The sequence below is a fragment of the Phasianus colchicus genome, chromosome Z, assembly GCF_987193195.1.
Source record: "Phasianus colchicus chromosome Z, bPhaCol1.hap1.1, whole genome shotgun sequence".
In the NCBI taxonomy this organism is placed as follows: domain Eukaryota; kingdom Metazoa; phylum Chordata; class Aves; order Galliformes; family Phasianidae; genus Phasianus; species Phasianus colchicus.
The window spans coordinates 3615180-3685226 of NC_143476.1; the positions used below are offsets into that span (position 1 = coordinate 3615180).

At 45.2% G+C, this 70047-nt stretch overlaps 2 protein-coding genes and 3 long non-coding RNA genes across 15 annotated transcripts in view; 3 read left to right on the plus strand and 2 right to left on the minus strand.

The window, feature by feature from the left end:
* The first annotated feature begins 5930 nt into the window (after positions 1–5930).
* Positions 5931–27926, plus strand: LOC116241708 (uncharacterized). 10 transcript variants are annotated; one of them, XR_016461862.1, is made up of 8 exons: positions 5931–6634; positions 8848–8989; positions 9805–9966; positions 11191–11245; positions 11588–11688; positions 23634–23739; positions 25643–25720; positions 27387–27926. XR_016461862.1 is itself a non-coding variant. In XM_090131733.1 (3 exons), exons 1-3 carry the CDS (start codon positions 5932–5934, stop codon positions 9242–9244), a joined length of 831 nt encoding a protein of 276 aa, XP_089987859.1. In that variant the 5' UTR covers position 5931; the 3' UTR covers positions 9245–9781. The 10 variants fall into 10 exon arrangements, 1 of the variants encoding a protein (XP_089987859.1); XR_016461864.1 differs by having other exon boundaries at positions 5931–6402; positions 11191–11266; XR_016461866.1 differs by having other exon boundaries at positions 5931–6402; positions 11191–11266; positions 11595–11688.
* Positions 11828–48030, minus strand: LOC149912251 (maestro heat-like repeat-containing protein family member 2B). Its single transcript, XM_090130730.1, has 15 exons — positions 47986–48030; positions 47643–47802; positions 47475–47515; positions 47157–47298; positions 46714–46766; positions 45899–45955; positions 45605–45727; positions 44567–44674; positions 43846–43938; positions 43367–43462; positions 43070–43193; positions 42766–42869; positions 42220–42306; positions 41740–41894; positions 11828–11843 (listed from the first exon to the last, which is right to left on the minus strand). Exons 1-15 carry the CDS (start codon positions 47992–47994, stop codon positions 11828–11830), a joined length of 1368 nt encoding a protein of 455 aa, XP_089986856.1. The 5' UTR covers positions 47995–48030.
* Positions 48031–48303: 273 nt separating this feature from the next.
* LOC149912252 (uncharacterized) lies at positions 48304–48932 on the minus strand. The gene is made up of 3 exons (XR_016461444.1): positions 48846–48932; positions 48687–48760; positions 48304–48356 (listed from the first exon to the last, which is right to left on the minus strand). It is a non-coding gene; the product is annotated as an uncharacterized LOC149912252 (long non-coding RNA).
* Positions 48933–57127: 8195 nt separating this feature from the next.
* On the plus strand, positions 57128–62087 carry LOC149912253 (uncharacterized). Its single transcript, XR_016461953.1, has 3 exons — positions 57128–58033; positions 60493–60580; positions 61433–62087. It is a non-coding gene; the product is annotated as an uncharacterized LOC149912253 (long non-coding RNA).
* Positions 62088–62186: 99 nt separating this feature from the next.
* The window catches only part of LOC149912254 (uncharacterized), a 10624-nt gene continuing 2763 nt past the window's right edge, over positions 62187–70047 (plus strand). The window contains exons 1-3 of one of the 2 annotated variants that reach the window (XR_016461952.1): positions 62187–62526; positions 63219–63312; positions 69930–70047. The exon at positions 69930–70047 is cut by the window's right edge and continues 11 nt beyond it. This is a non-coding gene — a long non-coding RNA (uncharacterized LOC149912254). Of the gene's footprint in view, positions 63313–69929 lie in introns of both variants that reach the window. The other variant, XR_016461951.1, reaches the window with a different exon arrangement.

Here is a 70047-nt window from a genome sequence, read left to right on the forward strand (position 1 = left end):
CAAAGCAAAAGAATTTGGAGGGAACCACCGACAGTTATGTGAGCGATTTCAGCGTCTATTTCTGATCATGGCAACAACTTCAGAGGTCACACTTAATTTACGGTGCCCGTTGTAATTCTGACCAAGGCTGCAGTTGCAGCTGACTTCCCAAGGCTGCAAGACGTGGTGGTGACACAGCCTTGTGCTTCTGCATTGGTGCTCATCCCACGTTTCCTTTCTCTGTCTCGCAGGTCAGCTCCTGCTGCAAGCAGATGGTATCCCAGTGTGAATGAAGGTCAGTGCAGGAGCAGCTGCTGATGGGAGGAAGGAAGTCCATGCTGAAGAGCTCTGAAGCATCTGCAGGTATGGTTCTGGAGGAGGCAGCAGTGATGTCGGAGGGCTCCCAGCAGGAAGCTGTCTCATCCAAATGCTTGCTGAGTGGTTGGAGGAGAGCTTTCTGCATGGCAGCAGCACCAGTTGCTTGCTTCAAATGCTGCAAAGACAAGGATTAGCACGAGTTCCAGTATCTACAGTATCATCACGAATCACGATAGGATTACAATGTGTCCTCATACAAACGCAGCCATTTCTGAGTCCAAAGGCTGTCCGGAAAGCATCTTTGAGGTCTCTCACACCAAACCACTGCTGTCCGTGTGGGATCTGACTCATTAGGGTATAGGGGTTAGGAACCACAGGCTGTCTTTTGAGAACGGGTTCAGTCATTTCCTTACATCTTGCACCAGCCGATACGTGCCGTCTGCCTTCCGTGCCGACAGGATTGGGGTGTTATAAGGCCACAGACAAGGTTCCAGAAGACATCCTTAACCAGTGTCTGTGTTACAGCTTTTAGACCCACTCTCCCTTCTAAGGCTATGGGATATTGTTGCTGTTTCACAGCTCCACTCCCTCCTTGGGCAGTTCTTTGTAAGGGAAAATTGTGAGTCCACCCCGATTTCCTTCCCCTGCCCACACCTTTGGATTCATTTCTTCTTCATCACAGCTGTTAACACATTCATTGACACCTGACATCTGTTTCACAGACTTGCAGCTGTAATCCTCATTTAACTGTTAAATCTCTCCCCCATAAATCAGTCCCTGCTTCAGGCACAGAGAACAATTGCCCTGCAACTATTTTATCTTTCCATTTTAGTTCTGTGGTCTCCAAGAGTGGAGCTGTCATTTCTGATCCCTCAGCCCCAGTTATGCACAACAGCCACATCCAGATACACGTCTGGTACCTCTGAACTAGCTAATGCTGTAGGATGGAATGTTGTTTCTGCACTGGCTATCAAATGTGGGATTGCTCTGAAGCAGTACAGCACCATGTGTTTTGTAATTTGCCCTTAGAAACAGTTTGAAAAAGTAGAAAGACTTTATTAGTATTAGTATTAGTAAAAAGAAGTTATTTCATAACGTATTTTAGAAATACAGTTGTTCAATCATGTGATCAATTCTCACTTACAGAACTGTAATAGTTACAAATTGCATGGGTTTAGTATTAAGGACCAGAAAGCATGTTGTAAGGCCATTCTGTTTGGATAGGAGAAGCTCAGCAAAAGAAAAACAGACTCCAAAGAAGCCAGGGCCTCCACACAAGGCCGAATTGACTCACTCTGTGGGCAGGTTGGGATGCAACAGGCAGGCATCAAGAGACTCCCCTCTGTCCTCCTTCCAAACTTCTCTCTCTTCAGGGATGAGCAGCTGTCCAGAAATAGTGGCCAAGTGTTGATAAGCAGCTGTCAGACGTTCAATAATTAGCAGTATACCTGCTGAGCTAGCAACAATTGGTGTTTAGCCAGTCACACACACACACACAGAATGGCCCGGGTTGGAAGGGACCTCAAGGATCAGGAATCTCCAACCCCCTGCCACAGGCAGGGCCACCAACCTCTGTACCACTGCACATATGCACATTGCTGGATAGAAACAGCAGTGTGGGAAAAAAACTGTATGCTGTGGATGCAAAGGGTGAATCAGAATGGCTTAACAGCTCAAATTATGAATGTATTTTCACCTTCACATTCTCCATACAATGTCTGAGTAGGAGCTGTGTGTCAGATTTTTTTTTTATGCTCCCTTTCTTTCACCAGCCCTCATGTGAAGTGCCTAGCTGATGGCAGCCCTGCTCAGCCTCAGAGAAAGGTGACCCCAGCCAGCATTTCTGTGCTTTGTGTCCTGTGTCAGCAATAACTCTGAGTAACTAATGCATTCAGGAAAATCAGGGTCTGTTCGTGGACCATTTGCAAACATAAAGAGATGCCAAAACCGAATGGATAACTGAGCTGTTATGAATGATTATCCCCACCTCTTCTGTTTGCAGCTCAGTGACTGTGGGCAGCCAGTCGAGCCAATGCACACCCCAGAAACATCAGACAAGGCTCTTCTGACCTCGTTCTTCCTGTGACCTTACAGCACTGCCCTGCAGAATGAATGTGTGCCTGCAGAGATCTCTCTTGGCATGACTTCAAGAGCAGCTCAGTCAGTAGTTCACAACTTCACACCCATCTGGCTGTTAGATCTACGAGGGAACTGTTAATGTCAGAGCTAGAACATTGCCAAGCTGCAACAAAAGCTGCATGGCAACGCAGTGTTGTTGATCTCCACATCTTTCCGGCAGTGAAATTTATTTTTAATTCTCTGCAGGAAAAGGTTTGTGCCAAATGACAAAGGAAAGAACCCTTCCTGCAAAACGTCTGTTAGAAAGCAGCACGTTGTCAGCTGGAATCATGAGTTATTTCAGCCCTCACTGGGCTGATCTGGAGAAGGGCTGTGCCAAGGTATTTACAGATGTCTTCTGATGGGTTTGAAGCATTTCTGGCTTGCGGGGTAGGCATAATTCTGCAAAGCTGGTGGATTGCTTGATCAATCTGAAATACAAGAAAGATCAATAAATGACCAAAAAAAAAACCAACGGAAAACAAAAGGAAAAGGAAAAACCGAGATACATTGATAGCTACATTATGTACTACATGATTCCTTTCAGCTCTACATATATTCTTAAAAAATAAGAAAGTGTAGAGCTGCCAGTTCCCTTATCCATCCTTTCAAGCTCCAGGCTAAGTAAGAAATGTTATTCCTCTCAACTGGAAGATGCATTCTGGGAAGAATGGTCTTCAAACTATTTGTGTTTCTTTAAGACATTCAGTTATGGGAAAATAAAACAAAGCAAAACAAAACAACAACAAAACACAAACAACCCCTATATTCTGAAAATGGAAAAAAAAAACCCTTTTGACTTTCTCTTGACTGACTGAAAAGTATAACATATTACATACAAATGTTTAAGGAACAAAGAAAGAACTGTCACGGAAAAGGAAGGAGCTGCTCTTTTACCTATCAAACCTTCCACATCTCTGAGTGTCTGCCAACAACCAGAATGTGTGGAGGCACCTTCAGTAAATGGAGGGCAGTGATGGCACTGCACTTACATTAATCCTTGATGAAATAGTACAGCACTGATAGAAACTTCCCAACAGTCTGTGCTGATCTGAAATGCTCTGGCAACTCCTTGCAAAAGGCACTTCATGCTGAGTATTTTTATGTCATTGCTTGCTTGCTGGTATCACCTGTGCTGAGCTAGCTGGACAAACGCAGATTGGCAGCTCCTCAGATGTGTTACCAGCTAATTTCTCACTGATCATTAGAAACAGAAAGTTAATTCTGCTGGGAATTTAGCCAGCTTCTGCATCTCTTCCTTCTCCTGATCTCTGTTCTGCCTCCGTTTGACACAGATACACATTCAGGCTAATTAGTGAAATTTACTTTGACTCAGCACGAAAAGGAGAGCAAAAGGAAGGGCAAAATGAATGAAATAGTGACACAAGTTACCCAGCTGTCATGTTGAGAAGACCATTTTTAAGCCAAAAGAACTTTTTTAAGCAGAAAGAAGGAATGGATGGATTTCCTGGAGCATCTAGTTCTCCAGATGCCTACAACAGACTGCCTTTCTGCATGTGGGACACAGAGCAGATCCCCTCTGATGTTCGGCACAGGGATGGATGGTGCTAAAAGCAGGTTTGTGTTTACCTGCAGGGCCCATTTGTTGCTTTGTTTCCATGTACAGAGAGCCCATAGGAGGTATCAAAACCATCTCACAGCTTGTGCTTGTAGGTTCAGTGTTTGGGAGCACTGACCTTCTGAACAGCTGAAACCAAAATCTGCAATTCAAAACCTGTAAGTAATATTCACATAATAATTAATTAAGAAATGCAATAGATAAACCTTTCGCACCTGGAGCTCAGCTGCCATCACAGACCATTGCAGTGACTGCCCATGCATTAATTCTGTGTTGATAGTATCACTGGTGTCTCTCTTCTAGAGATGGATCCAAGCTGAAATGTGACTGCTGGTCGAGTTTCCACCTTAGCAGCTCCTCTACTGCTGCTGTCACGACTGCATTGTCCACCTGAACTGCGGGGTTGGATGTGACCTTGTGAGCAGCAGTCTGCTGGCAGACTTGTGAGTATTTTCCAGTACGTAGTTATCCCTGGTCAGTAGAAGGAGGAGAGAATTAATGCATATATGCATATGTTACAAATACCTTAATTATATAATTGTATAAATTACACTTAATTACATAAATTATATGTAATTATATATTATAAATCCATGAAATAGACATGAATACATACAAACAATTAAAAATCCATAACCATTTTTGTGCATATTTAAATGTAGGAATGCATTCTATCAGAGGCATTGATAAGCAGGCATTTAAGCACACCTTGCTTTGCTGTTTAAGCAGGTCTGCACCAGAATCCTGACTGTAAGTGACAGCTGTGAATGTCTTGAAAAGGACAGCTCAAATCTCAGGTCATGCACGAGCATGGAGAAGCTGATTTCCTCTTGGTTAATCCTTGATTGTTCAGTGCATAGTGGTCAGATGGAAGACAAAACGTAGTCCAAATGTACTGATTTGAGAAAACAGCTGCTCTGGGTACTAGGAAACGGAGAGAAAATGGAGAAATAGACACTGCCAGAACTCTGCTGTGAGCACTTGTCTCATGAAGGATGTATCATAACAAGCCCAAAACTAATGGAGGAAGAAATAGGCTTTCCATCTGTGTATTCATCCTTGGCATAACTAATTCTGTCTTTAGACATGTTTTTGAAACACTCACACGTTTTACCAACAGATAAGTAGATAAGAGACCAAAATGCTGAATGGGAATGAAAAAAAAAGGCCATGTCAAAACAACAACAACAACAAAAATAGAAGAATTAAAAGTGTTCCAAAAGGTTAAAGATGTGGACTGAAAAAGTCTCAGCCAAAAATATTTCTGAGGAATTTTTAAATTTATTTCTGTATTTCTTCTACTTGCCAAGAAAGCACGATCTTACTTCTCCAGCAAAATTGGTGTGCCCTTATCTTACTAGAGAAAGGGCCTCTCACCATGGCACAAAGCTGCTAGAGTTTCCCAGGACACAGGAACAAGATTTTCTCCACTTTTCCACTCCTCCACTGTAGCATTTTGCAGTCAATGCTTTGGGGTTTTGGCAGAACTCACGGGTTACCCTAGTGTAGGATACTGGCTTCTACATTGCCAAGATACCTCATGGTAATTTTGGTCGCCCAGATTTCAGCTCTGTTGGGGATGAAAAAAGAGGCTGAATTTCCCACCGTCAGTCCCACAGATTCCTTCTCTCCCATTGGAAACGTCTGGGACATTACTGAGAAAAACACTGCAGTCTTTTGTTCAGTGGTTGGCAAAGGCAATGCTCCCTGCATTCCTTGCAGGGGGCTTTTTCCATGACTTTTTCATTGCTGTACACAAGTGCATACGGATACTTGGACACTCCGATGTAGGTCGCTCCAAAAGTAATGCCTGCTGTTGATTTCGATGGAAACTGCAGCTCTGCTGCCATCTGCTGGCACGACAACAAAACGTAATGGAGTATTTGTAGGAAGGTTCAGCCTCTGCTGCCGTACCACCAACAGTCACCTCTGATATCATGGGCATTCATCATTATCTTGCAGGAGGCCGCCACCGCAACCGCGAAGAACGTCTGCTTTATCCGAGACGCCGTCCCAGAGCGTTATGTGGAGACTTCCCACACTGCGGCACGTCCTCCGGCATCACCGCGAAGTGCGGACGCCTCGACCGCCGAGGTTCGCCGCTTCGGAGCCGTTCCCGCCAGAAGCGCAGCGACGGCCCGCGAGGCGCGGCGCGGTTCCGGCCGCTTCCCTCACTCACGGCTCCCCGAGGCGACGGAGCGGCCGCGCGGCTCTCGGCCGGGCGGCTCTCGCGAGAGCGGCCGACGCGGCGGGGACGTCGCCGGGGCTCGCCTGGAAAAAGCCTCGGGGGCGGAGCGGAGGCGGCGGGGCGCGAGGATCGCCCGGGCCGCTTTAACGAGGAGAAGCCGCGAGCCGCTCGGACGCGGGACCGCGCGGCGAGGGCGGCCGTCGGCGCCGCCGGGCGAGCGGTGAGTGCGCGGCTCCCGTTGACGGCCCGGCGGCCGCAGCTCCGGAGGCGCCGAGTGGCCGCGGCCGCGCCCGGCGGAAGGCTGACGCCGCAGCTGCGGAGCCCCGGGTGCTGCTGGGCGCCGGCAGACCGGGCGGCTTGTGGAGATGGAAGCTGCGGGTTGTGTCGGCGAAAGACACGGAGAGCCTCAGCAAATTCAAGTGCGAGGTCTTGCACCTCTCTACTTTGCGCTGGTGAGACCTTACCTGGAGTCCTGTGTCCAGATGCGGAGTCCTCAGTACAGGAGAGACGTAGACCCCTTGGATTGTATTCAGTGGAGGGCCATAAGAATTATCCAAGGGGTGAAGCACCTCTCCTATGAGGACAGGCTGAAAGAGCTGGGGCTGCTCAGCCTGGAGAAGAGAAGGCTCTGAGGTGATTGTGGCATTTCAGTATCTCAGTGGGAGCTACAGGAACAAAGGTGATAGACTCTTTATCAGGCTCTGTTGTGATAGGACTAGGGAAACGGTTTCAAGCTTAAAAAGGATGGATTTAGGTTAGATATAAGGAAAAAGTTTTTTTACAGTAAGGGTGGTAAGGCAGTGGAACAGATTGCCCAGAGATGCGGTGGATGCTGTGTCCCTAGTGACTTTCAAGGTAGTGTGCTGGATCAGACCCTGGGGAACCTGATGTAGGTGTAAATGTCCCTGTTCATTGCAGAGGAGTTGGACTAGATGACTTCTAAAGGTCTGTTCCAACCCTAGGGATTCTATGATAAAAGACACTATACACACTCTCTTGGCTTTGATTTCTGTCTCTTGCCACTTACTCTTCCTTTCCTCCTGTCACTAATACAAACATCTCATTTGCTTTTCTCTATTTTGTTTCCATGTAATCTATTCTAGTGTCTTCGGATGCATTTCTTGCACTCAGTTTCTTTGTTTCCTACACAAAGGAAACCCACCCGTGACCCTTTCTTCCCCCCACTCTTCTAACTTCTTTCCAGGCATTCCATTCCTAAACTTATTGGTATTCTGAACTCTCCTCTGATTTCATCATGGCAACAATCCATCCTCCATCCTTGACATCTCTCTAGAATTTCTCTCACTAAAGCCTTTGACTGCAGCTGAATCTCAGATCCACATCAGTATGCTTATCTTTTTCAAATTATCAGACACCTGCCTCACATTTAGCCAGGCTTTTCTTACTGAATTCTTGCCCTTCCTCAGGGACTGTATCCTCTCTGAGCTTCTCTCATTATTCTCCAATTTTTTTTTTTTTTTAGTTTTGTTTTGGGGGGGGTGGGGTAGGAGCAGGACAACACCTTTAACTTCCTATGGGTTTTGGATAAATTTTTTGTCTCTATCCACGCTGTCTGTGGATAACTTTGTCGGGAAACAAAGTCAGTTCCAAATTCTGAGACAGTGAAGCAGATTAAAACTTGGTTTTCTCTCTTTGGTGCTCTCTTCCAAACATTCAGCAATCCACTCTATTTAGCTGTGACTAGAGGTAAACTCATTTTCTCTAGGCCACCTGGCAGCTTTGTGTCCTGTTTGTTCAGTCCTTAGTCACTGAGGTTATGGCCTGTGACTAGAGTGCTGCAGCAGTGTGACAACCAGAATAACAAATAGCCACAGAGTTGAATTAGGTAGAAACAAGTCAGTTTTGAAACGAGTGTCACAGTACCTTGAAGAACACCTACATGAAGATTTACTGTCATTAAAAACTAAGTGTTTGACTCGGGTGTTCAGCATTTGTGTGCGTGCTGCATGGCCTGAATTCAGTGCTCTACAAAAGTTTCTGTTGTTTGGCATAAAAGAGGTCTGGATCCTGTACTTTGCTACCCTAGTATCTCTGGTTCTGCTGGTACCTCTCTTGTGCCTGGAGCTGGCTCTCCATCTAACTGAGGCATCATCTTTAACACTTAAAAAAACAAGCTCAAGGAAAAAAGGTTTTGGTGATGTGACATGAAGATAGACAGCACAAATACAGACCAGCAGTAACAGAAGATGTACGTGCTAGGTGTTGAATATAATTTGGAAACCAAGCCACAGATGAGAGGTCTTACTTGATTTGGTTTATTTTTGCTAATCAGAAAGTCAGCAGATGTAAACTACAGATGCATCATAGGGATATTCAGTCAGGTGATGCAACATGTATCTAATTGTTTTTTCATAATTACAATGATTAATAGATATTAGCATGATAATGACTCTCTTCCTAGCTTAAAATATGTTATCACTAAATTTGAAAATGGCACACTAATAAATAGGGCTTCTAAAAGAGGTGTGTTGGTAAAACCTTGTTTTATCTACTTGTTTTTCACTGTAATATCAATATATTGAAACCATTTGCACAGGGCCAAGTAATTGTGAGGGAATAAAACAGCATATGAGGTTATAATTACTATGTTAGGTAAAACAGAGCATTATCAGTCTTCATTGTTGTTGTTTTTTTTCCCTTCCAGTTACTTGATAGTCCAGGAAACTTTTCACAGCTGAGCCATTGTGTTTTCTTCAGAAGTTAGAAAGAAGATTGGCAGATTGATGTCTGTATTCAGCCATGCAGCCAAGTACTGGAAGAACTGCATTATTTCATCCTACTCTTCTGTGAGTTTCTATTATTTACCACGTAAGAACAACTTCTTTGTCATGTCTCCCTTGTAGAAAAATGACATGTTTATCTTCAGTGCCAGCCCTTGATTTCCAGTGCATGTTCAAAATAGTTAATGGGTAAAGGAATGCTGGCTGGTTTTATGCTAAGAAAAAAAGCCTCCACAAGTTCACAGTTAGTAGAGTACACTTTTTTTTTTTTTTTTTTGCCAGATGGTCTGCTGGTTTCTCAAGTCTTCTTATGTAACATGAGGGAACATTTTGTTGTTTGAATTGTTATAACTGCCTATTTTCTGTGTTCAAAGGAATAGATTCCCTTACACGTGGGGTATTTTTAACTGGATAATGTAACTCAGAGTGATAATACATAAAAACAGACTTCTGTGTTGGTTGTTTGAAAGAAAGTTGTTTCTTCATTAGAAATACTAGAAATGTAATAATTTGATTTGGTAGGTAGTTTTTCATCTGAATATTAAGTTCTGAGTAGAAAAGAAAATAGCACCAAGTTTAATTGCATGCTTTGAACAAGTTTTAATAACCTATACACTTTCTTAAATATCCCTCAGTAGTGTGTGCTATTATTGTCCTTAGAACCCCTGGATGTCCTTGTTTTAATGGTTCAAAGCATGTGAAAAATCTTTGTCTGGAAGAATATAACAACTGGGATTTTTTACTTGTACATGATAACACACTACATTCTATCGCCTTTAATTAACTTGATGCCATAATTCACTGCTGCAGATCTGAATACAAAGATTGCTGGGGCAATGCTTTCAGGGCCAAAACTTCAGCTAGACTTGTGTCTTTTGAAGGAATTATGCAGATCCTTCCTATTTGAGGGTCTAGCTTTTGGCTGTCATCTTATGAAGTCACTGCTTTCCATGGACTTCCTGGCATTCGCCTTAATCAAGAGTTGGTGAGGGATAAAAGCCCCTGGCTGATCTCTTATCTGCACTTCTTGCATAACCATTGTAGTAAGTATCATCTTTAATCTAACATTGTGAAATGGTTTAATTTATAGTGATTAAAAAGGTGCAAAAACATGTCAACCTTCACTTACCTTTGGAAGATCATAGAATCATATAATGGCTTAGATTGGAAAGGACCTTACAGGCCCCCCCAGCCCCAACCCCTGCCATGTGCAGGGCTGCCCCCCCCCAGCTCAGCTGCCCAGGGCCCCATCCAGCCTGGCCTCGAGCGCCTCCAGGGATGGGGCACCACAGCTTCTCTGGGCAGCTGTGCCAGCGCCTCACCAACCTCTGGGTACAGCATTTCCTCCTAACATCTAACTTAAATTGCCCCCTTTTTAATTTAAAATCGTTTCCCCTTGTCCTATTACTAGCAGACTGTGTAAAAACTTGTAAGCTCCCTTCAAGTACTGGGAGGCTGCAATCAGGCCTGCCCAGAGCCTTCTCTTCTCCAAGCTACACAAGCCCAGCTCCCTCAGCCTTTCTTCACAGGAAATGTTCTCCAGCCCTCTCATCATCTCCAAGGCCACCTCTGGACCTGCTTCAGCAGCTCCACATCCTTACTGTACTGGGATGCAGTACTCCAGATGGGGCCTCACAAGGACAGAGGGGAGCAATAGCTCAGGTTGGGTAAAACCCAGCATCCTGGCCGAGAAGCAAGGATGTGTAAGCAGTGTGCTTACATGTATTTCTGAAGCTGTAGTTTGATTTTTATGGTGTATGTATGTATGGGAAGAATGGCCTGAACCTCTGATTGATCACCTGAGGCGAGCAATGAGTCAGCCCTGGGAGCACAGGTGAAGGCAATTCAGCTGTGCTGCTGGAAGGAGTGGAGCCTGGCTGCACCTCTCCTAGTGCCATTTAAGAGCTGACTACCAGTGGGGAAGGATCTTTTTCTGGAGATCCCTTCTTTGGAGTTTTGCAGCAAGCCCAGGTAAGCGTAAGCACTCTATCTATTCTTTCTTTGGTGTATGTAATAATCTGCTTAGCCAAACTCTCTTGTGTTTCGTAATTATAATGTCTGTGTATTCATTGATTATACAGTATAACTAAGGTTTTCTAGCATGTGTTCACTGCAGTTGGGAATTATCTAGGGCAGACACGAAAACCTGGCAAACTGTAGCATTGTGGAGTAAAGAGAAATCCTGCAGTAGAACAACTTGCAAGCAGAGGCATCTAAGCAGAGAACTAATCGCTTAATAGTATTTTTTTATCGTTTGTTTTCTTGAGAGCAAGAAGGCAAAATGGAAGTCAAGAAGTAAGAATGGACATCATGAAAACATCAGTAAGAATTTCTGTTCTAAAAGTAAGCTAGAGAAGGAGTCTGTAAATACTTACAATGCCACATTAATCATAAATTGTTTTTCTTGAGTTCCTATATTCAAGTTTATTTAAATAAGAGGTTGACATAATCTCTGTTTATGCTTGTGTGTGCATAGCAGTGTATTTGGAGATGCTCAGGTAGTAGAAAATGGTGGGCCAGTAACTCAGTCACTCTGTTACAGCAAGAAAGGGATGTTTTAAATTCTTTATTTATTAAATATTTAAATATTATAGAAATAGTTGCTAGTCAAAAATGGATTTTTTTGGTTCCCAGTCCTTGCCAATACATTTCTCTGGTCTTGAGTCAACAGGTGGGTTGTTCATTACAAGATGAAGAAAATCCAGCAGAACTGTGTGGAGCACTGAGGGCATAGCAAAATAATGGATCGTCAGTACCAGATGGATGTATGTATTTCTTAAAATTCCCATGTTTTTATGTAGCAATATAGATGGCTCTACTTATCTTGTCCTTAGTACACTTCAAATACTTTGATTCCAGCCCATTCTGACTTCCTTGTCAGTACCAACTGGGGTACAAATCATCTCACTTGACATCAAACCTGTAACCGTTAGGTGTGAAGTTAAGCTGGCTGAAGATCAGATTTGGCTGCTATGGACGTTCTAAGTGCATCTACAGAGGAAGCTTAATCTTTCCCATCTCAGAGGCTGTCTTGAAAGGGTATGGATTGCTATCCTTAATCACTCTCTTTGCTGAATATATAGGGAATGTAAATACTAACTTAAGATAGTATGTCTAATTTTTGGATGGCTGATTCTAGAGAGCAGAAATTCTATTTTAAGGAGGCACACAAATCCTTCCATGCGGTACTGTTCTTTCTGGGATGTGGTGTCTTATGTACTTTGAGGAAGATAACAATTTAACTGCTCTGTCCTGTACTCTTGGTGTATTTGTTTGGTGCTGGGGGAGTACTGGTCCATTAGGATCCTGGGATGAAAGGCACTCAGAGTCTGTAAGGTACCATTTGACCTGCTGTTTATTAGATTGAATGCTGTAAGGACAGAATAATAACTAACTGATGTCCCTTTAGATGCTAAGAACCCCAAGTTATGCAGCACCGAAGAAGCATCTGATCCATGCTCAACACTATGCAGACCCCTTATTTGAAGGGGTACTCCCATTTGGATAATTTCCCAACATGCCAGCTTTTTGCTGTACTTCTAGACAAAGGCAGGATAACCCAAGTGGCATAATCACTGGTACTAAATGGGAGCTGGAGTTTTTGTGAAGGAAACTTAAAACTTGATTGCAGTACTGAATCAACAGGTGAGAATGATGCCTAGAGCAGAGATCCACGGCAGTTCTAGCCGTTCGGTTATGTTCACTTGTAGCCTTTAATGTCAGGAAAGGAGTTGAGCACTGAGCTGTGTATGCTCTGTTTTGCTGAGGGTTGCAGCGTGACTTATTGAGTCAAACTGCCATCTCTTCCTGGAAGGCAGGTTCCATTTAAGACACTTTTGTGGCTCACACTCCAGATTATGCAGATGCACGTTTAAAGGTTGTGAATGACTGGCTCACGACTCAAACTGATGGTGTGGGGCCAGAGCAATGGAAATCTGTGTCTTAATATGCAATTAAGTCATATTGTGGGCCTTGCAGACAAATTTAATGTCAAATTATTAATATTTGGAAGAGAATATCAGTGTACAGCATGGCAAACACAGATGAATGAAAGGATTTTCATTTGTAATTGGCTTAAGCTAATTTCTTTTCTATTAGGATCTGCTCTACCAAGATTTAATAGTAATCGGATGGCTAAGGAGGCTTCCCGTGCTCTTCAGCTGCAGTAGCATGTGCAGTGTCAATTTACTGGATCTGTTGGTGAAGTCTGTGCCCTTTATCTCAAATCCCTGGGCACTGCCTGCCTTTTAACTACATTTCTGGCTTTTCATCTGATGTTCCTCCCCTTGTTTACAGATTCTTGATTTTACCTTGGTAATCCAGTTTGGCTTGAAACTTTATTCTGGATGATGAGCTTTAATCTCTTACTAAGTTAACAAGAAAGCAGGCATGGTTTTAGGTTTGCTCAAAGAAAGCTTAGCAGTGATTATGTGGGGACGTCTTAGAAGTCAAAGGTCTAGTTTCATTTGATTCTGTTTTCTGTATTGTTTACCATCTCTATCTTAATGTCTGGTGGCATAGCTGACTTCATCTCCCCAGCGTCACCGATTCATTCGTAAGTTTGTTGCTTGGATGAATCTCAGCTGTATTCACTCCTCTCTGTGCCTTATTCTCAGATTTGGTCGTTTCCTCTTTTTTTTTTTTTTTTTCCCCAGGCATTTATTGAAGTGCAACCTTTTCCATGTAGTCCTCTTTTTCCTTTGGTGTCCAGACAGTACTACCTCCTCTTCATCCTGAGCTGATGAGATTTATTGCCACCCTGCTTCAATCTGATCAGGCAGTCAGGAACAGTCTTGCTGTTGATGGAATTGTTAAAACTTTCCCAACTGTGCTTTTTAAGAGTTTCCAGTCTCTTGAGTTTACTGTGGCAAGATCAAGGTTCTCAGAATTCTTGTATGCCTATTCATTATGAGTAAAAACAATGTTTTTCATCTGTAAACTGGAGACATGCTCAGAGTGCTAAGTAAACATGCTACAACAAACAGCAAGAAGGCTAACTTTAAAATCCCCTTCATTTGCTGTGATTTGTGACTGTTGTCTTTCATTTTTTGAGTTTTGTAGGACTTGTATCTAACCCGCTTACCCTATGGCATTCATTCAGATGTTGTGCAGGTCAGAGCAGAAGTCTGCATTTGTGCGTTTGAGATTTGCTGTAGTTTGAGTCTAGCTTTAATGTATTGATTCACTGGATGAAGGACTGATTCAGCCTTGATGTGACTGTTAAACTGCAGTAGATAGAGACCTTGACCACAGCTTGCCCAGCCTTGAACTTGGCCGTCATGATCACTTGGGCACTCCTCCTGGAAAGCTGCTGAGTATAAACTTAGCCTGAGAAGATGAATCTGTTAAATTATCTAACTTCTAACAGATGGACTTGCTTGAACACAGAAGTCTCTGTTATTCTATGGAAAATGCCTTTCAGAATTGAGGAAGAATGTATGAAAAGGAAAAATATGCAAAATTTGCATTTTCTTTGGCTATGGGATACTCAGAACAACTTAACAGTTACGGTTGGCATGTAAGTAATGTGAGAAGAGATGAAGCTTCTTTTTGAATCTGAAGTTTTCAAAACTTCAGAGATGACGTAGATGCTATTGCAAAATAGCATAGTGGTTACAAGTGACGTGCTTTTGTACCCATATAACAAGCAGAAAAGATTGTGTATTATTTAGAATAATTCAAATAGAATTAGAAAAAATCCTTTATGTAAGCAAGAATGAATTTGGTATTCCAAGCACTATCGTTCATGGGAACTTGTCAGTGCTCATGTATCATAGATATCTACTGGGATACTTACAAATACATGCACTTAGGTACAAGACCTAATATTTGCAAACTAATGAAGATCATTTAGTTCAGACACTGAAACTAGCAAAAAAGAATAACCTTAATAAAATAAAATAACCCCACAATTATCAACTGTTAGGATTCTAATAGGCTTTTGTAACAAGTCTTTGTCTCAGATACTAAAAATACCTTTGGAAAAGACAGATGGGGAGCTTTCTGACTGGTTTTGTGAAAAGGAATTTCCTCCTGTATGACCTGATGCACTGATGTGTGCCCAAGCTGCAGCTCATTTCACAAGTGTTGCTGAGCTTGTTAATGGTGCGTTGAGAGAGCTTTTCCTTATCTGAAGCTGCTCATTAATGACACAGAGAATCTAAATAACCTTAATTGGTTTCAAATACCTATATGCTGAACAAACTCAGTTACATAAATTTGATTTCTCTTCATTCTTTGGAGATAATTTGATAGGAAAATCTTCAAGTTAGCTAAAATGATCCCATTCGCTCCTGCTAGTATAGGTATTGCTATCCACATTTCTTAAATAATCACAGATTTCTGTAAATTGCTTAGTTAGTCAGGATAAGACAGCTGTTAAGTTCCCCAGACTGGCTCATATTGCGTTGTATACATTACTGTTTTTGAAACATTGCATATACCTCTGCTGACAGCACTTTCATATCTTCAAGATTAACCTTCTATTGAGTACAGTGATACCATGGTTTTCATATTGCTTTACCCCAGCCTATGCACATCTGATTGCTGTTGTGGGTTCTTCCTTGTATAGGTTTGATTTCACCCATCTTGACAGTATTGACCTGTATTAAATTGTATAAAACCTTTTGCTTGGAGAGTAATAAATGACTTTACCCCGGAAAGAACAGAAATATTCCTTCCCTCCTTCCTTCCTCCCTCACTTACTGCTTTGGTTTATTATTGGAAATGCAAAACTCCTAGAGATCTGATTTCAAGTGTTTCACATATTCTCTACAGTACTTGTCATTAATTTCCGTTATTGCTTTTTTGCCCATATTCTATTTATTATATGGAGCTGGCCTCATTATGAACCTTGAGAGGTTACCATCCAGGAGCATTAAAGAGATTTGAATCCCTTAATGTTCAATGCATTAAAAACTATTTTATGATATGGCAATTAAAAATGACATGCTGTGGAAAGTAAGAGGATCCCACAGAGTCTGTTACAGGTATGGCTCAGCAGAAAATGAGCAGTATGTCCAACTTCTCCCCTTGGCCTCTTCTTATCTCATAAAAACTGTAACTTTCAAAACATAAAGGAAACAATACAGATCTCTACTGGGTTGAAGGATGATGTTTTGTTGCAGGATGGAAAGTTACAAGTTATTAGAAAGAAATGACCATTGAAAGTGGTCAATTTATGGTGCAGGAAATCTAATTTCTGGAGCTGTGTGTGCATGTATGTTCTCACTTCATCCCTGTTTCCAGATGATGGGGCTACAGACTCAGGCAGTAACCATCATCAGTCATCGTTAGTCTCAAAGTTCAGATCTTCTTTCTGACTTCTTAGAGATCATTTGAGATGTTTGTAGCAATGGTCATGGCATTCTCTGTTTGGCTGCAGCTCTGACTAAATGGAATAGAATGATGAAGGAAAACATAGAAGCTGATATTCCCTGGGCAAACCTGCATGCCAAATGTACCTTTCGCAGAAAAAGATGTAATGTTTTAGAGCTCAGGAGAGCTGTAACCACATGCTGCAGGCATATTTGATGAGCTTGCATTCCCCTTCTGTTGAATCAAAAATCTGGGCTAAGAAGGAACTTTGTAGGGAAAAGAAGATAGAACGTGTTCCTTTCCAGGCTCGCTTGGGAAATGTCAGGTCTTTCTAAAGGCACCATTCAGCCACCGGCATTTTTGCCAAAAAGATAACAAGACAGCCAGCACTGCAGAACTGAGTATTCTCCATGTATTTACTCATAGCCTGAAATAGACTATGGCAGTTGCCTTTAAGATCATCAATATACAGTTAAGAAGTGAGCAGCTGACAAAGGTAGGGGCATACCAGTGAGTCTTTCCATTATGAAAGATTTTCATGTAGACCTTAACTCTAAGTATTACAGATTGATCACAGTCACAAATCCCATCTTTCATCCCAAACCTATTAAGCTATTGCAAATTGACCTTATCTGAGCCCTGTTCTTTTTTCTTTTTTTAACTTAACTGCTTATTATGTATTCATTTTATGTATCTCTTATTTTTGCCTTGCCTCGAGCTGGAAGTCACTTTAAGAAAGCCATCTAAAAAACTCTCTCTATCTCTATTTAGTATGTAAGTAAATCTTGGTGTGAATTGTAGGGTATGCGTATCTTTGGTTCATCTCCTGTACTGCATAATGTGGCAGTATGGCTTTACTCTTTCCAAAGCAGTATGCCTTCTCAGAAAGCACTTCACTGACAGCTGAAGCTGTTCCTGTGGTTTTGAAATGTCAGGGGGATAAGAAATGCCATGTGGCAGCAGCAGCTGTGCTGGCTGCATCTCCTCTGTTGTCTGGGGGAACATCTGATAAGGTGCCCATCTTGCACCTTATCTGTGGCTGCAGTGGAATGTGTAGCAAGGCAGAAGCAAAAGACTTGATTTTTGCAGCTGTGAAGAAAACCTACAAAATAAGACAGTTACTCACAGCTTGAGATAGAAGTGACAGATATGAATAATGAAGAAGTCCATGTGATATCTAACCTTCTTCCTCATCTTCCTCAAAGCAGAGATTCACTGTCAGACAGGCTGCTTCAGACATTGATCTCGTATTATCACACATCTGGAGCAATGACAGCCTTTGCTTACTGCTTACAGGGAGACCTCTGGGGTAAATGCACACACAAGTGTACAAGGAGAGTTAGCAGTTGTCACTCTTCCCAAATGCACTGTGACATGGGATGTGTTCAAGGTAACAGACTTGCTGGAGGGGCAGATTTCCTTGTAGCTTTATAGGAAACCTGAGAGCTCAGTGCAGAACTCTATGATAAAACACCTTCAGTAAAATCTATTTGAGAGGTGAATCCTCCTGGTTTCCATGAAGTTTGGGACTCCCTAATAATGAAATTAAAATTTGCATGATTGGAAATTATGTGTTTGGTTCTTTTGATGCAACTGGACTTTAGTTTTAATATTTACCTTCCTGCCTATTGGGGTACTTGAGTAATTTTAATCTGCCACAATATTATGCAGCTCCTCTCTTTAACAGAGTGGTGTAGGCTGTTACCAACTTGGCTGAGGGAGCTGGCATTGTTCAATCTGCTGGAGAGGAAGCTCAGGAGAGAGGTTATAGCTCTCTCTACCTACCTGAAGGGAAGTTGTAGCCAGCTGGTCTCGGCCTCTTCTCCCATGTAACTAGTGATACGACTGGAGGAAATGGCCTCGAGTTGCACCAGGGGAGCTTCAGGTTGGACATTAGGAAATAGTACTTCTCTGAAAGAGTGGGCAGGCACTGGAATGGGCTGCCCGGGGAGGTGGTGGAGTCACCGACCCAGGAGGCATTCAAGGAACGTTCAGATGTTGTGTTGAGGGACGTGGTTTAGTGAGAAATACTGGTGATGATCTTGCAGGTCTTTTCCAACCTCGGTGATTCTGTGATAGCAGGAGAAATAGTTATTACATATCCTTTTTTTTCTATTCTACCTCACATTGTATTTGGGTGCTGCTTGGGATCTGCTCAGGATCACAGATTATCTTAGATACTTTTGATCTATAAAGATGAAAATAAGAATGAAGATGGGGTGGATTTTAATACTAGCTTTTGGATGAATACCAAGGGTGTAGAAAGGGATTAGAAATATTTTGATGGAGAGAGAGAAAAAAAGATCTAGTGGAGACTGTAGAGATTGAATTGTCTTTCCTTCTTCATGTATCAAATTTGTTAATAGAGAAAGTGCTCTTTAAGATCAAGCGAAGGTGACAAATTTTAATTAAATCATGTCTTTACGGATTTTTTTCTGTTCTTATACAGTCATCTAAAAATGTTGTGAAGAAGACTGCAACATTTCAGAGGAAGAGTGAGATTCAGTTTCCAGTTAATTGCTTTCCTGAACATAGGTGTCCTCATGTCGGTGTGCACATGGAGCTAGGAACTTGGCTCAGTTCCCCACATGCAGGCACTGATGAAAGTTGAGGTGCTCTGGGGTGCTCCTTGTTTCCTGCTGCTGGCACAGACGGGTCTGGGTGTCTCTGAAGCTGCCTGTCACGTTCAGCAGTCCTGTATGTGCTGAACTGCAGCACAGTTCTGTGCACTTGTAATGCCATGCTGTTGGATAAGGTGATGAGAGCACTTGACCAGTATAGGGCAATGCAGGAACACAGGATTCAGTATTGTCTTGAGACTTTGGAGAGGAGAAATAGGATTCAGCTACAAACAGGCCCAGGACTGGGAAAGGGTCTTCCATCCCAGACAGATCCTGCTGATGAACTGCTCAGCATAGAGTTGCCTCCTGCTCCCCAGTGAGGAAACATCAACAAGAGCAAAGCTGAAAGCCTCGTGATCAGGGACTTTGCCTGAAAGAGAGTTAAATGTGGCTCTAATTCTTAGTCTGAAAACCACATCAACAATTTATTCAATTACTGTTTATAGTAGAAGTAGCTACAGAGGCTTACAATCCATACAGGCTCCAGGAATGCCTTCTATTTATGTGCAGTTTTTGTTTGTTTTCCCCTTGATCTCCAGATGGGTTCTTCATTTGTTCACGTGAGAAAAAAATGAACAGAAGTAGAGAGGTGTGAATTGAGTGTGTGTGTATACTTTTACATCTGTTCCTTGTGCTTTGCATGCTCTATAGGAACGTAGGTGACCTGGATGCAAACTCTATAAGGCTGTGGGGGAAACTTAAATATATTCCTACTCCCTGGATGGCAGTTAAGTATTTGTTATCTTACAGAAGGAGGCTGTGTATGAACTGAGATGCCTGTCAATTTCTAATGACATTTCTGTGAGTCTTGTGGTGAAAGTGGTGAAGACAGATGAAAGGCAAGTAGTTTGGTTTATTAAATGATCATTCTTCACATTGAATAGCAATTTCATGCACTCTGAATCCAAGTATTAGAGCCTCTTGTTGTTTTGTAACTTGATCACAGCACAGTAACTCCTAAGCTAATTTCTTAAAGGCTCATCTGTAGTCTCAGCTGATTATCCTCCGACAGTGAAATGTTTGGGATGGAGAACAGCAGCAAATGTAGATCACTGATTTATTTTATTGCAGCCATTATGTCTGCCCTTGGAGGCCTTAGAAGCAAATTCTGTTTTCCATGTATTCAAGCTAGAGTAAACCTTTGCTCCAACAGTACTACATGTAACTATCTGAAATGTTTTGTAGTGTATCAGTAGTTAAGAGTGAGCACCCTATTCAGAGTCACTGAAGTCAAAGACTTGCAGGTAGCTGTCAGAGCTGAAGACAAGTGGCTCTGTGGGCATGTTGCATAGCCACGGTCCCGCATGCATCCCTACTGGTGGACGGGCTGTCGAAGTGCCCTGTGGTTCCCTTTCAGCCTCTGCACTTTTCTTCTCAGGGAATCAGAGTAAGAGATCAAAGGCAGAGAGAAGGTGCACAGTGTTTTGCCCACCTGTATTTTCTGGAGAAGTGCCTTCAGATGTCTTGGCACAAGTTTTTCCCTAATGATTTCGTAGGGCTTTGCACATGGCTGCAGGCTAGCACTGTCTGAACACACAACATAAAGGTAATGTAGATGCCCTGCTCACAAAGAAGCAAAATTGTTTCTGACAGATTCTTGGAGATACCAGGCAAAGCATTCACAGGTAGACCAGTAATCATAGCAAGAAAAATTGTGCTCCCCCAGCTGGTGAAGGGGCTCTATGGCTACACAGCACTCCTTCCCAGGAAGCAGCCTAGCTCCAAGAGATCCTCTCTTGTTGTGGTCTTATGATTTTTGGTCAGTATTCCACATCATAACATCACACTGTACTGGGAGTTAAAGGGTTAGTACTGCAGTTCAGTGGCTTGTCAGCATTTCTGGTTTCCTGGTCTCAGAAGAAAAGAGTGAGCTACAACTCCCAGAAGACTTCATTGTTCCATTTCCATTCGAACAAAAAGATAAAACTGGCGGAGTCTCAAGACTGCCTCTCTTTGCTCTCTGTGCTCCTGGCTGTCTCTCCTATAGCATTAGAGTAAGGAATGCAGTTTTGTAAACTCTTTCCTGTTTTATTTGAGTTATTAACTCCAGATCCCATCGTATTCTATTATCTCACATTCCGCCACTGTATTTTTTAAATGAAGTTTTTCCCTTAGTTCACTGCTGCTGGTTTTCTTGCCTCTTCCCCCACCCTTTTGTCTTCCCAGTCCATAGATGCCTTAGCTCCCTATCACCAAACCTGGCCAAACTACGACAACTTCCTTCAGTGACTGGCCTTTACATGAGCCCAGGCTAACAGAAGTGGACTTATTTTCTGGAGAACATTTTTGTCCTTTTGTTTTTCTTCTAAAACTGTGCAAGCTTTGGGTAGCAATGTCATGGTAGGGAAAGGAGATCGTGTGGACTTAGCAACAGGTAGGACATACTGCCACCTGCAGAGCCCGAGTTGACTTCAGACAGAGCACAGAGGGCACCTGAAGAAAGGGGGATAGGGCATAATGGATATACCTCATCTTACTAGAGGATCATTAGGTGAGGTAACTGGAGGTAAAAGGTAAAGGAGTTTACACTAGACAGCAGGGATTTATCTGGGCATCAGCTTAGTAAGGGCTGTGCAGAATATCTCATCGTGCCAACCTAGCTTCTCCCCATCTCACTTTTGAGCACTGCACAGACTTTTTGACGTGCTGTACTTTCTGACGTGGTGGGACTCAATAGTCAGGAACCAGAGGAGATAGACCATACCCTCTCAGCCCACCTGGAGGGTTTGCTTTGGAAATGTCTTGGGCTGATGCAAGCGAACAAATCAGGAAATAATTTTTGCTGCTGTATTTTCAGTTAGTGAGCAGGTGTAGCTTGTGAGCTCTCAGGGCCAAATCAGAGAGTATTCAGGAAAAGCAGCATTACCTTTAGAGTGAGGGTGGAACCACTGATGTGATGAAGTTCTGAAGTGTGGTCTAAACTTCTTAAAGTAAACTCCAGATTGAATGAATATAGCTTCACATGAAAAATGAAGCCATGTAAATGCTTACAACACAACAGTCTTGAAAAATACAGCTCTCTAGGTGTTAGATTCTTATATCCGATTAGGGAAAGAAGTTGTGTGATTCCCAATGATTTCATCTGGGAGCACCCAAGGTACAAGAAGAGTAATTTCAGAGAATTTCAATTGGAATCACAGATTCTGGAAGGGCACCTTTGGAGATGTTCTAGTCCACTGCTTGCTCAGGCAGGGTGTTGCTCGCAGACGTGTCCAATGGGGCTTGAGCATCTCCAGAAATTCCATCACCTCTCTGGGCAATCTGTTCCAGTGTTTGACTTCTCCTGGAGTAAAATTGTTGTTGTTTTGTTTTGTTTTTCCTATTTATAGAGACTTTCACAGGTGTTCACTTTGTGTTCATCACTGGGCAGAATCTGGCTCCCTCTTCTTCATTCCTTCCTATCAAGAATTTGTATCATCAACAAGATCCCCCTACGCCTCTTCTTTTCCAGGCTGAACAGTCTCAGTTCTTTCAGCTTCTCTTCATGTCACATTATCCTCTTCCTTTGTTATTTTTGTGCCCCTTCACTGCACCTGCTGCAGTAGCTTCCTGTCTCATACCAGTAAGCCCAGAGCTCCAGATGTATCACACCAGGACTGAGTACAGGAGAGGGAATTCCTCTGCTGACCTGCTGTCAATGCCTTGCCTAACGTGACTCTGGAGGTCGTTGACTTCCTCTGCTGTGAAGGCACAGTGTTGGCTTGTGGTCAGCTTTTTGTCCTGCAGAACCCAGATTCCTCTCTGTAGTGCTTCTCCTCATCCTGTCGTTAAGTACTGGGGAGTCATTCCTTGACAGACACAGGACTTTGCATTTCTTCTTGTTGAATATCACATGATTCTTTTCAGCCTAATACTGCAGCCAATCCAGCTCCCTTTGAATGGCAGCACACTCAACTAGTGCCTCAGCAGCAATGTTGTACCATCTGCAAACTTGATGAGAGTGCACTTTGTCCAGACGTTCAGGTCATTAATGAAGATAGACAATGTTGGCCCTGATGTTGTCCCCTGGCATACTTGTTGTGGTTTCAAGATTTCTGCTATTGGTATTCCACATCATAGCATCAGGTAATGCACGGGGAGTTAAAGAGTTAAGGCTTCAGTTCCATGGACTGTTGATAGTTCCTGGTACATTTCACAGAAGAGAAAGAATGAACTGTATCTCCCAGAATACTTCACTGTTCCATTTCCATTTTCTGCTTAAAGGGAAAGAGAAAACTGGGAGTCATGAGACTTCTTTTTCTGCTTGGCTCTGCAGTGTATGCTCCGTAGCTGTCTCACCTTCAACATTAGAGTAAGGCCTTTGGTTTTGGACAATCTCTTGTTTATTTAATGTATTAGCTACAATTCCAATTGTATTGTGTTCTATTGCATTCTCTCACACTGTGCTCTAATACTTAGTGAGTTAATTTTCTCCCTTAGCTCGTTGCTGCTGTTTTGTTTTTAGACCCATCACAGGGTCCCCCTGTGCCATTTAGTCAAGGAACCAGGTCAAACCAGGCCAGAACTGTGACAGTGCTGTATCTGAATAACTGGGTAAAAGGCACGAGGTGCACTGAGTAGGACTTCTGCTCCACCATACGTTTTTGTTGAGTTTGTAATATAGAGCTGGTTGTATGGAAGTGGAGCTTAATTGTAACTTTCCTAAAATCAGAATGCTGTAATGTTGTAATTCCAAAGATGTTCACTATATGTTTCCCATTTACGAGTATTTATAGCTGACCTACTGTTACTGAATCCTCACTAATGCTGTATTTACTTTTTTTCTTTAAAAGATATAATTGTTAGGTGAGAAGATGAAAAATTCACTGTACTCTGCAGAGAAGAAAGACAGTTTTCTTTGTATGAATGGCAGAACAGCCCCATGGCAAGACTTGTAGGGTGAGTTAATACCTTTTTCTGGAGTAACTGAAAAAAAATAGAGAAGACATGAAAGCTGCTTGCAGTTCTGAAATGGGGGATGTATAGCAGAATAATTAATATTGACCTCCAAAGGTAAATCCAGACTGAGATCAGTTGTAATGACTGCAACTGCACAATGTTGCTCAGTTAAGGAAAAATTAAATGTAACGCAGTGGAGAAAAGGAGAAAGAAATGAAGAGTTTAGTGTTCAGATCACATACACGGAGCCAAAAATTTCTATATATCATGTGTGAGATGCCTCTGCTAAGTGAAAAAACATCATTGATTTTTACCCCTACAGACTAAAGCACCATGAATTTCTACCAAACGCTGTGAGTATGCTTGCTTCATCACGTTTTTTCCACTCTCTGTCAAGACTAGTGGGGTCAGAATCCTCCACAAGGGAAACACTGGGGCATAAGTACTAAGAGAATCTGCTGGGAAAAGGTGAAAAGGAGTTGGGTGGTGTTGTCTGTAAGAGTGGATGTGATGATGCCCCAAATTGCAGGTGTATTTTGGATGTTGGCAGCAGTATTTTCTTTGCATAACTCTGCTTCATGGTGTGAGTGGTGAGAGGCAGTCAGAAAGCTCACCTGGCTGTCTGCTCAACAGGGATCACACTGAACCTCTATTTCAGTAGCGAAAGAATGGTGAATATATGATGCCTGACTGTCTGCTAGCAGTCAGTTTGGGTATGCAATTTTTGTGGGAAGAATGATGGAACTGAGCAGACAGCTGGCCTTCTAGTTGTCCCTGAAAAGCAGCTTATGCTACCATGGCTTGGAATCACAGAATCATGGAATCATAGAATGGCCCGGGTTGGAAGGGGCCTCAAGGATCATGAAGCTCCAGCCCTCATGCCACAGGCAGGGCCACCATCCTCCAAATTTAGTACTAGACCAGGCTGCCCAGGGCCCCATCCAACCTGGCCTTGAACACCTCCAGGGATGGGGCATCCACAACCTGGAAGATCTTCCTGGAAGATCTGGGCATTCACTTAGGGACTACCTGAGTTCAGTAACTCCTCTGCTACCCATAGAAGTACATGGAAATTGTGAGTAAATGATACTACAGCACATCAACCAATATTAGTACTGCTGCTAATGCCGATGGAGGTAAATGAATAGTTGTAAGAAAAAATGGGAAGTTAGAAGACACAAAGTTCTCCTAAAACATTTGCTGAGAGTTTTACTCACGTAAGTGTTTCCATGTGTTAAAGTGGGACTGTTCATGTACATGAATACATCTTTGAAGGATTCACTCTTTAGCAACGTCATCTTTTCCACTTTAGAAGATTTTAATGTGACTGTTGTACTTTCTTGAAAAAACAGATATTTTACTGTAGTATTCTTTTCTTCTACATCTTTTTAGTTGTTTCACATAAACTGCTTTACATATGTGACTTTTTGAGACCTTTTATGCTTCTCTTACTGTATGATTGTCAATTTCTATAATGACTTTTTAATTTGTAATACATTCTATTGGTTATATTGCAATGAGTCACAAATATGTCTCATGCTCAGCTTCCTCTCATTCCCTTTGATCACTCTGTATGACTGATTTCTCAATACTGGTGTGCTGTCTTTCATGGTTTTTGTCTTTTCCTTTTGCAGAAATTGCTGACCTTCACACCATTCATCTATACTCTGTTCTCATCAAAGTTAGTATAACCACAAGCTTTAGGCTTCTTTTTTTTAGCTTTACTCTTCCTGATTTATCATAGATGAGCTGCATTTAAGCTACAGCCAACAGCACCTCCTTGCAGGTCCACGCACTGGAGATAACGGAGGTCCTTGCTGTGAAGAAAGGGGAATAGAGATGCAAGGGAATGATGGAGCTGAAAAGAAGTACAATAAGAGAGTTTGGCAAACTTTTTTCACAGGACAATGATTAATCAGTTTGCTCTCTTCTATTTATGAATCATCTGGAAGTGGGCTTTGCCACAGTGTATGCTCAATCTGTGAGTTGCTTTTGAGTTAATTACTATGACTATCAGCCTTTCTATTAATTTGTAAAGTGTAATAATCCAAATCACCTGTGTGATGTCTTTTCCTTGGTTCAAAGATTCATTAATCCCACAAATGACTTTCACTATAAATGTGAGTACGTTGATATAACTTTCTGTTCACAAATCTATGTTCAGAGAATAGAAGTAGTCCTATCTTAATTTTTTTCTGCTTACAAACTGCCATAGAGTGCGCTTTCAAATTTACATGAAAAGAACATGAACAATGTGTTGAAGTGGAATTTACAGACATACAGATGTCATTGTGCAATATTTGCCCACGTTTAAAGTGTTTGTATAAGTATCAAACATGAGGAAGAATCAGAAACTCATTACCAGAATTTCATGTACATTTAATGTAAACACTATCTACTAAAGTCTCCAATTAGGAAAGCATAACATGGTTAATGTATGTGACTCAGCTGAATCCCAGTGTTAAACGTGCTGTGATTAAGTAATGGATGGCTTTTGGGAAATGAATTGATGGTCTCAGGCTTGTTCCTGCTGGACAGTTATCACTGTCATACAAATGAAATTGTTATCCTATTGCTTTACGAGCTAAGGAGAAGGATAATGAACAGAATAGATAAAGCAGCAGAACTATTCCTTGTCTTTAAAACATTTAAGTGGCATTTAATCATCTGGATGATGTGGTAGTAACTTATATTGCCACTGGCCTCGCTGAAGTCTTTGTGGCAAAAAAAATAACTTCCAAGGTCTCTAAATCTTTCTTATCAGTGACATCTCAGATGTAAATGTTCACGCACGTTCCTACATCAGGTTGCTTTTTACTGTCAGAATTTTACACAGAAAGTTTTCTAAAAGCTTTACTACTTACTGGGAAATGAGTCCTCACGTGGAAGGAACCCAACCCTTGAAAACCAAAATGTTGGTTAAAATAAAGCAAAATAACAATATGCAGTAATGCAACATTAATTAAATAACTTTTCTCGGGGAAAAAGTTCATAAGGTATTTTTCATCAGCTCAGAAATGTTCAAGAGGAGTCCATTCTGTTAAAAAGAGCTCAGATACTTCCAGTACTCAAAGCTGAAGATACATATTATGAAGTATGAAATGTCAGGAGATGCCTTAAGGTACCGTCTACTCCATCAAAGCCTAGAAAGACAGGATCAACCACAGATGTATGTCATTCTTTACCACTGTCTAACTTGTTATTGAAGCTCTCAGATGACGTAGATCCTGTTTGTTGAACCAACAGTACATCTCATTGTTTAATTAGCTCTGTTAATTCTTCCTCATGTCTGCTAGGATTCTTCTGTACTTCAGTTTAAGCCATGTTTTGTCTTACTGTCAATGGATTTATGTAATCCATACGTAATATGCATGTATGATGCCATGGGCTTCTCCTGCTCTATTCCTTACAAGGCTTTCTCCTCTCTGTCGTGTAAGCCAGTTGTGAAGATTCTCTTTAAATCCTAATGATTAATATTTTTCTTTTTCATCTTTATTATTTTGTCGGTCTTCAAGAAATTGAGAAAATGACAACATGGCATAGAACTGTGGCTTAAACTCTCTTCTAACAGCTGTCTCTAAACCAGCCATCTGTACAGCATCTGTAAGGATTCCTAAATATTCATTTTTCTCTGTTTTTTGTTTTAGAAAAGATGATGGCTGTACCACGAGACACGAAGGACCCGAGAAAAGATGAAACAAAGGTCACTCATCTCTGGGCCCTGCAAACAGTGCAAGGCAAAAAACTCTTACCATCCCGAAGGCCCGTTGTTGTGCACACCACTGATGAATCATCAAATATCCAGTGTGGAACCCTGCAGATACCAGTAAGGTGTGCCAATTAACAGAGTAATGATGTAGATTGCTCTTACTCATAATAGGCCATTAATTTTCTGGTAACTCATAATACAAATAAGACAGTAGCTATCCTAGCATCCCAGTCACCTCAATTTCATATAGTAGTTTCCCTCCAATGATTTTCTTCCCAGTGGGAAACTGTCCTCATGGATTATTATAAAACCATTTTTCTTGTCTTTCATATCCCCTCTGCTTCCACTCATTTGTACAGTCTTCTTCCCAGATGCTTCTACTGAGAATGTCAGTAGGAAAAATACAGCAACAATAAAGCCAGTGAGAGAAAGGCTGAAGAATAAAACTAGGAGATTTGAAGTTGGACAAAGGGTTGCTTTCTTCAGTTCCTCTTAAAAAAAAAAGAAAGAAATATATATAGCATTAGTGATAGGGTACCACTTTTCCACTTAATGCTTTCTCAAAAACATGCTATTGTTGCTAAGAATCGTATCGCCCCTGTGGGTTTTGGATCAGCTGTATCCTTGAGAAGTCTCCTAAAGTCTCTCTGCTCTGAAGCAGACACTCATGCAAAGAATAGGAGTGCTGGAGATGGAATACCACACGTGCTTCAGAGTTTACACACTGCATAGTGCTACAGGCAAAGAGGCATAAAGGAGGAAATAAGCAGAGCAAATGTGGAAGTTTCATGTGAGATTATCTTCTCCTCTTTTACCAGACCACCACTAGATTAATTCTGATGTCTTTTGCTGACAGGTTTACAAATTATCTCATTAGTTCCTGTGAGTGTACATTCTTCCACTCAGTGAACAAATAAGCAAAGACAAAAGCAAAACCAAAAATCACAGCAGGCTGGAATTCCTACACTAAGTACAGGTCAGGCAACACAGCTATATGATAAAAGGAATTCACACAACAAATCTGATCCAAACCAAAAACATCTTGGTGAAGGCTTTTAGTTAGAGGTATCTGGTTCAGCTTCTTATTGAAGTAATATATTGATCAGCATTATTGTCACATTTTCCTGGACCCCATAGGCATTCTGCATTGCCACTAATTGCTACTGAAATATTTCCTATTTTTCTGTAATTTTCTATGTTTCTCTAATTTTCTTTCAGAATTATGTTCCTACTAAAAAATCCAGCTTTATACAAGCACTGTTGTTAAGTACTATATATTAAAAATATAGGTACATAATATATTTAAAATTTAAAACAAAGGGTATAATTATACCCTTTTTCAAAGTGATAAAATTAACCCTTTTCATTTATAGGAATATTTGAATACTGTCTATTTACTGACTACTTACAAATCATCTTATTTCTAGATGAGCAAAACTATTTTTGGAACGTGATGTTGCATGTGTCCTTTTTAAAAGCTAGAATCTATGCAACACTTCATAAAGTCTTACAGGTCTTACAGTCCATGCTTGCAGTATTGAGTTTTGAGGCATATGGCTTTTAAAGCTCATCTCCTTAATGTCGTTTGTGTGCCAAGTTTACAGCTTGGCTTCCAGACTGGGATTCTCTTCTTTGTTCTAACAACTGTGAATGCCTAAAGCCCTAGCAATGTGTCTGGAGAATTTGTTTTCAATAGCACAGTCAGCTGCTCATATGGAAATTAGTGAGCTACTTTGACACTTGTGAAATACACGGATCACTTCTTAGAGCTTAAACATGGCTTTTCTTTTTTTTTTTTTTGAGGAATTGAAGTTGAATAAGATCAAGTGGGATAAAGATTAAAAAAGACTGTGGACAGCTTAGAAAGTAGGTGGAAGGGAAATTTTCAGGACTCTACTAACAGTGCACAAATCACATAGGAATGACAGAGAACAGAGGCTCATGGAACGGAGGCTGAATAAATTACAGAAAATATCAGATATTATAACTGAAGTAAGATGCCTGTAGGTGGAAATTCCACACCTAAGTAGGTAAGCAGAGCATGAAAGCCATGCAACTGCCTGCCTCTCTTTATCCAGGTGATGCCAGTGACTATGGAGAGCAAGTGACCATGGGATGCTGCTACCTCACAGTAATCTGATTGGAAAGGGGCTTCAGGAAGTCTCTGTCCCACCGTAGGACAAGCTTTGGGGTCAGACCAAGTTGCTCAGGGCTTTGTTCATTTGAGTATCTAAAGCCATCATAGCCTCTCAAACTATGTGAAACACAGTGATTTCACTGCAAAGGAAAGCGTGCAGCATGCTTCACAGCTGGAAGGATCACATTTCCTTCCTCAGTGGGTGAAGCATTCAGAATTAGATGTGGTGCCAAGGACAGCATCCGGATAGGGAGAGCTGGGTGAGGAGTCTTACAAAACACATGCAGTGCTGCTTGTAATGATGCTGAGTTTGGTCTGTGGTACAGCTCAAAGTGGTGGCTGCAAAACATATGAGGCGAATTAATGGGGAATTTAAGCAAGAATTCTCAACTCAGAAATGGATAATTCCAGACAGCTGATGAAAGAGGGTTTCATACACACAGTTCACCTCATCTCGTGCTTAATGGTTGGGCTTTGATGTTAGTGTATTTTTCCTCCTTTGCCTAACAATTATTTATATTAATGCTGAGATGATACTGCAGTTGTGTTTCTGAATCTTCCAACCAAATCCTTGTTTAATGTCATAGGCAGTGTTTCAGCCAGGTTTTCTCAAGAGAGTAGCTCTATTTCATGAAACAGTTAATTTTAGATTTGCTTGGTGACCTAAAAGTCCTCAACTGGATTTCAAGCTTGTAAACACAGTGGGAAGAAAATGATCCCTGAGAAATGAGAACGGAGTCAAGCTGGGGATAAATACTCTAAATAGTGATCTCAGCCACAAATCCTGTTTCAGGAGCAGAGAGAATGCAGGCAAGGTGGTGATCCAGACTGACAAGACATGAAACTGCAGTACTGGTTTATTAAGTCTAGCACAAGCATGTTAATCAAAGTCAGTGAAAGAAAAAAGGAGTTGCTGGACTGAAGTGATAAAATCAGAGACAAAATCTGATTTGCTAAAACAATCTGCAAGAGGCAAAATTTCATTGTAGGGAGCACGGTCACAAAAAGGTAGAGAGTGCTGTGCTCACTTACACTGAAGCAAAAAGCTGTGTAACAGTGAGGGAGAAAATCAGTATCATATAGGAATAAACAAAAAGAGTATGTGCCAGCAGTAAGTCCTTTCATTCTGTTTGAACTCTAGGAAGCTGTGGGGACTGCACTGGGATCTGAATGCTAACTGCATTGCAACTCTTCTCAGGTTAAAGGTAAGGATCACCCCCAGACTGTCTGATTTTCCATTGCATTCACATCAGTGCATATAAAAGCAGTTAAGCAAGATAAGAACTATGCCTGAATCATAGAAACATATAATCGTTAAAAGGTTGGAAAAGACCACTAAGATCATCTGGTCCAACCATTCCCCTACCACCAGTTAAACTATTCTTCTATATTCTGTTTTAGGAGAGCCTCAGTCAATGTCTTGCTAGTTCATACTTGCCTTCTGCAACGCTTTTTGAACAAACAGTTTAGTAATACATTCTGATGGGGGGACATAGCTGTGGTCTTTGGCACTATGTCTGACATTTTCCTTAACTTGCTAGCAGTACCTTACTCCCCTCCCGTATACTTACTCTACCAAGCTTTCTCCCTGCTCTGATCCAAAGGATCACTGCATTTTCTGTTGTATGTGGCCCAAATCTTGGTCTTCAGCACAAGAAATATTTCTGTGTAGATGTTCACTGTTCCACTTGGTCTTTTCCATGGAAAGGATGACTAGGTTCAAGTGAAAACAGATTGTTGTAAAGTTTTTTTCTATGCCATATTTTGGCCCATGGAAAGGATGGAATAATGCTGCTCCACTGCCACACTTGTGCTGCTTTTGAGTTGTGTCAGGGAAGATATGCTGCCACAGTGAGACCCGGTGTGAAGGGCTCTTGCCAGTGCAGTGGCTGTTTCCTGAATGCAGTCCCTGTAAAGATGGGAAACAGATCTGACTGTGAATTCTTGTTCTACTATTTTGTAACTGCTGGAACTTTTATTATTTGATGCAGACGCTCTTACTAAAACCTCTGTCAGTTGCCATCCCTAGGGAAGTGGTGATACTTGGCTGAGAGTAGAAAAGGGAAACCTCAGTTAGAGAAAGCGAGAAGCCTGTGTGTTCAAATCACGTCGGGGTCACCATATGAAGCCGGAAGCCCGCTTCAGCTTCATACAGGTGTTCGCAATCGTTAGGGACTTCTCGGTCTGTCCATCTACCTCGGTGCACACCAATGTGGTGGGTGGTAAAATGGCGTTTATTAACTCGTGACAACAGTTTATATAGCCTTGTACACCTTCGTCTACGCCCCTCTTATCATACGTAAGCACTTACATCACTACTTCTTATCTAGTTACTACTAGCAACTACTCGAAAGTTCTATGCTCACTGTCTACAGGCAGGGAGCAGGGGGAGCACCCACCATAGATTTTCCTGCTGGAACCAGCAGGGAAAGGCTTCATGCACTTCTCCTTCTGCTCCCTCTTTGCTGAGTGGGAGGCAGAACACTTCTCCCCAGACATCTCCTGGTGCCTTCTGACATGTCCTGTGCGGCACCTCTGAAGCACACAGCAGTCCCTGCAGATGAGAGAGCTGTCCTTCCATGCTTTCCTGGGGACGTTCGAGCAGATTGCATTCTTCAGGGTGGTTACTTTTTGTCCTAATTACCAAGAACAGCTTTATAAGGTTACTCAAACAGTGGTCTATCCAGAGGAAGTTGTGTAGCTTGTGACCTGATGGCACTGTGACTGACTCAAATGGGTTTTGAACGTTCAGATCTGGTATTATTGGCTTTTGTTGTCCAATGCAGTTTCTTTTCAACATGGGCATAGTGTTGAAATATTTCTTCAGTACACTGCATCTTTAACATCACACAGGCAAACAAGAGCCTCACAGCTCCTCCCTTCAAATTTGTGACAATTATTTAAATACCACAAGAAACATCACAAGAAGGATTGTATTTTTCTTTTTCTTTTTTTTTTTTTTTTTAATATATATATTTTTTCTCTATTTACAGCCTTTAAATTTATGGCTATGGTGGGTTGACTCCAAGTGGCAGCTAAGTCCCCACTCAGTTTCTCACTCCTTACCTGCAGTACTTGGGAGAAAAAATTGGAAGAGCAAGAGTAAGAACAGGTTATGGTTCAAGACAAAGACAGTGTCTGTATCCCCAGCTTTTATGGTTGAGCATGACGTCATATGATATGGAATTTTGTTCAGCTGGAGTCAGCTGTCCCTCCCAGCTTCTTTTGCAGCCACAGCATCCTCACTGGCAGGGCAGTATGGGAAGCTGAAAGTCCATGACTTGGTGTATGCACTGCTCAGCAGCAATCAAAACACTGCTGTGCTATCAACATTATTTTCATCCCAAATTCAGAACACAGAACCACCCCAACTGCTATAATAACTCTGTGCTACCTGAGACCAGGACACCTCCCAACCCCTTCCCTTCTCTCCAGCCTACTTTCAGTGGGGCCAGAAAGGGAAAAAAAGACAAGGCCTATATACCGTGCAAGCGCTGCTCAGCAAAAGCTGGAACACCAGTTTGTTATCACCACTCTCTTGGCCACCAATCTAAAGTAAAGCCCCAAAGGAGCTATTACGAACTCCAGCCTAGGTGGACTCAGTTCAGTCTCTGCCCCTTTTTCCATGCCATTTACATCATGGTCAGTAATGCCCCACTATCTAATGCCTCTTTGTCAGCCACACCTCTCAACCTCACCTTCAGCACATCTACCCATTCCCTGTGTAACATCTGTAAAATGTACAGCAAATATCCACCAGGTTCATTCAGCTCTGCCTGTCCATGCCCACCCCTGGGCCTTCCCTTGCCCAAGCCCAGGCCCCCACACCATCCTGGGGCTGTGGTCCCTTTCCCAGCAAGACAACAGCAGGCTGGGCTTCGGCCCTTCACAGCCCTGCCAGGTCAGCCCTTTGCCCAGCTGAGCCCACCTGTGGCCCAAACCCACCCCAGCTTGTGGGCCTGTCCCCCCCCAAGGAGACTCCACACCCAAGGTCTGCACCACTGTCCCTGACCGCCTTCCTGTGCTTGGGAACATAGGATGGGATCAGGTTGCCAGGGCCTGCCCTGAACTGCCCATGGGGACCCCCAGCACTCTTGTCTTACAGGGTGCCCCTGGCCCATCTTCCCATGCTGTGTCACTGAGTGGCAGAGAACTCTTCCATCCTTTTAAAAAAATTGTTGTTGTTTTCAGCTTTTGTTTGTTTCTTACTTTCTGCATCCAAGCTGTGTTTCTTGCCCAAGCGTGAACCTTAGAGATGAATCTTTCAAAACAACAGAAAATAAAACCATACTTCACAGCAAAGTTGTGTTTACACTTGTGAATGTGTTGACAAAAAGGCCAACTTTCAAGAAAGAAAGAAATTCAAGGGAACACAAGAGGCACAGGAATAGTCTGTAGACAGAAATATGGCCTGCCCTTACGTATGAATGGGAAAATACTTCTTCTAATGTAATATGTAAATAATTGTAGATGATGACCCCTAAGAAATATCTTACGAACAGTTGCTTTTTCCAACACCTTCTATTTGGTTTGGTTCAGGTTGTTGTTTTTCATTCAGTTTTTGTGTCTCCTGGGCTGGATCTTATTGCCTTCTCTGGGCTGAACAGTTGAAACCTATCATTAAAATATTCCTTCTGCTAGATCTTTGAGAGCGAGCACTCAACCTCTGCAAATCCCCATTAGTTCTACATTTTAAGTTGCTGTGGAAGTTTGTTCTGCCGTGTCACATGCACAGTGTGCAAAGTGCAGTGTGAAGGGTCAGGCTGTGCCAGGTGGAATTCCCAGTCCGAACTGAACGTTGCTCAGTTTTCCCACTGCCCAGAAGCATTTTGAGAAATGACCTTTCAGTCATGCCTTTAAGCAGGAATCTTCAGACTGTCCGACTTGATCCACCAGCCCTCACAACATGGGTATATGAAAGTTGGGGCCAGGACTTTATTCCAGACTACAGGATATTTTAGTACTGCTCATCAAAGCCCCTGGTTACTCTTACCAGTGTAGTGCACTCCATGTTCTTAGAGAACATACTTCTAAACAACTTAGCTGGCCTTTCAGCATGTTCTGCTTCTCACCTGAGTTAACCATTAAAGAAGGCTGAACAAAGGACATTATTTTCCTACTGATGGCAAACAAATCCAAAGAGAATGATACAGTAGAGTTGACAAAGCAGCATGAAATAGAAAGAAGGAGAGCTGATGACTCAAAACCAGCAAATACTCCAAATGTCAAAGCCAGCATAATTTGAAAACTGTGATGAAATCATAGGAGTATGTTTAGCAAAAAACACTGTGATTACCTCTTTCTTGACAGTCTGCTGCTTCATGGATACTTGATGGATATTATGTGCATTCATAGCAGTACATAGTTTGAGCAAATGAGTTTCAGAGTACAAAGCTAAATGTTTTCATAATTCAGTATTTTAGGATGAACATAGTGCAGATGAGACCTAGAAAATCAGTTCTCTGGAAACATAGTCCATTTCTTTTGTTACATTTTGGCTTATTGAAGGATACAGGTAAGATTGCATGTTCCAGTTGTCACTGGAGCACGCATTTTACATAAAACGTCTATTTAAGTTTAAAAAATATTTTACTTTTTTTTTTCAGTATTGAAAAGATATTATGCTGTTTTGTGGATTCTGGGCTATCATTTATTCACACTTTTATGTACCTCTGACTGCAATTCCTGCATATATTAATTCTCTCTTTAGCAGCTTCATCTGAAAGAAAAAAAAATGCAGCACAAGAGTTGTCCTATCTGCAGATTTTGCAAGGAGCAAAACTTGTAGAGCAAATTCTGAAAAACATTTCAATACAGTTTTCCTTGAGCGACATCTAATACTGCTAAAAGCTGTGTTTTGTTCCCATTTCTAGATTATTTACAGTATGAGGGAACCATCAGCTGCACTTCCTATCTCTTGTAATTTTTGCTCCTTGATTGAAGTTGCTGTTACATGGCTTCTCCTGGAAGCTGTTGGCACTGTCTGTGGTCTCTACCAGCATCATGATTTGGAAGGTACGACATTTCTGGCTCAATGGAAAGAAAGTACATGTAGTAGATGTAGAAAGTCATGCTTCCATGTTCTGACAGCACTTGGTTACAGGATGGCAGCCCTTTGGCACTGTGCAGCTGGGTGTGATTTAGAAAGAAGTTTGCCGAGGCATCTCCAGACAGTGTGGGAAATTCAGTTCACCAAGGGCTTAGAAATGAAGGATGTATATTCCTGTGCCCTTTTTCTGTTGCTGTGCTTTTTCTTGGCAGTGTGAAAGTAGGAAACAGTAACGGAAGGAACAGAAACCTGCAGATGATGTTCTTGCAAACAAAGTACGCTCATGTTACTCTTGAGATTTTCTCCTTGCAGATCGCTGAGTAGAATTCAGGTGCTTATGCATGAATGGCTAGAACTATTTTAGATGCCTTGGGACACCTGAAACATTCAGAAGCCTGCAAACATGCCATGATCCTACAGAAGATCTGTATCCTTGTGGAGAGAAAGTTACAGGCCAAGAGAAAAGCTGGGGAGGCTTAATTGGTGTTAGATGTCCTGTGCTTATTTGAAAGATTCCTGTCTACACTGCATCTCAGGTGAGTGTCCTGTGTCTGAAAGGAGAGGGCAAAGAGTAGAGAAGGGAGGTTCACATGGATGTGTTGGTAGAAATGTTCTGTAGATTGTAGGTAAGTTGGCTCTTATCTTCACCATCACTGTTAGTAAGAAAACTATTTTGCATTGTATAGCACTGTATGAGTGTGCCTTTCAGTGCATGGATTGTTCTTACCGTGTTTGCTCTGAGAACTTGCCCCTTGCTCTACAGCACTGGTGACGTGAAAGAGGGGAAGGTTGAGCTCATCACAGCACCAGTACTTTTTGTGAGAGCACTTATATAGTGTATGTTAGCCTCCAGAACTGCTGGATGTTCTTTCCCCAGGTCAGGAGGTACTGCTTAAAATGGAGATTGCTTATGTTACCTGAAAGCAAGTAAACTGTGTTACAAACACTGATGAAATGATTTAATCTTCTTCATTCATACAAATACAATTAAGCCACTTTTCTCCACTCTTCCCTCTAATCCTCACATTGACACAGAGTCAGTGGGACAGTTGTTATTCTGGGGTTTGCTATCTGGTAGAACAAAAAAATAAAGGACTTATTCATTACAGAATGGTTTATGGTCAGTGAAGCTCTGACTACCTGTTCTCTTTAGCTGTACTGTATTCTCATGTCAGGAATGAGAAAATACAAACTTGTCCATTTCATCTCTCTTTTGGGAACAAAAAAAGTTGTAGCAATTTTTGTTTGGACACGTGCTAATTTTTCTTCCTGCCCTAGGACAGAATGGTTTGGAAATGGCTTTAACAGAGTGCTTTGGAAACTGTTCCCAGCTAATGAAAGCTATTAAGCAGCCAGATCTAGCTGAAGGAGGATGGCTTTGGTAACCTGTGTAGAGCAACATGCTGGTTTTGCTTTGCAGTATAATTAGCCTCTGGATGAGGCACCCTGCTTTTATTTTAAAAGTAAAATATACGTGTGGTTTATGAAAACCAAGCATCTGCCACAGAGACACTAAAATATGTACCCTAAAATATCTTCTGCTAATACACTGCTAAGTACATTAAACAAATTAACAACGATCCAAACGGACATTTTAACACTGAAATTATGGTTACCTGTCACTTAACTCATGTATCTTCCCGTTAACTATACTTCTGATATACAAAAATATATCTTCCATGTTTCTGAATCATCTTTTCGTCTACTGACCACAAGACTTGCTTCACTCCCAGAATGAGCAGATCTCATACATTTTTCCTCTTAATTGTATAGGATTGATTCCTCTTTATCATTGCTCAGTGATGTCTACCCTAGAAAAACAGAAGACCAGTCTGTCACCTGTCAGATGCTGGCAGAATAAGAGACGCTGATTGATGGAACGATGACTTGAATCTCCCCACATATGCCGAAACTGCCTTAAATATTCTTTTGGCTGTGGTATTTACAGGAAAAAATGCTGGAATATGCCAATAAAGGAAATGAATATGAAGGGCAGACTGACTTTTCTGCTGGTGGTTTTCGCTACACAAAAACTTAACTCCCAGGCGGTGACACCTTGTACTAATGAGAAGCACCGTTATCCAGGGTCTTTCCTAACAGCACAGGAAGCTTACTTGAAGTTTCAGCTTTCTCTCCCCTACTAATTGAAACTAGAAAACACAACTAATGCATTTGATAATTAAATTGCCAAGTTACTTCATGGGAAACCGCTCACACCACTTCAGCTTGTGTTCAAATCAGCAACCGGCTGGAGAAACGTGGTGTCTTTTCATCATTCTGTTGTCAAAGGGCAAGCTTGGAAAACAAACTGAAACATGCATGCTGGCTTTCTGTCACCGAATAGGCGGTAGCAAAAAGTGAATGCTGACACGGGCTTAAAGATTGGAGATCCTGAAAGTGAGGGAGGCAAGTTTTCCTAAGATTTCATTAGAACTCTCCAATAAGGTAAGGCAAGGCTGCACTTACAGGCACTGAAATTGTTGAAAACAGAAATAATTTCTGTTGAGAGTCAGAGTTGTAGTTCATGGGAGGAACTACTCTTAAAATCACCTCGTCTGAATGCAGTTTGATAGCTGGATAAGTTAATGGTGTGAATTAAGTTTCTGTCTGTACATTCCCTTTTATTTATTTGTTGATTTGTTTAGTTTGCTTTTCAGGGAGGAAGAGGCAGTAGGACAAGACCAGCTGTTTTAACATCAGGCTGTGAAAAACAGCCACCAAATAATGCAATAAATTATTCCTCTTGTCCAGTGAGCAGCACTATGGAACCACCTTCAGTGAGAAAATAGAGATTTGTAAATACAGAACATTTCACCAGGATTGTATTAAGAAATCTTTGAAAATAATTTGTTTCAACTTCATTTAGAATAAAAAATGTGTGCATTTCTTATGCTGCATGTTGGTGGTAAACTTGAGACACACACAAAATGAACATACTTCTACATGTATAATAAGCCATGGTGCAAATGAGAAATCTTTTTTAAAAGAAATAGGTTGTTTTTCACTGAGGGCATTCTGAGTCTTCATGCTGGAAAGCTATGGCTCTCATTTCAGTACGATTTTAATTGCAAAGTCTCTTTCAGCAGAAAAACAATGAACTGCTGGACAGGTAGATGAAGGTACGTGATTAATGGAGTTGTTACCTGGAAAGGGAAATATTCGGCACCATTAGAAGTCTAGCCTGTTTCTGTTTGCATATTTGGCAGCCTTAAAAAAAGACATTAACCAGTACTGCTGTGTCAGTGGGGTTATGTCATATTGTGTGGGGACACCAGTGGTTCTTCCCTATATGATATTCTAAGGTTAAAAAGGAGAGAGAGAGAGAAAAAAAATGAAAATAAAAAGAAATCAAAATCAAAACCAAGTTGTTCATTGTTGCTGTTGTAGTGTTTCTTTTAGTGCATAAATTAAAACATAGTTTTATGATGCTTTAAGACATGCGACCTTTGTCTGTGAATAAAATGTATCAGAGAATCATAGAATCACAGGATAGCCTGGGTTGAAAGGAACAATGATCACACAGTTTCAACGCCCCTGCTGTGTGCAGGGCACCAAGCACTCAACCAGGCTGCCCAGAGCCACATCCAGCCTGGCCTCGAATACCTCCAGGGATGGGCATCCACAGCCTCCTTACTCTTCTCCAGTGTGAGAAATGCTATTGCTGGGCTACCTTTGAGTTTGTTCTGTGTCCTCACGATGTTCTAGTGAGGCCAAACATCTGCCAACCTGTCTAATTGAGCGTGGCTGACAGCTGCTTTTGCTTCTGGAAGTCTGTAAACCCACTGAATCTAACTAGGAGCACAGCGTAGTTGTGAGAGATGTGTGAACTTGCAGCCTAATTCCACCCTTAGCTGTGCAGCCCATCTGCCACTGCTGAGAGTGGCTTCTGTTACTGTTGGTTCACCTTTCATGCTGTTGCCAAAATAATGCAAATTATTGTGTGAATATTTCCAGATTTGCTGCCAAGATAAGCAGAGCTAGCAGATAAATACCTCTTTGGCATCTGAGCTGCCAAGAGACATTGCTGAGCTTTGAACGAGCGTCAGCCACTCAGTGAGGAACCACCCACAGCTCCAACATGGACCAGATGCTCTCAGTGGTACTCATGTCTGACTGCACAACTGAGGAGCCTCCAAATTTAAGGCGTCTGCAGCAACTACATTTGAGTGTCTAAATGTAAGTGTCTGAATCTAGAGCTGAGCTACACAGCTTCTGGTCTGAAAGACTGTTAAAATTAAAGCCTGCCACCAAGCACTATCTGCCAACATATTATGACACATTTTGTCATAGATGCTAGGGATGTGAGGAATTTAAGGGGGAAAAAGAGACGTGTAGACGTGTCCTAGTTTCATGAGAGACACATGCACTTAGACTGCTGAGGTAAACTTTTACAGTTCATAACTGAAGTAGTTTTTCAATTCTGAAGGCCATTCAGACTTTCAGACCCTTCAGTAAGGGTGATGGAGCACTGGAGCAGGTTGCCCAGAGAGGCTGTGGGGTCTCCTTCTCTGGAGACATTACTCAAAACCTGCCTGGATGCGTTCCTGAGTGACCTAATCTAGGAGTTCTGCTAAGGCAGGGGATTGCACTCGATGAGCTTCCAGGTTCCTTCAGCTATAAATAGGAAGACTGCTAAAAAAATACCCTTTTCACATCTCAGCCAGGATTCTCGCATTTATTTATTCTTAATAAATGATACAATCTTCTCTCTTCTCTTCTCTTCTCTTCTCTTCTCTTCTCTTCTCTTCTCTTCTCTTCTCTTCTCTTCTCTTCTCTTCTCTTCTCTTCTCTTCTCTTCTCTTCTCTTCTCTTCTCTTCTCTTCTCTTCTCTTCTCTTCTCTTCTCTTCTCTTCTCTTCTCTTCTCTTCTCCTCTTCTTTCTCCTCTCTTCTCCTCTCTTCTCCTCTCTTCTCCTTTCCCCTCCTTCCCTTTTTCCTTCCCTTTTCCTTTCCCTTTCTCCTTCCATTTTCCCTTCCCTTTTTCTTCTACTCCTCTCATTTTTAATTTCTTTTTCATTCCCTTTTTCCTTCCCTCTCTGTTTCCTCCTCATCCCCTCTCCTTTCCCTTTTCCCTCCTCTCCCTTCTCCTCCCCTTCTCTCTTTTCATTTTCTTTCCTCCCCTCTCCTCCCCTCCCCTCCCCTCCCCTCCCCTCCCCTCTCTTCTCTTCCCCTCTCTTCCCCTCCCTTCTCTTCTCTTCTCTTCCCCTCTCTTCCCCTCCCTTCTCTTCTCTTCTCTTCTCTTCTCTTCTCTTCTCTTCTCTTCTCTTCTCTTCTCTTCTCTTCTCTTCTCTTCTCTTCTCTTCTCTTCTCTTCTCTTCTCTTCTCTTCTCTTCTCTTCTCTTCTCTTCTCTTCTCTTCTCTTCTCTTCTCTTCTCTTCTCTTCTCTTCTCTTCTCTTTTCTCTTCTCTCCTCCTTTCCCCTCCTTCCCTTTTTCCTTCCCTTTTTCCTCTCCTCTCCTCTCCTCTTCTCTTTTCTCTTCTCTCCTCCTTTCCCCTCCTTCTCTTTTTTCTTCCCTTTTTCCTTCCCTTTTTCCTTCCCATTTTTCTCTCCTCTCCTCTCCTCTCCTCTCCTCTCCTCTCCTCTCCTCTCCTCTCCTCTCCTCTCCTCTCCTCTCCTCTCCTCTCCTCTCCTCTCCTCTCCTCTCCTCTCCTCTCCTCTCCTCTCCTCTCCTCTCCTCTCCTCTCCTCTCCTCTCCTCTCCTCTCCTGTCCATTTTAAATTTCTCTTTTTCATTCCCTTTTTCTTCCCTCCCCTTTCCTCTCATTCCTCCTCATTCCCTCTCCTTTCCCTTTTCCCTCCTCTCCCTTCTACTCCCCTTCTCTCCTTCTTCTTTTCCTTTCTTTCTTTTTTCTCTTCTCTCCTTTTGTTTTCTCTTTTTCCTTTCGTTTCCTTTTCTTTTTCTTCCTTTTTCTTCTACTGGCTCCACCGTTGAAGGCAGAACTCTCTTATTCTCTTCCACGTCTCACTAGAAAATGGAGAGTCTCAAGTTGTGACTGAGTAATTTCCACCTCACACAGACTTTGAGAGGAAAAAAGAGAAGCTGCCTCCTCCCTGGATCCCTCTGGCAGAGGCAAGCTACAACTACAGCAAAGGCAGGAGTGCCAGTACCTGTCTGTGGGTCCAGGCGGCCGGGAGAAGTTGTTCATCACGGCCTCAGTGTGACAGCGGGTGAGGATGACCACCGCCTGGCACAGGAAGGGCACGAACGTGCTCTGCTGCGTAGATGACGCGCAGCTGCGCAGGATGTAGAGGATGGGTGGCACCTGGAAGAAGAAGGGGAGAAGGAATGACTTGCTGCATCCTGGACTCTGCAGGGCCTAACCATGGACATTCAGCGCGTGAGCAGTGCCCGCTCCCTTGACATGCTGCAACGCCTAAGCCTAAATTTCAAACCAGCCCCCCTGTCCAAGCCCTGGCTCTGCGCTCAGGCTGTGCTGCTTTAGTACCAGAGGCAGACGGCACAGGGCATGGTGCAACAGCCAGAAACAAACCAAGACACGTGGAAGAAAGAAAGTCTCTTACGTTCCAACAGATGTCCTTCCCGTGCATCTGCAGAAAGGTGGTCACCCACTTCCCAGCAGCACGCACGCGCACTCCTGTGGCTTTCCGGATGGTCTCCTTGGTGGCCATCATGAAGTCGACGGTGCGTTCGACGGGGAAGTTTCTGCACACGATCTGCAGAGAGATGAGAAGCAGGAGAGATCCCATCACTGCTCTGCGCAGCTCTTCAGAGCACAAAGCAGGCTGGAGGGCATTCTTAGCTCAGTGGCTTGCCAGCCATTCACAACGCTCCTGCTGTCCGTACCCTGCTATTTACACGGAAGGCGGCTGAGCCTTCGCTCAGCTTCTGCACCCATGGTGTCTGCTGACATGCAAAGCCTACCTCCCAGCAGCCACAGTCACACATGCACGCAAGTGCACACACACACACACACACACACACATCATGGAGTCAGCCCCTGGCACTGCGTGCCTGAAGGCCAGCCATAGCTCAGAGCCTCCTGCTGCTTGCTGAGAACAGCAGTCTCAGGGCGACAGCTCATTTTGGAAACGGTGTGAAAGGCTGGGAGCAGCACAGAGTCGTGCAGAAGCCTCCGCACAGAGATCCCACCACCCCTTTCTGGGTCCACTTACCATGGCCATTTTGGACGTGGTCTGGAGCTGAGAGACAGTGCTGCAGGCATGCAGTCCCTCAGACAGGCTCCCGATGTCTCTTGGCTCCCTGTTGGCTGCTTTGGCTGGAAAGAGCCCAGGGAGAAAAGGGAAGTCATGCTTCTGGAAATGGAACCGCTCTCCACAGGGGAGAGACAGAGGACAGGGTGGGGACGAGAAGAGAGCTGTGCACGGTGCCTCTCCCTCCTGTAAACAGGGCCCAGCCCCTGGGGTCTGGCAGTGCTACAGAGGAGGGCAGAGGGCTGGTGCAACCTGCTCTGCTCACCTTGGATTCGGAGAAGGGAGCTCAGACAGGAGACAGCCAACTGGCGGGATGCGGGCATGGGGTCGCACGTCAGAGGCGCCAGCAATCCCACCAGGGAGCCAAAGTGCTCGCAGGCATCTGCTCTCTGCAGGGGTGAGAGGCAGGAAGAAAGCTGTAGGCAGCCCCGGCTCTCCCTGGCTTCTCCGCCTGTGCCTTCCTCACGCCGTGGCACAGCATGCACAGCTGGGCGGAGCTCGCCTTCCAGCTCAGGGGCTCTGGGGAGGGAGCAGGGGGCATGCGGTGGGGCTCTTTACTCACTCGAAGCTCTTCGCAAACAGCCAGCAGCTGGGAGCAGGTCTGCAGGGCCCTCTTGCGCTCCCACACGTTCTCCGCTACCATGCATTTCTGCAGGACCTGGGGTAGAGCATCTGTCTCACTGAGGAGTCTTTGCTTTCCCTCCTGCCGCCCCTCTCCCTGTCCCTCCTTCCCCAGCACTTTCCCCCAAGGCTGCCCTGTGGTTCCACGTGGCCTCCAGCCTCACTGAGCACCGGCACTGCTGCCCCCGCTCTCTGCAGTCATCCTGCCTGCCAACCCGGGAGCTTTTCCTCGGCTGTGGCCTGCCAGGGGCTGGCTCCTGCCTTTCCCCTGCAGGGCCCATCGCTCTGCCCATTTCTGAGCTCGCAGTGAGCTGGCACGTCAGCAGGAGATTGCTCCCCTCTGATCACCCTCTCAGTCCCCAGATCTGCCCCCACTGCCCACAGGCACCATGCTTTCTCCCTTGCCCCACACATACTCACATGCACTATGTTCTGAAAGAAGCCGCCGCTGGGCTCTGTCTGGAGCAGAACCGCCATGAGCTGGCCCAGAGCTTTCAGGGACATTTGCTGAAGCTGAAAGCAGAAGAGGGCAGTGAGGTTTAGCATCACGGCTGCTGCCAGAGCATAGGCTGTGTGTGCTGAGGTCGGGTTTGACCGAGAGGTGGCCGGGAAAGTTACGGCAGGTTACCTGCAGGTACTGCGCTGCGTGCTGTGACTTCCTGATCTTCAGCATCATCTCTGCTGAAGGGTGCGTCACGATGTTCTTGCAGCACAGGACCAACATCTCCCGCATGTCCTTGCTTTCAAAACAGGGCTTCAGCTTGCTGACAGGAGGAAGAAAGGAAGAGAAATCAGAAAGGGCCTTTAGCAGTGCTCTCCAGACCGGTTCAGGCAACATCTGACTTTCTCCTAATCGACAGCTACCAAGCCAGTACCCCCAGCTCCTGCTGCTGAGCACTGTCTTCAGTTCAGCAGCGCCCACCTCCTCCCCGGCAGCAGTGAACCAGCTCCCTCTCTGAAGGGAAGGAGACCCCAACTCTCCCTTCTCTTCCCTGCCAGGGGACAGGAGCACCAGGGCCTTTCTTCCTGCCCAGAACCTCAGCTCTGCTGGGCACAACAGCCCAGTCTTCACTCCTGTAGATGCGGCTCCTCACCCCCTACCCCCTCCAGGCCTTCAGGAGCTACCCAAAATGGGGACCACCATCCTGCCTTGCAACCTCAGACCATACCTCAACTGCTCCAGGGCCAGGACCACCTTGAGGGGCACTGGGGAGACAGGGATGCCCGAATAATATTTCTTCATCAGGTCCTGCAAGTCCCAGAGAGACACTGTCAAGGTGGGCAGGGGGCACACGAGAGCTGTTCTACCCAGCCCCGAGACAGGCATAACTGCCACACACCAGCCCCAACTCCCATGTTTCCCATGGAAGCACTGCAGGATGCAGCAGCTCGACAGCTGGTGCACCTAGCCCGCTGCCCAGCTGCTGCCTCCAGCACCCAAAGTCCCCACCAGCTGGAGACGTGTGGCTGATGGAGACCTGTGTGCCCCCAGGGAAGTGGGCCGCGTGGCGCAGCCCAGAACTCTGCAGGCAGCCCTGCCTCTAGGCACTCACCATCAGGATCTCCAGAAGCTTTCCCTTCAAGGAGGGGTTAAAGGATGCAGAATCACCCACGACTGCTTGGAAGGCAGAGCTGAAGTCGGTGATGCTCTGCACCAGTGCGAGGTTGTTCTGCAGGTCCTGAGACCCAAGAGAGAAGAACATTCTTTGAACTGCGGGACGGGACAAGGGCTGCAAGGGGGACACTTGGGGACAACGCTAAGGGAAGGGCTTGGGTCTTCATCTGGGCACAAACCATTCCCCGGGGGACCTTTGGAAAGGGAAGGCCCCTCTCAGCATCCCCCCATGTGGAGGGGCTGCAGCTGGGCGCTCAGACACCCTGGCACGCTTTGAGCTCTCACCCGGCAGCTGCAGCTGTAGAGCATCAGGATGTTGCCCACGATGTCTCCCTCCAGGTGGGCGAGCAGCTGTTCCTTGGAGGCACGCAGTGCCAAGCTGCCGTGGGCGAGCACGAGAGCGCTGCGTGTGGCCTGAGCTCTCGTGCTGTCCAGCTCCATCTGTGTGGGAAGAAATGCCTTCAGACACTCGCTCAACGGCCCCCAGTGCCCCGCGATGCACCTGGGCTCCAGGGCAGAAAATAAGGCAGAAGAATGCCAAGATGGAAACCCGTAACGCTTTACCTTCTTGCGCCTGGAAATCCTCGCGTTGCGGCCTTTGCACAGCCTGGACGCAAACGTGGTGAGCGTGGCCAGGACTGCTTGGAAGTTACTCTCAGCCGCGTGGCTCAGAAGAGAGACCATTCCCTGCACAAAGGAACAAGGGGCAGTTGGCACAGGCCTGAATCTACAGATCCTCTCCTGAGGAAAAGGGCAGCAGGGAGGAGATGGAAAGGCGTGGAGCAGGGCCAGGAGAAGCCCTCTGCCCCAGGGACGGAGCGGGGATGCTCGCAGGAGCTGCAGGAGAGCAGGGCTCACCTGGGCCTCACATGGGTCCTCCGCGTTTGCTTCCTCCAGGTGCTGCAGCAGCTTCTCCTGGACGTGGAGGACTCCCTTACAGGCTCCCAGCACTGTGCCCAGAGCCTTGTACAGGAAAGACTGCAGGGGAAGGGAAGGAAGAAGCTGAGATGTGGCAGCAGCTTAACCTGTTGGGGGAGGGCCAGGTGGAAGGACCCACGCTCCCTGGGAGTCGCTGAGAGCAGCTGCAGGGCTGAGCTTTATCCATCCCTGGGCAGCTTGCAGGGAAAGGCCCTCTGGGGGCACAGACTGGGGAAGCAGCACCAGCATCCCGCGTGGGCAGAGCACCAGCCGCAGCCCCAGCCCCAGTTGGACACCTGCAGCTGCACCGCTGCGTGGAGCCGGGGGGAACTCACCTTTTCTGCAGAGCTGCTGGCAGAGCTGCTCAGCCACCGGCTCAGCTCACAGCTCAGGGCCTCGATCCAGGCCTCATCCCGTATGGTGTCCATTGACGCCCCGAGGAACTGTTGGAGAACAGGAGAAGACGATGTTCCCTCGCCCTTTGCCTCTTCCCTCACTCCCAATTGCTGCAGCCCTCTGGGGAGAGGTGTCTGGAAGAACGGTTTCTCTCCCAGCTCCCCCAGCATTCCCCCCATTAAAGCTGCCTGCCCCCCTTCTCCTAAGACCCCCCTTGGGCTTGGGACAGAGCGGAAGAGGCAGCGCCTCAAAGGCTCCTCAGCAGCACTGGAGAGGCTGTTCCTGTCCCATGGTGGCTCATATGGGAGCGGGGCTACTTGGGGCAGGCAAGCACTTCTCTGCACCCAGCAGTGCTGTACCTTCAGCAGACGGCGCTCCCACCCTGCAGCGTCCAGGAAGCTCTCATCTTTCCCTGCACAGCAACAGGAAGAAAAAGACCCTTACTTGGGATCAAGGCACAGAAGAAGAGCTGCTGCAAACCTGGCTTGGCCTGGGCACTTGACACTGCCAAGCTGGGACCCGCACCCCCTCCGCCATGACCTGTCCCTCCCCACAAACACTGTCCCCGCAGGAACACAGAACTAACTGAGGGGACGTGAAGGGCCCATCCGTGTCCTGGAAGGGGCAGATCCCTGGGGGGAAAGATCCCCGGGCCTCAGCGCTGTCTCCCTGGAATGGGAACAGCAGCAGAGCAAGCACTGGGCTGCAGGCAATGCTTCCCCTCTGCCACCCTGCAGAGAGAGCTGCATTTTCACTCCCGCCCTTCCCTGCCTCCGCCTCTCCCTCCCCACCAGCACTTTACCTTGGAGACACTGCAGCAGCAGGGGGATCTCAGCGGCCCACATGGCCCCCACAGCTCTGTGGAACCTGCTGTGGAGGTTTTGCATCAGCTGTAAGGCAGCGGCCTGGAGTTCGCTGCCTGCAACAGGGCTCCCTGCCACCACCTGAGCGAGAGCAAGGAGAAGCAGGGTCACTTCTGCAGCAAGAGCAGCGGCTTCCCCCCAGGATGGAAGCAGCGTGGCTCTGCCCTGGCGGGCAAGGAGCAGCCAACAGCTCTGCCCGTGGCCGTGCTGCTTCCTCCCGGGGGCTGGTGGCACTGGGCTCTGGAGCATCTACTCACCAGCAGGCGCGCCAGCAGTGTCTGGGGAGTCAGTCGTGGGCCTGTGAGGAGAAAAAAGTGCTGAGTCAGACTCCAAGACGCTCCGTGCCCAGCCACGCGCAGCTCCGCTGTCCCTTCTGGGTGGTAGCACAGGTCAGCAGAGCTCACTGGCGGAGCTTCTGCTCCTACCTTGAAACATGGAGCTGAGGAAATGGGGATCCAGCTCCTCTACTCGCCGTCCTGTCAGATCCTCTCTCTCGGCCAGGGCTCGGACACAGCGCGAGACCGGGATCAGCATGCCGGTGTGCTGGGCTGGCACCACGAACAGCAGCAGCCGTGGCCACAGGAGCTGTCGGGAACGAGGCAGTTGAGCGTGTCAGCATTCCTGCCTCCGCTCAGAGACGAAGAGGACTCTGCGAATTTCCCTGAGCCTTGCGTGCTTCAGAGCACGCTGGAGGAGAGACCTGGGGTGGTGGGATGAGGAACAGGTGGTGCGAAGGCGAGGAGCAGCAGCAGGGCAGATGTGACTTACTTTGGACATCCCTGTCGCAGAGACGTCCAGAGACCCCAGGATGTCCATGCACAGCTCCTGCAGAGCTCCTTCTTCCTGGGCTTCCCGGGCAGAAAGGTCTCCAGCTGCCTGCACAACAACGGTGTTGAAACCCGGTTACCTCAGTTCTCAGGAGCCTCTCAGGAGGCTCAGGTGCGGCCCCAGCGGTGCTTCTGTGCCACCCTCTGAGCAGCACAGGTCTTCCCAGAGAAGATGCTGCCCACTGTCCTTACCCTTCTTCCAGCGGTGCGGCTGAACTCAGTGAAGATGTGCCCCACCACATCCCAGGCTGAGCAGCTCCGGGTGTTTGAACTGAGCAGGTCCTTGATGAAATGCAGAACTGCCGTCCTCACCTGCCAGGGGTCAATTGAGGGTGTGATTTTTCAGGTCAGAAGGCAAAGGGAAGCCACCTGCTCATCGGGGCAGCCTTTGGGCACGAGCAGAGACAACAGGAGCAGAGGAGAAGCCTTGGCTCCTGAGGTGAGGGCCAGGCCGTAGCACCAGGCTGTGCACTTTCCAAGCACAGCACAGGGACCTGCCCGCTCCACTCTGCCTGCTCTCCCACAGGAGCCATCGCGACCGTGTGGTCAATGCCCCAGCACCTCTCTAGTCACCCCAGCCCTGCCCGTGTTGGCTGCAGCATCACCACCCCAAAAGAGCTTTCTGTTCCCAAAGCAGCTCACCCGGATCCTGAGGTCGCTGCACAGACACTGCACAGCCTCAACCACCTGGGGCAGCTTCTCCATCATCACGGGCTCTGCAAGAGATGCACAGAAGCATGAGCGGAGCCACAACCCCGATGGCAGAGGGGATCCCTGGAAGTCCCACCCTGTGCTACTGACCATCAGAGCGAGCCAGAGCACCGAGCAGACCCAGTGCTGCCACGCGTCCAGCCTCCCAGTCCTCGCCCAGCTGTGACTGCAGAAACAGAACCATTTCTTCTGGGCAGATCCGGGCTGCAGGGAGGAAATCCCACGCTATGTTAGCAAGAAACTCATGCCCATTCCTGAGGTTTGTGAGAGGGGTTTTGGCCAGGGCACCGCCAAGCATTGCCAAAGCTCCTCTCCTTACCCTGCAGCATGATGCAGTGGGTCAGCTCCGCTCGATCAGCCTCGCTGTGCTGCTTGGTGTTGTCATAGAGCTGTGGGAACAAAGTCCATATGAGAAAATCAAGACACTGTGCTGCTGCTCTTGTCTCCCTGGGCACTCTCAGGAAGAGCAAAGGCAGATAAAAGCCAGCCTGCCTCACAGCATCCCCGGGGGGACAGGCACGGCTCTGGAATAGCCATGAGCATGCAGGAGCCAAGGCTCAGCTGCATTAGTCAGGGGCTCAGACCTTTGCAGTCCTCCTGAGACTTAGCCAAAAGGGAAACTGCTGTGGGCACAAGGATAGGCTCCCCTTACCTGGTAGAACATGGCACTCGTGATGTCCAGAAACCTGTCCTTCTGGATGACAGACTCAATGCCCTCTAAGGCCTCCAGGAAGACAGTGAGACTCTGCAAGAGACCAGGAGAGGAGGAAAGGGATGAAGCCACATCTAGCAACTTGGGAGTGGAGAAATTGTTTTCCAACTGTTTCTCCGCAGGGAGAAGCTCCTGCACAGGCATTCTTGTTTATCCCCCACCTCCCAGCAGCACAGAGTCTCTCTGCTCTCAAACAAGCTGTGTTTGGGCATCATTTGCAGGCATTTCCCACCCAGCAGCCCTCTTCTCCCCCATCAGATGCAACTGGATGTGGTCCCCCCAGTTGCTAGCACAGAGCTCCTCAGGCTCTCAGGCACCCATTCCTCCTTTCTCCAAGGGCTCCCCACCTCCTCCCTGCACCCCCAACCCCTCGTGGCACTTGCACTGGCCCCACGTCCACCCTGAGCCCTGCACAACGTCTCACCTTGGCCACCCTGCAGGTGTCTTGGATCTCCTGACACGGGTGCACAAGCCAGAGGAGCTGCTCCCAGACGTGCTCTTGGTGCAGCTCCTCTTGCAGGAGAACATCCAGCATGGCAGCCACGGCCCCGAGGACGGCCTGTTTGTCCTGGAGAGGGATGGCAGAGGCCCGGCATCAAAGACCGAAGGTCTGCCCTTCCTACAGAGAAGGCTTTCTCTTTCCCTTCCCCTTCCCCACACCCCCACGCCCAGCAGGAGATGGGCTCGCTCTGGAGGGCAGGCAGGTTTTCCCCAGACCCTCATCCCCAGCCCTTCCTGCCACATGCTGTGACATGCAGCTGCTCCCTGCCACAGAGCCACTTCGGGGCCCTTTGCAGAGCCAGCCCACTCCCTCCCATCACTGCTCAGCTGCCAGCCCACTGGGCACAGACAGAGCTGCCACATGGGTGCCCTGCTGCCACCCTGGGCTGGGGGCGCAGCAAGGCTCACCTCCTCCTCCTGGCAGTCCTGCCAGTTCCTCAGCACAGAGAAGAGCAGCTCCTGAAGGTTCTCATAGATCTGCTCTTTCTCCATGGCAGGCCAGGGGCATTGGGATCCAGAGGACAAGTTAGACTTCACTCCATCCAGCCACTGTTTCAAAACTGAAAACAAACAAACAAACAAAAATAATGAATAATATATATATATATATTTTTAAAACAGAGTGAGAGAAAAGGCAGCCTGTGAGAGCCTGCAGCAGGGCGAGGTGCAAGGGCTGTCCCGAGGCCCCCTGCTCTGGAGCCAGCACTCACCAGCACAAGCGAGGCGCAGGGTCTGGCTGCTCCTCACCTGGCCCACCACACTGCGCAGGCCAGCCAGCATCAGCCACGTGAAGGGGATGCACTGTGGAGCTGCAGAGAGGAAGGAGAGGTCCACAGTCAGAGCCCTGGCAGCAACAGAGGAGGGGGCGAAGCCCTGCATCCCCCAGAGAGGAAAGACCCCTTTCCCCAGTTGTCAAAGGTGTAGGGTGGCTGAGAGCACTCTACCGTAGATGCCGAACAGTTTGCTGAGGGTGATGAGCACAAAATCCTTGGGTATCTCCCCGATGGCCTTCAGATGGCCCTGGAGCTCAGCCATCACCAAGCTGAAATGCATCCGGGCCAGAGCCACCAGGACGTTGCTGGCAGCCATCCTCACGTTGTCCCTGACACCCTGAAAAGGAGTCACTGGTGACACACCGTCCAGGAGACTGCCTGAGACCCCGGGAAGGGCTGAGCCACCGCCGTCCACCAGCACAACACCAGCACGGGCAGCGGCTCCCTTTGCCTTTGGCTGTAACCCCTCACCTGGGCTGCCGTCAGGTCCCGGGACACCTCTGCCAGCAGCCGGTTCACCACTCCGCACGGCGGGCGGCTGTCGTCTTCCCACAGGGCGCCCTCCAGCTCGCGGTACACCTGTGCTCGATCACCCTGGGGACAGGGACCAGTCATGCTTTGCTTTGCCCTTGCTCTCGGGGAGCCGCCCACTGCCACCCATCACCGTGCCGGTGTGGTGCCGCGGCCCGGCACCCACAGGACCACGGCACTGCGCCACGGCAAGGATTCACGGCCGGACGTCCCCAGCTCACCTCCCGGTCTTGCAGGCGCTGTTGCAGCACAGTCACAGCGGAGACAGGGACAGGGCTCGGCACCCTGCTTCTCTCCCTGCGACGCGTACGTCTGGGCACGCAGCCCACACAGGCAAAGAGACCTGGAAGCAAAGAGCGGAGCAGCTGCCGCCGGTGTCGCTCGGAGCCAGGGCCGAGCATCCGGCCGGCTCTGGGAGGAACGCTCCTCCAGCCCCACGGTTGGCGGGGACGGGGGAGGGAGCTTTCCCCTTGCTGGGGTGCCGGGGAAACCACGGCGGGCAGCTGCGCTCAGCAGAGCGAGGACGGTGCTGCCGGCGCGGCCTGAACTGACTCTGGAGGCACACGTGCGCTCGGGCGGCGTCACGGCGTGCGGAGAGGTGGAGGGACTCACCTCGAAGGGCTCTCAGCCGCTCCATGACAGCAGGAAATCTCCAGGTAGACGCAACGCTCTCTCTGGTTCCGCTTCCTGCGGGTCCCACAAGCGGACTGAGCCACCGCTCCCACCGCTGCCACGAGGGCGCACGAGGTACCACTGTGACATCACAGCGCAGTGTCACCTCACAGGGAATGGCTGGGGACCAGGCAGCACGCAGGGCAGCCCTGCAGGCCCCCAAACGCAGCATGTTCTGTGATGCACTCGGCTCTGGGGTTCCGGTTCCATGCGGAATTCCAAGCAGGGAATGACCTCAGCTGAGGGAGAGCCCCTGCCAGGGAGCAGCTGCTGGGCACCGCTGCCCGGCACTGTCTCAGTGACTGGGGACTCCATGCCGGGAGGTCCCTCTGGATCGCATCCCTCCCTTCTACTCTGCCAGCTGTACCACCTCACTGGGTATCATCAGCAAATTTGCTGAGGGTACACTTGTGTCATGGAATCATAGAATCTTGCAATGGCCTGGGTTGAAAAGGACACCATGATCACGTAGTTTTAACCCCCCTGCTGTGTGCAGTCACAACCAGCAGCCCAGGCTGCCCAGAGCCACATCCAGCCTGGCCTTGCATGCCTGCAGGGATGGGGCATCCACAGCCTCCTTGGGCAACCTGTTCCAGTGCCTCACCACCCTCCGTGTGTTGTTTCCACTGCCTATGACATTGATGAAAATGCTGAAGAGCACCAGTCCCAGGATGGACCCTTAGGGGACACCACTCACGACTGGCCTCCACCCGGACTCAGAACCAGTGATAACAACCTCTGGCTGTGACCATCAGACCAATTATTTACCCACAGAATGATTCAGCCTTCAAATCCATCTCTCTCCAACTCAGAGATAAGGACGCAATGTGGGAACATGTCAAAAGCCTTCCACAAGTACAGGGAGATGACAGCAGTTGCCCAATGCCCACTGATGTCATCACTCCATGAAGGCTTCAAAATATATCAGTATTTTATTGAAATGATAATAAAGTGATAAATACATGGGAGGATAAAGAAAATAAGCCTCTTGAAAGTATTGCAAATCTTATTGTACCAATTTCAATAGGCTAGTTAGGAGTAGAGAGAATAACTTTAAAATAATGGAATTTGAATTGCTTAAGCATTTCTTCACTAACTGCTGGCTTAAATATTAAATCTCTGTCACTTACAGGTATTTGTATTGAGCTCAGCCGTTTGGCTTTTTAAAGGAAAAAAAATCTGAGACATTACCATCTCAGTTTTTGTACTAATATGATTTGACAGCAGAGATTCATTAAGGAATTTCTATCTGAACAGCAGAATACTTGCATTTCAAATAAAACCTCCAGAAGAGAAATCACGCTTTGGTTCTGCTGATGTGTTCTTATCAGTTATTGCAGCTTTCAGGTAACTCTTAGTTTGCCCTTATCAAACTTTCCTGTTTAGGGGAGCAACTCATGTGAGAAAGGAGGAAAGATGATACGTGGAAAGTATTACACACACTAATCTCTATTGTAGAAAATGCTGGCATACAAAATAATCTCCTTTATTAAAAAGCGTACAGTTAAGAGTCCAGCCCACATGAAGATAGAAGCTTCACTTCTTTTGGTGTCTATCTGGAGCTCTGCTGCTACATTTCTAATCACATTAGAAACATGACAAACCTAGCTAGCAACACTAACCTTAGAGTCTAAACCATGAAAACGAAAAGGGAAGGCAGCAATTTCACATTTCCACTGCTGTCACCGTCCCAGGAGGTGACTAGGCTGCATTATTTTCAACAGCTGAAGTCATCAGGGCCCAAGCTGTTTAACTGTAACTCTGAAAGTCACAATTAATACAGTACAAATACAAGTACTCTGCTATGCAGTGTGTCCTGACTCAGACTGAAATTAAAACATGATTGCTTATCTCTGTGGCTGAAAGGAAAAACTGAAATCTTCCATTGAGTGCAGCAGTCAGCTCCTCCAGCTGACACAAGGCCAAATGTTCTATTGCACTCACTCATAAATAAAGCATGGGGCAGATCTGCTAGGTTTACAAATTGCTGGAGGAGATGGTGTCTGCAGATTGCCTTTCCTTTGCCCTCTTCTACTACATGTGAGAGGAATCCAAACTGAGTTCTTCCTCTGCCTGGGGCATTTGGAACCCACACAGTCAGATCCGATACTAGGAGAAAAATTCTAAGAGTGGTGAGGTGCTGAACACCTCAATAGAAAGCAGAAAACTCTCCAAATCCTGTCCTTATTGCTTGTGTCCCACACTGAAGTTAGCTTTTCCCTTCCCACCAAGGGCCGCAGTCTTTGATTCTCTCCATCTTCCCCCATCTTGCTCCCTTCTCCGTCACAGGAAAGCTTTACTTTCTAAAGTGCACACGATGCCTTGTTTACCTGCTGCCATGCTGCTCAGTACCGTCTCTTCTCCTGCTCTGTGCTGGAATACATTCAGACACAGCCTGATTTTCCAAGAAATCAAGCTCACAGTTCTGTTCCGACCATTACTGGATTGTGGAAGGATGCTCCCAGCAATATGCCATTCAGCAGGTAGAGCTTGTTGCTGGGAGGATGGTAAGATTTGACTCAGAAAGAAGGCTGTCACTGCAGCCAAAACCTTGTCAGAAGAGAGACGTGAGCTTGTCATTTGTCCATTGCATTCCTTGCAGGTTTGATATAGCACATGAAGATTTCGGTACATCAGCAGTGAGCTTTCACCATTCTCATCTGCAGTTGTGATTGCTTGGGTGATTTACATACCAGCAGCACAAGGAGCCTTTATACTTCTTCTTCCTTTGTTTTCTTATTGGAAAATCACTGTGAGACATTAAAAACCAAAGTCCAGTGTCTTTGCTGCATACCAAGGCAGACAGAAATCCCATGCTGCCTGAAAAAGAATTAACACTGATTGTGGCCTTCTGTTCTGGGCAGATGAGAAGTGCTTGAAGAGATGCTTCAAATGGCCGTTTGTAGCTCATTCTCCAGTGCTGCAAGCTCTCTTGGTTTGGACTCTGGCTTGGAAAACAACACTGGAGAGGAACTCAGCCCTCCTCATTGCTGCACAGCCTCAAGGCCCTTCTTCCCCTGATGGATTTCTGCCAAGATTCAGCTGTGAGACATTCATTTTTAGCAGCTAAGTACAGAATTCTGCACTCTGGGGAACCATGACACAAACTTCTTTCATTTTATGTTGAGTCTGAATGTGAGTGTGTTGATGAAGCAATGTACCATAGAAGTGCTGTGACCTTTTAGTCATGTCAGCATGTTTTGGGAGCAAGAGGCAACGCAGTGTTGATGATCTCCACATCTTTCCGGCAGTGAAATTTATTTTTAATTCTCTGCAGGAAAAGGTTTGTGCCAAATGACAAAGGAAAGAACCCTTCCTGCAAAACGTCTGTTAGAAAGCAGCACGTTGTCAGCTGGAATCATGAGTTATTTCAGCCCTCACTGGGCTGATCTGGAGAAGGGCTGTGCCAAGGTATTTACAGATGTCTTCTGATGGGTTTGAAGCATTTCTGGCTTGCGGGGTAGGCATAATTCTGCAAAGCTGGTGGATTGCTAGATCAATCTGAAATACAAGAAAGATCAATAAATGACCAAAAAAAAAAAAAAAAAAAAAAAAAAAGCACCCAGATATATTGATAGCTGCATTACGTACTACATGATTCCTTTCAGCTGTATGTTTTTTTTTAAATAAGAAAGTGTAGAGCTGCCAGTTCCCTTATCCATCCTTTCAAGCTCCAGGCTAAGTAAGAAGTGTTATTCCTCTCAACTGGAAGATGTATTCTGGGAAGAATGGTCTTCAAACTATTTGCGTTTCTTTAAGACATTCAGTTATGGGAAAATAAAACAAAGCAAAACAAAACAGCAAAAAAAACCACCAACAACCTCTATATTCTGAAAATGAAAAAAAACCCTTTTGACTTTCTCTTGACTGTCTGAAAAGTATAACACATCACATACAAATGTTTAAGGAACAAAGAGCTGTCACAGAAAAGGAGGGAGCTGCTCTTTTACCTATCAAACCTTCCACATCTTTGAGTGTCTGCCAACAACCAGAATGTGTGGAGGCACCTTCAGTAAACGGAGGGCAATGATGGCACTGCACTTACATTAATCCTTGATGAAATAGTACAGCGCTGATAGAAACTTCCCAACAGTCTGTGCTGATCTGAAATGCTCTGGCAACTCTTTGCAAAAGGCACTTCATGCTGAGTATTTTTATGTCATTGCTTGCTTGCTTGCTGGTATCACCTGTGCTGAGCTAGCTGGACAAACCCAGATTGGCAGCTCCTCAGATGTGTTACCGGCTAATTTCTCACTGATCATTAGAAACAGAAAGTTAATTCTGCTGGGAATTTAGCCAGCTTTCTTGCTGTGTATTCATCCTTGGCATAACTAATTCTGTCTTTAGACATGTTTTTGAAACACTCACACGTTTTACCAACAGATAAGTAGATAAGAGACCAAAATGCTGAATGGGAATGAAAAAAAAAAAAAAAGCCATGTCAAAACAACAACAACACCAAAAATAGAAGAATTAAAAGTGTTCCAAAAGGTTAAAGATGTGGACTGAAAAAGTCTCAGCCAAAAATATTTCTGAGGAATTTTTAAATTTATTTCTGTATTTCTTCTACTTGCCAAGAAAGCACGATCTTACTTCTCCAGCAAAATTGGTGTGCCCTTATCTTACTAGAGGAAGGGCCTCTCACCATGGCACAAAGCTGCTAGAGTTTCCCAGGACACAGGAACAAGATTTCCTCCACTTTTCCAGTCCTCCACTGTAGCATTTTGCAGTCAATGCTTTGGGGTTTTGGCAGAACTCACGGGTTACCCTAGTGTAGGATACTGGCTTCTATATTGCCAAGATACCTCATGGTAATTTTGGTCGCCCAGATTTCAGCTCTGTTGGGGATGAAAAAAGAGGCTGAATTTCCCACCGTCAGTCCCACAGATTCCTTCTCTCCCATTGGAAACGTCTGGGACATTACTGAGAAAAACACTGCAGTCTTTTGTTCAGGGGTTGGCAAAGGCAATGCTCCCCGCATTCCTTGCAGGGGGCTTTTTCCATGACTTTTTCACTGCTGTACACAAGTGCATACGGATACTTGGACACTCCGATGTAGGTCGCTCCAAAAGTAATGCCTGCTGTTGATTTCGATGGCAACTGCAGCTCTGCTGCCATCTGCTGGCACGACAACAAAACGTAATGGAGTATTTGTAGGAAGGTTCAGCCTCTGCTGCCGTACCACCAACAGTCACCTCTGATATCACGGGCATTCATCATTATCTGTCATCACAACACCTGAACGTACGGCCACTGACACAGATTGCTGACAAGGCCTACGATTAACCTGCAGCAATGAGGAAACCCATGAAGTCTACGTGGAAATGATAAAAGCTGACCAGGATAACTGCCAGCCAAGTTTCATGTTACAGATCGGTGTATCATTTCTGTATTTGGCAGGGTTGAGCAGTCGGCAGTTGGAAAACAAAGCACTGGATTTTGCAGTGTTAGTGAAAGAGTGAGATGTGAACAAATGAACCACTTGTCACGTACTGCCTTCTTCTGTAGCGACATTAAACTCTGCAGAAATACATTTTTCCTGTGTTTGCCTGTATTTGTGAGGAAGCGGGGCAGAAAGAGAGCAGCGTCGGGCAGAGGGGATGAAAGATGGAACCCTGCTTTCTCGGGCTCTCCTGCTTGCAGGAGGCCGCCACCGCAACTGCGAAGAACGTCTGCTTTATCCGAGACACCGTCCCAGAGCGTTATGTGGAGACTTCCCACACTGCGGCACGTCCTCCGGCATCACCGCGAAGTGCGGACGCCTCGACCGCCGAGGTTCGCCGCTTCGGAGCCGTTCCCGCCAGAAGCGCAGCGACGGCCCGCGAGGCGCGGCGCGGTTCCGGCCGCTTCCCTCACTCACGGCTCCCCGAGGCGACGGAGCGGCCGCGCGGCTCTCGGCCGGGCGGCTCTCGCGAGAGCGGCCGACGCGGCGGGGACGTCGCCGGGGCTCGCCTGGAAAAAGCCTCGGGGGCGGAGCGGAGGCGGCGGGGCGCGAGGATCGCCCGGGCCGCTTTAACGAGGAGAAGCCGCGAGCCGCTCGGACGCGGGACCGCGCGGCGAGGGCGGCCGTCGGCGCCGCCGGGCGAGCGGTGAGTGCGCGGCTCCCGTTGACGGCCCGGCGGCCGCAGCTCCGGAGGCGCCGAGTGGCCGCGGCCGCGCCCGGCGGAAGGCTGACGCCGCAGCTGCGGAGCCCCGGGTGCTGCTGGGCGCCGGCAGACCGGGCGGCTTGTGGAGATGGAAACTGCGGGTTGTGTCGGTGAAAGACACGCAGAGCCTCACCAAATTCAAGTGCGAGGTCTTGCACCTCTCTACTTTGCACTGGTGAGACCTTACCTGGAGTCCTGTGTCCAGATGTGGAGCCCTCGGTACAGGAGAGACGTAGACCCGTTGGATTGTATTGAGTGGAGGGCCATAAAAATTATCCAAGGGGTGAAGCACCTCTCCTATGAGGACAGGCTGAAAGAGCTGGGGCTGCTCGGCCTGGAGAAGAGAAGGCTCTGAGGTGATTGTGGCATTTCAGTATCTCAGTGGGAGCTACAGGAACAAAGGTGATAGACTCTGTATCAGGGTCTGTTGTGATAGGACCAGGGGAAATGGTTTCAAGCTTAAAAAGGATGGATTTAGGTTAGATATTAGGAAAAAGTTTTTTTACAGTAAGGGTGGTAAGGCAGTGGAACAGATTGCCCAGAGATGTGGTGGATGCTGTGTCCCTAGTGACTTTCAAGGCAGTGTGCTGGATTAAACCATGGGGAACCTGATGTAGATGTAAATGTCCCTGTTCATTGCAGAGGAGTTGGACTAGATGACTTCTAAAGGTCTGTTCCAACCCTAAGGATTCTATGGTAAAAGGCACTCTACACACTCTCTTGGCGTTGATTTCTGTCTCTTGGCACTTACTCTTCCTTTCCTCCTGTCACTAATACAAACATCTCATTTGCTTTTCTCTATTTTGTTTCCATGTAATCTTCTAGTGTCTTCCGATGCTTTTCTTGCACTCAGTTTCTTTGTTTCCTACACAAAGGAAACCCACCTGTGACCCCTCCCTCCCCCCACTCCTCTAACTTCTTTCCAGGCATTCCATTCCTAAACTTATTGGTATTCTGAACTCTCCTCTGATTTCATCATGGCAACAATCCATCCTTGACATCTCTCTAGAATTTCTCTCACTAAAGCCTTTGATGACTGCAGCTGAATCTCAGATCCACATCAGTATGCTTATCTTTTGCAAATTATCAGACACCTGCCTCACATTTAACCAGGCTTTTCTTACTGAATTCTTGCCCTTCCTCAGGGACTGTATCCTCTCTGAGCTTCTCTCATTATTCTCCAATTTTTTTTTTTTCCAGTTTCATTTTGGGGGGAGAGGGGTAGGAACCAGACAATTCTTTAACTTCCTATGGGTTTTGGATAAATTTTTTGTCTCTATCCACACTGTCTGTGGATAATTTTGTCAGAAAACTAAGTAATTTCCAAATTCTGAGACAGAGAAGCAGATTAAAACTTGGTTTTCTCTCTTTGGTGCTCTCTTCCAAACATTCAGCAATCCACTCTATTTAGCTGTGACTAGAGGTAAACTCATTTTCTCTAGGCCACCTGGCAGCTTTGTGTCCTGTTTGTTCAGTCCTTAGTCACTGAGGTTATGGCCTGTGACTAGAGTGCTGCAGCAGTGTGACAACCAGAATGACAAATAGCCACAGAGTTGAATTAGGTAGAAACAAGTCAGTTTTGAAACGAGTGTCACAGTACCTTGAAGAACACCTACATGAAGATTTACTGTCATTAAAAACTAAGTATTTGACTCGGTTGTTCAGCATTTGTGTGCGTGCTGCATGGCCTGAATTCAGTGCTCTGGAGGTTTGGGTCCTGTACTTTGCTACCCTAGTATCTCTGGTTCTGCTGGTACATCTCTTGTGCCTGGAGCTGGCTCTCCATCTAACTGAGGCTTCTTCTTTAACACTTAAAAAAACAGGCTCAAGGAAAAAAGGTTTTGGTGATGTGACATGAAAATAGACAGCACAAATACAGACCTGCAGTAACAGAAGATGTACGTGCTAGGTGTTGAATATAATTTGGAAACCAAGCCACAGATGAGAGGTCTTACTTGATTTGGTTTATTTTTGCTAATCAGAAAGTCAGTAGATGTAAACTACAGATGCAGCATAGGGATATTCAGTCAGGTGATGCAACATGTATCTAATTGTTTTTTCATAATTACAATGATTAATAGATATTAGCATGATAATGACTCTCTTCCTAGCTTAAAATGTTATCACTAAATTTGAAAATGGCACACTAATAAATAGGGCTTCTAAAAGAGGTGTGTTGGTAAAACCTTGTTTTATCTACTTGTTTTTCACTGTAATATCAATATATTGAAAACATTTGCACAGGGCCAAGTAATTGTGAGGGAATAAAACAGCATATGAGGTTATAATTACTATGTTAGGTAAAACAGAGCATTATCAGTCTTCATTGTTGTTTTTTTTTCCCTTCCAGTTACTTGATAGTCAGGAAACTTTTCACAGCTGAGCCATTGTGTTTTCTTCAGAAGTTAAAAGAAGATTGGCAGATTGATGTCCGTATTCAGCTGTACAGCCAAGTACTGGAAGAACTGCACTATTTCATCCTGCTCTTCTGTGAGTTTCTATTATTTACCACGTAAGAACAACTTCTTTGTAATGTCTCCCTTGTAGAAAAATGACATGTTTATCTTCAGTGCCAGCCCTTGATTTCCAGTGCATGTTCAAAATAGTTAATGGGTAAAGGAATGCTGGCTGGCTTTATGCTAAGAAAAAAAGCCTCCACAAGTTCACAGTTAGTAGAGTACACTTTTTTTTTTTTGGCCAGATGGTCTGCTGGTTTCTCAAGTCTTCTTATGTAACATGAGGGAACATTTTGTTGTTTGAATTGTTATAACTGCCTATTTTCTGTGCTCAAAGGAATAGATTCCCTTACATCTGGGGTATTTTTAACTGGATAATGTAACTCAGAGTGATAATATATAAAAACAGTCTTCTGTGTTGGTTGTTTGAAAGAAAGTTGTTTCTTCATTAGAAATACTAGAAATGTAATAATTTGATTTGGTAGTTAGTTTTTCATCTGAATATTAAGTTCCGAGTAGAAAAGAAAATAGCACTAAGTTTAATTGCATGCTTTGAACAAGGTTTAATAACCTATACAGTTTCTTCAATATCCCTCAGTAGTGTATGCTATTACTGTCCTTAGAACCCCTGATGTCCTTGTTTTAATGGTTCAAAGCATGTGAAAAATATTTGTCTGGAAGAATATAACAACTGGGATTTTTTACTTGTACATGATAACACACTAAATTCTATCACTTTTAATTAAATTGATTAATTATAATTTAATAATTTAACTATATATAAAAATATATAGCCATAATTCACTGCTGCAGATCTGAATACAAAGATTGCTGGGGCAATGCTTTCAGGGCCAAAACTTCAGCTGGACTGTTGTGTCTTTTGAAGGAATTATGCAGATCCTTCCTATTTGAGGGTCTAGCTTTTGGCTGTCATCTTATGAAGTCACTGCTTTCCATGGACTTCCTGGCATTTGCCTTAATCAAGAGTTGGTGAGGGATAAAAGCCCCTGGCTGATCTCATATCTGCACTTCTTGCATAACCATTGTAGTAAGTATCATCCTTAATCTAACATTGTGAAATAGTTTAATTTATAGTGATTAAAAAGGTGCAAAAATATGTCAACCTTCACATACCTTTGGAAGATCTAGAATCATATAATGGCTTAGATTGGAAAGGACCTTACAGGCCCCCCCAGCCCCAACCCCTGCCATGTGCAGGGCTGCCCCCCACCAGCTCAGCTGCCCAGGGCCCCATCCAGCCTGGCCTCGAGCGCCTCCAGGGATGGGGCACCACAGCTTCTCTGGGCAGCTGTGCCAGCGCCTCACCAACCCCTGGGTACAGCATTTCCTCCTAACATCTAACTTAAATTGCCCCCTTTTTAATTTAAAATCATTTCCCCCTGTCCTATTGCTAGCAGACTGTGTAAAAACTTGTAAGCTCCCTTCAAGTACTGGGAGGCTGCAATCAGGCCTGCCCAGAGCCTTCTCTTCTCCAAACTACACAAGCCCAGCTCCCTCAGCCTTTCTTCACAGGAAATGTTCTCCAGCCCTCTCATCGTCTCCAAGGCCACCTCTGGACCTGCTTCAGCAGCTCCACATCCTTACTGTACTGGGATGTAGTACTCCAGATGGGGCCTCACAAGGACAGAGTAGAGGGGAGCAATAGCTCAGGTTGGGTAAAACCCAGCATCCTGGCCAAGAAGCAAGGATGTGTAAGCAGTGTGCTTACATGTATTTCTGAAGCTGTAGTTTGATTTTTATGGTGTATATATGTATGGGAAGAATGGCCTGAACCTCTGATTGATCACCTGAGGCGAGCAATGAGTCAGCCCTGGGAGCACAGGTGAAGGCAACTCAGCTGTGCTGCTGGAAGGAGTGGAGCCTGGCTGCACCTCTCCTAGGCCCATTTAAGAGCTGACTACCAGTGGGGAAGGATCTTTTTCTGGAGATCCCTTCTTTGGGGTTTTACAGCAAGCCCAGGTAAGCGTAAGCATCCATTCTTTCTTTGGTGTATGTAATAATCTGCTTAGCCAAACTCTCTTGTATTAGCCAAACTCTCTTGTGTTTCGTAATTATAATGTCTGTGTATTCATTGATTGTACAGTATAACTAAGGTTTTCTAGCATGTGTTCACTGCAGTTGGGAATTATCTAGGGCAAACACGAAAACCTGGCAAACTGTAGCATTGTGGAGTAAAGAGAAATCCTGCAGGAGAACAACTTGCAAGCAGAGGCATCTAAGCAGAGAACTAATCACTTAATAATATATTTTTATCGTTTGTTTTCTTTAAAGCAAGAAGGCAAAATGGAAGTCAAGAAGTAAGAATGGACATCATGAAAACATCATTAAGAATTTCTGTTCTAAAAGTAAGCTAGAGAAGGAGTCTGTAAATACTTACAATTCCACATTTCTCTAATCATAAATTATTTTTCTTGAGTTCCTATATTCAAGTTTATTTAAATAAGAGGTTGGCATAATCTCTGTTTATGCTTGTGTGTGCATAGCAGTATATTTGGAGATGCTCAGGTAGTAGAAAATGGTCAGTAACTCAGTCACTCTGTTACAGCAAGAATTTAAAACATCCCTATAATATTATAGAGATAGCTAGTCAAAAATGGATTTTTTTGGTTCCCAGTCCTTGCCAATAAATTTCTCTGGTCTTGAGTCAACAGGTGGGTTGTTCATTACAAGATGAAGAAAATCCAGCAGAACTGTGTGGAGCACTGAGGGCATAGCAAAATAATGGATCGTCAGTACCAGATGGATGTATGTATTTCTTAAAATTCCCGTCTTTTTATATAGCAATATAGATGGCTCTACTTATCTTGTCCTTAGTACACTGTGCACTTTTAAGGCCATGCTGTTGGATAAGGTGATGAGAGCACTTGACCAGTATAGGGCAGTGCAGGAGCACAGGATTCAGTATTGTCTTGAGACTTTGGAGAGGAGAAATAAGATTCAGCTACAAACAGGCCCAGGACTGGGAAAGGGTCTTCCATCCCAGACAGATCCTGCTGATGAGCTGCTCAGCATAGAGTTGCCTCCTGCTCCTCAGTGAGGAAACATCAACAAGAGCAGAGCTGAAAGCCTCGTGATCAGGGACTTTGCCTGAAAGAGAGTTAAATGTGGCTCTAATTCTTAGTCTGAAAACCGCATCAACAATTTATTCAATTACTGTTTATAGTAGAAGTAGCTACAGAGGCTTACAATCCATACAGGCTCCAGGAATGCCTTCTATTTATGTGCAGTTTTTGTTTGTTTGTTTTCCCCTTGATCTCCAGATGGGTTCTTCATTTGTTCACATGAGAAAAAAATGAACAGAAGTAGAGAGGTGTGAATTGAGTGTGTGTATATACTTTTACATCTGTTCCTTGTGCTTCGCATGCTCTATAGGAATGTAGGTGACCTGGATGCAAACTCCATAAGGCTGTGGGGGAAACTTAAATATATCCCTACTCCCTGGGTGGCAATTAAGTATTTGTTATCTTACAGAAGGAGGCTGTGTATGAACTGAGATGCCTGTCAATTTCTAATGACATTTCTGTAAGTCTTGTGGTGAAAGTGGTGAAGACAGATGAAAGGCAAGTAGGTTGGTTTATTAAATGATCATTCTTCACACTGAATAGCAATTTGATGCACTTTGAATCCAAGTATTAGAGCCTCTTGTTGTTCTGTAACTTGATCACAGCACAGTAACTCCTAAGCTAATTTCTTAAAGGCTCATCTGTAGTCTCAGCTGATTATCCTCCGACAGTGAAATGTTTGGGATGGAAAACAGCAGCAAATGTAGATCACTGATTTATTTTATTGCAGTCATTATGTCTACCCTTGGAGGCCTTAGAAGCAAATTCTGTTTTCCATGTATTCAAGCTAGAGTAAACCTTTGCTCCAACAGTACTAAATGTAACTATCTGAAATGTTTTGTAGTGTATCAGTAGTTAAGAGTGAGCACCCTATTCAGAGTCACTGAAGTCCAAGACTTGCAGGTAGCTGTCAGAGCTGAAGACAAGTGGCTCTGTGGGCATGTTGCATAGCCACGGTCCCGCATGCATCCCTACTGGTGGACGGGCTGTCGAAGTGCCCTGTGGTTCCCTTCCAGCCTCTGCACTTTCCTTCTCAGGGAATCAGAGTAAGAGATCAAAGGCAGAGAGAAGGTGCACAGTGTTTTGCCCACCTGTATTTTCTGGAGAAGTGCCTTCAGATGTCTTGGCACAAGTTTTTCCCTAATGATTTCGTAGGGCTTTGCGCATGGCTGCAGACTAGCACTGTCTGAACACACAACATAAAGGTAATGTAGGTGCCCTGCTCACAAAGAAGCAAAATTGCTTCTGACAGATTCTTGGAGATACCAGGCAAAGTATTCACAGGTAGACCAGTAATCAGAGCAAGAAAAATTGTGCTCCCCCAGCTGGTGAAGGGGCTCTATGGCCACACAGCACTCCTTCCCAGGAAGCAGCCTAGTTCCAAGAGATACTCTCTTGTTGTGGTCTTATACTGACCAAAAATCATTCCACATCATAACATCACACTGTACTGGGAATTAAAGGGTTAGTACTGCGGCTCAGTGGCTTGTCAGCATTTCTGGTTTCCTGGTCTCAGAAGAAAAGAGTGAGCTACAACTCCCAGAAGACTTCATTGTTCCATTTCCATTCGAACAAAAAGATAAAACTGGCGGAGTCTCAAGACTGCCTCTCTTTGCTCTCTGTGCTCCTGGCTGCCTCTCCTATAGCATTAGAGTAAGCAATGCAGTTTTGTAAACTCTCTCCTGTTTTATTTGAGTTATTAACTCCAAATCCCATTGTATTCTATTATCTCACATTGTGCCACTATATTTTGTAAATTAAGATTTTCCCTTAGTTCACTGCTGCTGGTTTTCTTGCCTCTTCCCCCACCCTTTTGTCTTCCCAGTCCATAGATCCCTTAGCTCCCTATCACCAAACCTGGCCAAGCTACGACAACTTCCTTCAGTGACTGGCCCTTACATGAGCCCAGGCTAACAGAAGGGGACTTATTTTCTGGAGAACATTTTTGTCCTTTTGTTTTTCTTCTAAGACTGTGCAAGCTTTGGGTAGCAGTGTCATGGTAGGGAAAGGAGAACGTGTGGACTTAGCAACAGGTAGGACATACTGCCACCTGCAGAGCCTGAGTTGACTTCAGACAGAGCACAGAGGGCACCTGAAGAATGGGGGATAGGGCATAATGGATATACGTCATCTTACTAGAGGATCATTAGATGAGGTAACTGGAGGTAAAAGGTAAAGGAGTTTACACTAGACAGCAGGGATTTATCTGAGCATCAGCTTAGTAAGGGCTGTGCAGAATATCTCATCGTGCCAACCTAGCTTCTCTCCATCTCACTTTTGAGCACTGCACAGACTTTTTGACGTGCTGTACTTTCTGACGTGGTGGGACTCAATAGTCAGGAACCAGAGGAGATAGACCATACCCTCTCAGCCCACCTGGAGGGTTTGGTTTGGAAATGTCTTGGGCTGAAGCAAGGGAACAAGTCAGGAAATAATTTTAGCTGCTGTATCTTCAGTTAGTGAGCAGGTGTAGCTTGTGAGCTCTCAGGGCCAAATCAGAGAGTATTCAGGAAAAGCAGCATTACCTTTAGAGTGAGGGTGGAACCACTGATGTGATGAAGTTCTGAAGTGTGGTCTAAACTACTTAAGTAAACTCCCGATTGAATGAATATAGCTTCACATGAAAAATGAAGCTGTGTAAATGCTTACAACACGACAGTCTTGAAAAATACAGCTCTCTAGGTGTTAGATTCTTATATCCGATTAGGGAAAGAAGTTGTGTGATTCCTAATGATTTCATCTGGGAGCACCCAAAGGTACAAGAAGAGTAATTTCAGAGAATTTCAATTGGAATCACAGATTCTGGAAGGGCACCTTTGGAGATGTTCTAGTCCACTGCTTGCTCAGGCAGGGTGTTGCTCGCAGACGTGTCCAGTTGGGCTTGAGCATCTCCAGAAATTCCATCACCTCTCTGGGCAATCTGTTCCGGTGTTTGACTTCTCCTGGAGTAAAACTATTGCTTTTTTGTTTTGTTTTTCCTATTTATACAGACTTTCACAGGTGTTCACTTTGTGTTCATCACTTGTTATCCTGTCACTGGACAGAATCTGGCTCCCTCTTCATCATTCCTTCCTATCAAGAATTTATATCATCAACAAGATCCCCCTACGCCTCTTCTTTTCCAGGCTGAACAGTCTCAGTTCTTTCAGCTTCTCTTCATGTCACATTATCCTCTTCCTTTGTTATTTTTGTGCCCCTTCACTGCACCTGCTGCAGTAGCTTCCTGTCTCACACCAGGAAGCCCAGAGCTCCAGATGTATCGCACCAGAACTGAGTTCAGGAGAGGGAATTCCTCTGCTGACCTGCTGTCAATGCCTTGCCTAACGTGACTCTGGAGGTCGCTGACCTCCTCTGCTGTGAAGGCACAGTGTTGGCTTGTGGTCAGCTTTTTGTCCTGCAGAACCCAGATTCCTTTCTGTAGTTCTTCTCCTCATCCTGTCGTTATGTACTGGGGAGTCATTCCTTGACAGACACAGGACTGCATTTCTTCTTGTTGAATATCACATGATTCTTTTCAGCCTAATACTGCAGCCAATCCAGCTCCCTTTGAATGGCAGCACACTCAACTAGTGCCTCAGCAGCAATGTTGTACCATCTACAAACTTGATGAGAGTGCACTTTGTCCAGACGTTCAGGTCATTAATGAAGATAGACAATGTTGGCCCTGATGTTGTCTTCTGGCATACTTGTTGTGGTTTCAAGATTTCTGCTATTGGTATTCCACATCATAACATCAGGTAATGCACGGGGAGTTAAAGAGTTAAGGCTTCAGTTCCATGGACTGTTGATAGTTCCAGGTACATTTCAGAGAAGAGAAAGAATGAACTGTATCTCCCAGAATACTTCACTGTTCCATTTCCATTTTCTGTTTAAAGGGAAAGAGAAAACTGGGAGTCATGAGACTTCTTTTTCTGCTTGGCTCTGCAGTGTATGCTCCCTAGCTGTCTCACCTTTAACATTAGAGTAAGGCCTGTCTCTTGATTATTTAATGTATTAGCTACAATTCCAATCGTATTGTGTTCTATTGCATTCTCTCACATTGTGCTCTAATACTTAGTGAATTAATTTTCTCCCTTAGCTCGTTGCTGCTGTTTTGTTTTTAGACCCATCACAGGGTCCCCCTGTGCCATTTAGTCAAGGAACCAGGTTGAACCAGGCCAGAACTGTGACAGTGCTGTATCTCAATAACTGGGTAAAAGGCACGAGGTGCACTGAGTAGGACTTCTGCTCCACCATACGTTTTTGTTGAGTTTGTAATATAGAGCTGGTTGTATGGAAGTGGAGCTTAATTGTAACTTTCCTAAAATCAGAATGCTGTACTGTTGTAATTCCAAAGATGTTCACTATATGTTTCCCATTTACGAGTATTTATAGCTGACCTACTGTTACTGAATCCTCGCTAATTTTGTATTTACTTTTATTCTTTGAGAGATATAATTGTTAGGTGAGAAGATGAAAAATTCATTGTACTCTGCAGAGAAGAAAGATAGTTTTCTTTGTATGAATGGCAGAGCAGCCCCATAGCAAGATTTGTAGGGTGAGTTAATACCTTTTTCTGGAGTAACTGAAAAACTATAGAGAAGACATGAAAGCTGCTTGCAGTTCTGAAATGGGGGATGTATGGAGAATAATTAGTATTGACCTCCAAAGGTAAATCTAGACTGAGAACAGTTGTAATAACTGCAACTGCACAATGTTGCTCAGTTAAGGAAAAATTAAATGTAATGCAGTGGAGAAAAGGAGAAAGAAATGAAGAGTTTAGTGTTCAGATCACATACACTGAGCCAAAAATTTGCATATATCACATGTGAGATGCCTCTGCTAAGTGAAAAAGCATCATTGATTTTTACCCCTACAGACTAAAGCACCATGGATTTCTACCAAACGCTGTGAGTATGCTTGCTTCATCACATTTTTTCCACTCTCTGTCAAGACTAGTGGGGTAAGAATCCTCCACAAGGGAAACACTGGGGCAAAAGTACTAAGAGAATCTGCTGGGAAAAGGTGAAAAGGAGTTGGGGGGTGTTGTCTGTAAGAGTGGATGTGATGATGCCCCAAATTGCAGGTGTATTTAGGATGTTGGCAGCAGTATTTTCTTTGTGTAACTCTGCTTCATGGTATGAGTGGTGAGAGGCAGTCAGAAAGCTCACCTGGCTGTCTGCTCAACAGGGATCACACTGAACCTCTATTTCAGTAGCGAAAAAATGGTGAATATATGATGTCTGACTGTCTGCTAGCAGTCAGTTTGGGTATGCAGTTTTTGTGGGAAGAATGGTGGAACTGAGCAGACAGCTGGCCTTCTATTTGTCCCTGAAAAGCAGCTTATGCTACCATGGCTTGGAATCACAGAATATGGAATCATAGACTGGCCTGGGTTGGAAGGGGCCTCAAGGATCATGAAGCTCCAACCCTCATGCCACGGGCAGGGCCACCCTCCTCCAAATTTAGTACTAGACCAGGCTGCCCAGGGCCCCATCCAACCTGGCCTTGAACACCTCCAGGGATGGGGCATCCACAACCTGGAAGATCTTCCTGGAAGATCTGGGCATTCTCTTAGGGACTACCTGAGTTCAGTAACTCCTCTGCTGTCCATAGAAGTACATGGAAATTGTGAGTAAATGATACTACAGCACATCAACCAATATTAATACTGCTGCTAATGCTGATGGAGGTAAATGAATAGATGTAAGAAAAAATGGGAAGTTAGAAGACACAAAGTTGTCCTGAAACATTTGCTGAGAGTTTTACTCACGTAAGTGTTTCCATGTGTTAAAGTGGGACTGTTCATGTACATGAATACATCTTTGAAGGATTCACTCTTTAGCAACGTCATCTTTTTCACTTTAGAAGATTTTAATGTGACTGTTGTACTTTCTTGAAAAGACGAACAGGTATTTTACTGTAGTATTCTTTTCTTCTACATCTTTTTAGTTGTTTTACATAAACTGCTTTACATATGTGATTTTTTGAGACCTTTTATGCTTCTCTTACTGTATGATTGTCAATTTCTATATTTGATTCAAATTAATGACTTTTTAATTTGTAATACATTCTGTTGGTTATATTGCAGTGTGTCACAAATATGTCTCATGCTCAATTTCCCCTCATTCCCTTTGATCACTCTGTACGGCTGATTTCTCAATACTGGTGTGCTGTCTTTCATGGTTTTTGTCTTTTCCTTTTGCAGAAATTGCTGACCTTCACACAATCACCTTTCATCCATACTCTGTTCTCATCAAAGTTAGTATAACCACAAGCTTTAGGCTTCTTTTTAGCTTTACTCTTTCTCATTTATCATAGATGAGCTGCATTTAAGCTACAGCCAAGAGTACCTCCTTGCAGGTCCACGCACTGGAGATAACCGAGGTCCTTGCTGTGAAGAAAGGGGAATAGAGATGCAAGGGAATGATGGAGCTGA

Excerpts from the sequence above, each read along its gene's own strand:
- LOC149912251 (XM_090130730.1), bottom strand. Across the intron at positions 43,194-43,366 it reads CTGTTTGCGAAGAGCTTCGA|AGAGCAGATGCCTGCGAGCA; the intron begins GTGAGTAAAGAG and ends TCACCCCTGCAG. Across the intron at positions 42,307-42,765 it reads CCACGTCCAAAATGGCCATG|ATCGTGTGCAGAAACTTCCC; the intron begins GTAAGTGGACCC and ends ATCTCTCTGCAG.
- LOC116241708 (XM_090131733.1), top strand. The coding sequence starts at position 5,932 with ATGGGCATTCATCATTATCTTGCAGGAGGCCGCCACCGCAACCGCGAA. Across the intron at positions 6,635-8,900 it reads CACCTCTCTACTTTGCGCTG|AAGTTAGAAAGAAGATTGGC; the intron begins GTGAGACCTTAC and ends TGTTTTCTTCAG. Across the intron at positions 8,990-9,205 it reads TTATTTCATCCTACTCTTCT|ATGGTCTGCTGGTTTCTCAA; the intron begins GTGAGTTTCTAT and ends TTTTTTTGCCAG.